This window comes from Nuphar pumila, chromosome 13 (genome assembly GCF_984573655.1).
Source record: "Nuphar pumila chromosome 13, dmNupPumi1.hap1.1, whole genome shotgun sequence".
In the NCBI taxonomy this organism is placed as follows: domain Eukaryota; kingdom Viridiplantae; phylum Streptophyta; class Magnoliopsida; order Nymphaeales; family Nymphaeaceae; genus Nuphar; species Nuphar pumila.
In genome coordinates, this window is record NC_143261.1 from 66,597,336 (window position 1) to 66,659,190 (window position 61,855).

Below are 61,855 nucleotides of genomic sequence, written 5' to 3' on the forward strand. Positions count from 1 at the left end.
TCCCATTTCTCCATCCTTCTAACTGGAGCATCATTAAGCCTTCGCTGAATATGTCCAAACCACCGTAAACGATTCTCTCTCATCTTATTTTCAATGGGTACAACGCCTACCTTCTTATGTATCTCCTCATTCTGAATCTTATCTTTTATTGTATTTCCACACATCCATCTCAGCATACGCATCTCAGCTACACTCATTTTTTGAATATGATGTCTCTTGACAGCCCAACATTTTGTACCATATAATAAAGTGGGCCTAATAGTCATCCTATAAAACTTTCCCTTTAACCGCAATGGCATTCTACGATCGCACAACACTCCAATTGCACTTTTCCATTTCATCCACCCAACCTTTATCCAATGATTTACATCTCCATCAATTTCTCCATACTTTTGAATGATAGATCCCAAATATTTGAAACAATCATCCACCGGTATTTCTTGCTCACCAAGCTTCACTACACTCCCATCATTACTTTGTTGCTTACTAAACCGACATTCCATGTATTCTGTCTTACTCTTACTCAACTTAAAACCTCTTGCTTCCAATGCCTGTCTCCATAATTCTAACTTAGCATTAACCCCAGCTTTAGACTCATCAATCAAAACAATATCATCAGCAAACAACATACACCACGGCACATTTTCTTGAATTGATCTCGTAAGCTCATCCATCACTATAGCAAATAGGAAAGGGCTTAAAGCAGATCCTTGATGTAACCCAACCGTTATAGGAAAATTGGTTGTCACCCCTCCACAAGTGTGAACATTGGTTACTACTCCTTCATACATATCCTTAATTATACTAATATACTTGAGAGAAACACCTTTCTTCATCATTGTCCACCAGAGAACGTCCCTAAGTACTCTATCGTATGCCTTCTCCAAATCAATAAAAACCATATGCAAATCTTTGTTTATCTCTCTATTTCTCTCAATAAGTTGTCTAAGAAGATATATAGCTTCCATAGTTGATCTTCCAGGCATAAAACCAAATTGATTCTCCGATATCATGACAACCTTCCTCAACCTAGACTCAATCACCCTCTCCCAAAGTTTCATAGTATGACTCATGAGTTTTATACCACGATAGTTTGTGCAATCTTGTATATCACCGTTATTCTTATATAGAGGCACCAAAGTACTCTTTCTTCACTCATTAGGCATCTTATTTGTCCGCCAAATCTTGTTAAAAAGATTTGTCAACCATTCTAAACCTTTCTCTCCCAAGCATTTCCAAGCCTCGATAGATATACCATCTGGGCTAACTGCCCTTCTTGATTTCATTTTCTTCAAAGCCTCTGTAATTTTTTTCTTTTGAATCTTGCGCATGAAGTCACGATTCATCTCATAAAAAGGAATGGAGAAGTCTCCAAGATCTTGAGCATGACTTTCATTAAATAGCTTATCAAAATAATCTTTCCATCTCTCCTTAATCTCCTCATCTTTGACTAAAACCCTTTGTATTTCATCTTTGATACATCTAACCATACCCAAATCCCTCGATTTTCTATCTCTCATCTTTGCAAGCCTATAAATATCCTTCTCGCCCTCTTTTGTATCCAACTTGTCATAAACCTCCTTATATACCTTATCCCTCGCGTTCCGAACTACTTTTTTAGCTTCCTTCTTCGCTATCATATACTTCTCTAAATTCTCATTATCACGACTCTTACTTAGATTTCTATAACACTCTCTTTTAACCTTAATAGCTAATTTGACATCCTCGTTCTACCACGATGTATCCTTACCCAGCGGTGCACCGCCTTTAGACTCACTCAATACCTCCTTAGCCACCTTTCTCATGCCACCCGCTATCTTATTCCACATTGATTCTAAATCCTCCTCGAGACACCAATCAGCTTCTTTAACTACCTGCTTTACAAACATTTCTTGTTTAGCTCCTTTCAGTGCCCACCACTTAATTCTAGTATTTATCCTATGTCTATCCCTTTTGCGGCATTGTCTAATTTTAAGATCTAAAATTAAGACTCTATGTTGTGTAGCTACACTTTCTCCCGGTATAACCTTACAATCGATGCAACAACCCTTATCTCTTTTTCTAAGTAAGAAAAAAATTATCTGACTCGTATTAACCCCACTTTTAAATGTTACTAGGTGAGACTCCCTCTTCCTAAACCAAGTGTTTGCCAAGATCATATCATAGGACAAACCAAAATCTAAAATCCTTTCTCCACTTTCGTTTCTTTCTCCTATACCATAGCCTCCATGGATACTCTCAAATCCATCCCTACTAATGCCTACATGCCCATTAAGGTCACCGCCGATGAAAAGCCTTTCTCCATAAGATATCTCTTGTACTACTTCATCTAAATCTTCCCAAAATTGACGCTTAATGGAATCATCTAAACCTACTTGAGGTGCATAAACACTAATAATATTAATAATATCCGAACCTAATACTAATTTAATAAGTAAAATCCTATCACCCTTCCTACGAACCTCAACTACATTATCTATAAACTCACGACTCATAACAATCCCTACTCCATTTTTTTTCCTATTTATTCCTGTATACCAAATCTTATATCCCCAAGGTTCTATTACTTTTGATTTCTCACCTACCCATTTGGTCTCTTGTAGACATAAAATATCAATATTTCTCCTACACATAACATCTACTAACTATACCAACTTACCAGTTAAAGATCCTATAAACATCATATATTAATGTTTATACCAAATGACATAAACAAGAAATATCATGATGTTGTAATGGACCTTAACAAGTAGCTCTTTAAACTATGTTCTGAAGCTCCATTGATAAAACTGCAACTAACATTTGATTCAAAAATGTTTGAATTCCTTGAACCGAGCTTCTTCGATTTTGCAATCAAAGAACAAAAACAAAAGCCTAAATAGATTGCACAACATATCTAAAGAACAAAATTAAGAACAACTTTTCCATAACTATAATGAGCTAAAATATTGGGGCATAACTTCATATGATAATAGGGAGTTCTCCCACCAAATCAGAAAAAAATAGAACTCAATAGCAGAAGCCAGTGGCTCAACGGATAATACTATGAATTAAAAGCAAAAACTACAAACTATAAATTGATGATATTAAGGGAAATCCAAATGATTGCACATGTTAAAAGAATAATCAACAAGGAATCCATCTGCATCACAAGCATCATTTTAAGTCTACAGTAACAATAGAAACAACATCAGCCATTCCCATACCACATGCAATGCAAATCAAGGAAAAGAAGGAAAAAAATAGTTAAACAGCTAAACCCTTAATAGGAGCAAGATACATTTTGCGGAAAAGAACTCTCAAGTGCTATATCACTTAGAACAATTATCATGGAAGTTTCTCTATAATTTCCATATTCGTTTGAAGGTCGATGAAACACTCTTTGGCACTTTCCTACTCTTCTTGATTGAACTCTTCCCCTGCTTCATTTTCTTAGACTTGGGAGACTCCTTTATTACATGAATTGGTCCAGAAGGTATCCCTTTCTTGAGGGCACTGCCTCTCGGCGTCGCTGATGGAGGCAACCACAAGCTTTGCAGAGGCAAGGGACTGTGTGGCTTCCAAACCAAGTTATTCTTCATAGAAAATCTCACATTCTTTGTGCTTTTCTCCCCACTCTTCTCATTGGCACTCGTGTTAATTTCCAGCGAAACCGGGTTATGGTTGACATCCTCACTACCACTCTTTGTTCTCTTCCTCTTCTTTGACACAGTGTCTACCAATGAATCGGGTGAGCTTGACAAGTTTCCCTGCTCATCCAAATTTGTACTCTGCACCAGCATGCTATTAACACCTTTCGTTCTCTTTCTCTTCTTTGAAGAGGAATACAGTAAGGAGCAATGCAGGTCGAAATGAGGAATGAAGAGGTTGTCGATCCATTCAACCTCTTTTTATTATGGTGGGAGTGGACTGATGAGATTCCTCTACAACATCAAAGACACTAGATTAACCAAACAATAACAAGGGCAGATTCAAAGAAGAAAATGGAGAAAATAAAACCCTAATAGAATTTGAGAGATTGAGAGAGAGAGATTTGATCCACCAAGACGCCATTTTTTGTGTACGAGGCGCGTTTGGAGATTCACGAGATGCCCTCTCTTCTCATGCTTCTTGTGGTTCGACCGCCTGGAGCAACACTTTGGCGATGGGTGGAAGAGGGTGGGCATCTACGGCGTGCTCAAGGGGTCTCTCAGGGAGATAAAGTAGCAGAAGGATGTGCTTTTGGCACTCATGGAGTTGTGGTCGTGGAAGACGTTCGGACGGGGAAGCTGATTTGGGGTAATGAGAGAGAAAATTTTGTGCCCAAGATGAGCCAGTTTAAATCGAAACTTAACGACAGATAAATTTTGTCACAAAATTCGTCGCCAATGAAAAAAAATTGCCGCTTATCCGTCGCAAAGTTGCGACAAAACTTGAGACAAATTTTTTTCATCGAGAATCCGTCGCTAATTCATGACGGATTTTACGATGAAATTTGTCTGTCGCTAATTCAAATTTTGGCGATGGCAAGTTTTCTCTAGCTAATCCATCATAAATTTGCGACAAAAAAAATCTATCATAAATTTCTGTCGCTAATTAACATTTTTCTTGTAGTGAATAATGATAGCTGAAATTACTATTAATGAATAAGATTACAAAAAATCAACCAAAAGTACATTGATTGAATGCTTCAAAATGAAGTAAAAGAGCTTCATGCAGGTTCACACCCTTCAATAAATGCTCTATTTCAATATCGTTACCCCACAAAACTGTTCATAATAACTCTTTTCCTTATGCATTTCATACATCAGTTCTTTTGGTTGCCAGTATGAATACCAAGATCACCAAACACAGGCACATAACAAATTCCACAAAGTTGGAGATATCTCTTGGCTTTGGTATTAATCCAAACACACTTCTAGATTTATGTAGCATGTTAAAAAATTCTTCTTCAAAGTCGGATTGAAAACAGATCAAGCTGGATATCCTGTCCAAATACTATAAGAAATTTGTGGATTAGCGACGATCATAATTCGTCGTTAATCCATCGTTGAACAGTTTAGCGATGGTCGTAATCTGTCGTTAATCCATCGCTGAACAATTTAGTGATGGATAACTTTCATCGCAATTTCCTAGTCGCTAATTAGCTATAAAATATATCTATTGCTACTTTTATCGCTAATTTGTAACGGATTAGCGAATGCCATGATTCATCGTGAGGCCGTCGTTAATCTGTAGAGATTTGGTTTTGCGATAGATACACATCCGTCGCTAATTTCATCGCTATTGTAGCGACAGAATTGTGATAGATTACAATCCGTCGCAAAACATCGATCGATTCAGTTTTGCGATAGATAAATATCCGTCCCTAATCCGTCGCTAAATTGAAGGCCAATACTAATTAGCAACGGATAATATCTGTCGCTAATCCGTCATAAAAAATAAAATAAAAATATGTTTGAAATATAAATATCGAGAAAAATTTTCTCGTTATACAATTTATATATCCTGTGTATAAAAAACAAAGTATACATAAAAAATATATATACAAAGCAGGTGAATCAAATTTTACACAAGATATAAGGTGAAAAAATTTATCGATCTACTATAATCCTCGCCAAGTTCTAATTATTTACAAGTGAACATATACAAAGAGTTTCGTTTGAAACGACAAGAAGGTGCAATAAATTCAACACATGAATCTAATCATTGCCAAGATTCTGAGCATCATCCTCTACATTGTCTCGATCTGCCCCTTCATCTATGCCTCCATCAGCTCCTCTACGTTGATTATCTCCAGCATCCTACAAGAGAACCGAAAGGTTAGTATTGATAAACAAAATATAATGAAATAAATTATATGCAATGCACATAATCTAAGGCAATCAAAGTAACATGAATGAATTACACATAGAGTAGCTAGCAATAAAGTGAAGGACATTAACAAAATTTAGATATGCGTTCTAAGGCTGACAAAAAAAATCATAGTGATTCAATCATGCAGATATGTGTTCTAAGATTGTCAAAAAATATCATAGTGATTCAAACATGAATATATGGTTTATAAGGTTGTCAAATAAATGTGTTATGTATCACAATCATGCATGTATGTGCTATAAGGCAGTAAAAAAAATCATAGTGATTCAATCATGCAGATATGTGTTCTAAGGTTGTCAAAAAACTTTCATAGTGATTCAATCATGCATATATGAGTTATAATGCAGTCAAACAATTTTATAGTGATGAAATCATGCTTATATATGTGTTTTAAGGTTGTCAAAAAACTTTCATATTGATGAAATCATTCTTATATATGTGTTCTAAGGTTGATAAAAAACTTTCATAGTGATTCAATCATGCATATATGTGTTATAAGGCAGTCAAAAAACTTTTACAGTGATGAAATCATGCTTATATGTGTTCTAATATTATCAAAAAACTTTCATAGTGATTCAATCATACATATATATGTTATAGGGCAGTCAAAAAACTTTTATAGTGATGAAATCATGCTTATATGTGTTCTAATATTGTCAAAAAACTCTCATAGTGATTCAATCATGCATATATGTGTTCTAAGGTTGTCAAAAAACTTTCATAGTGATTCAATCATGCATATATGTATTATAAGGTAGTCAAAAAACTTTTATAGTGATAAAATCATGCTTATATGTGTTTTAAGGTTGTCAAACAACTTTCATAGTGATGAAATCATGCATATATGTGTTATAAGATGGTCAAAAAACTTTCATAGTATTGAAATCATGCTTATATGTGTTCTAAGGTTGTCAAAAAACTCTCATAGTGATTCAATCATGCATATATGTATTATAAGGCAGTTAAAAAATTTCATAGTGATGAAATCATGAATATATATGTTCTAAGGTTGGGAAAAACCCTCATAGTGATGAATTCATGCATATATGTGTTCTAAGGTTGTCAAAAAACTTTCATAGTGATTCAAGCATGCATATATGTGTTCTAAGGCAATAAAAAAACTTTCATAATGATGAAATCATGCTAATATGTATTCTAAGGTTGTCAAAAAACTTTTATAGTGATTCAATCATGCATATATGTGTTATAAGGCAGTCAAAAAAATTCATAATGATGAAATGATGCTCATATGTGATGAAATTATGCAGCTTGAAATCTAACGACATGAAACTTGCATACCTGACAGACACCTGCAGACAAAGTTCACCTGTCCCAAAAAAAGTTGCACAACTCATTACGGACAACGTCGAAAATGGCTTTATGTAAATAGTCACGCACTGTGTCTTTAACAAGTTGGCGGACACCATCCCAAGAATTAGCAGGGTCAATCGAACGTTGGGAGTTGATGCTGGTGGGAGAACTCTGAGAGCCCTGGCTGAAGGAGGCAACGACCGGTATGGTGTTTATATTACTCTTAAACCCAAATACATGATCATTTTTTGGTTCACCAGTTGCAGTCACCCATGCTTCAAAATCAAAAGGCGGATGCTTAGTGGATTCATCGCCATATCGCTCTACCATCTGCTGCTCGTATGACTTCTACAAAGTAATGATTACAGTATGAATTAAGAATTAAGAATCACAATGTTCATGGTAACTTGTCTATTGCAATGTTTATTAATACAATAAATACATACAATTGTTGCTCTCACCTTCTCTGATACAAACTCTCTCATGCTCTTAAGTTTATGTGTTTCAACAAACACATCCTTTTAAGGCACAATGCCTCCTTTTTCTGCTTCCTGCGAGGTTAAATGATAAAAAAAATCAATTAAAAAGTATGCAACAATACTTGTAAATTTGATTATATATATATATATATATATATATATATATATATATATATATATATATATATTGATGAGTTACCATTTTCTTTAGGTGGCTCTCAAAAGTCTTAGATCCACATGTGTGTAGATGAGCATCAGGCATCTTTGCTCGATTTTGTGCATGACAACAAACGGTCAGCGATAGATGTCGTTCATCAAGATGAATGACATCAAACGGTCAAGGTTTTTCCTTGTGTTTCAACCATGCACTTGTCAGCGATAAATGTCATTCATTGTGGACATGAACTGCTCTGAAAATTGTTTTGGGCTCATATGACACATAAGCAATTTTCCCGTGGTGGTTTATGGTAACAACATAGGTTATTTATAGCCGAGTAATGGGTTGGTGCTAAACCCATTTGGTGCTAAACCACATGCCAAATAGATTTTTTAGGCTTTTTTTTCATTTTTTTTATTTCTGGTGATCTATGTACTTGATTTTATTAGGATCAGCTCTTGAAGCATTTCATTCTAATACATGTGTGGGTTTTTATAAAGTTCGAAAATTCAATGGTCCAAAATCTTTGTAAATTTTCGAGGCTCCAAACATCATTTTTTTCATCGAAAACACATGATCCAGGTGTGGATTCTTAGTAAATCAACCATGCCCAACACATTTATAGGGTTGGAACTGCATAAAAAGCATAGGAGAAGGCCCAAAAACTCATTTAGCATGCAGTTTATCACCAAATGGGTTTAGCACAGACCCATTACTCATTTATAGCCTACATATAGGGATCTATCACCATTTGCTTGGAAACCTATAATTTTTTTTTTAAGAAATATGTATCACGATATATATATCTTCTTTGAGAAGAAGCTATCACGATATATCATGATAAGTTTTGAATAAAAAACACGATATTTTCTTTTTTTTATCAGAATTTGACTTCCAAAATGATGTGGGATTATGAAGAAACCAAAATTTAAAGTATTCATTTGGGAGACTTCATGATTCCTCAATTTATTGATATTTTGTCACCAATTTTATGTATGGTAATTATTATTTTTTCTTTGTTATCTTTTTTTTTTGTTCCAAAATGATGTGGACTTATGAAGAAACCAATTTTTAAAGTATTCATTTGGGAGACTTCATGATTCCTCAAATTTACTGATTTTTGTATATATCTTAATATTCACTAAATTGCCAATATATTAACGATATATAAGCTATTTATAGCCGATATGTAATATGAGTGGCAAACGATAAGTTGCTGATATATTAACTTGTGACCATGACTTGGCATGCTCTCTAGCATTTTAATTGGCTCAGATCTTGGCATGAGGCTCGCACCACATCAGCATGCTCCCATGCCAGCTCATATCCTTAGATGTAAGATCCTATCTATTCAAACACCCCCTTAGTTTCAGACCTTGGATCAAACCCCATTGGTGCACTAGTGTGTCCTTGGATCAAACTCCACTGGCGTATGGGTGGAGAAGGGGGAGGACTCCACCGTCTCGGATCCATTGTCAGCCTGAAACCTCTGAATCCGTAGCAGGATATCCAAACCATAGCAGTGGTTTCTCCACAATAAATTTAAAAAGAAGAAAGAAAAACTATGCCCTCCAACCTTGGATAAATTACTAAATTCTGGTCACCCCAAGCCAACCCGATCACATTTGAGCTCATAAACGAAGACCTCCTAAGCCAGTTCCAAGACCAGGAGATCTGAAGACAGTCTTAATCATGAGGGATGTTTGTGGAAAATTTATTAAACAAAACACCAGGATAAGTTGGGATATTGTATTAAAGCAATGTCCCTACGTATCCAGCTTTTTCTACAGGGAAAATGGGTGCGTCCAAGCTCTGCTCAAGAGTATCAAGATCCTATTTTACATAACAAAAAATAATAATAAAAAAGCAAATCATGAGCTAGATTTTAATGATATGGATTTAAATCGAACCCACTTAGTATATAAGTCTTATGTAGGGGGGTGTCAATGGGTTGGGTGTGACCCAATGCCAAACGTACCAGATTCAATTGGATCCAGCTTTGGTAGGTCCCTTTAAGAATTTGGGTCAGACCAACAAGGTCGGTCCAAATATGGTATAAAGCTGGGTATGGTTTATAAAATTTCATACCAGACTAGATTTCCGTTTTTTTGTCTTTTTGAAAGATAAAACGAGGTTTTATTAAATGGTAGGAAGAATTGGAGCGTTAACAGGGAGGGATGAGATATGACCCCTCAATTAATTAAGATCTGCAATTTTTCAATGTATAGAACATTAAAAGCATGTTTGGAAGTGACAAAAAAATATCTGATTACCAAAGAATTTAGATATGAGTCAGATATCCAATTGAATATGAGTCCATTCAGTTAGATTTGATAAAAAAAAATCCTATTAATACTCCTAAATATAGATTTTAGGTCCATATATGGCTCCAAATCCAAATAGGATCCATCAATGTTATGGAGTCAATATATTTTCTGATCCAAATCCAATGTCTGACCATAGTTGCCAACCTGTCTCTTGTTGTCAACTTGAACAACATAATAGAAAGTCTGAATTCTCTTGTTTCTTCTTTTATAAAATACTCCATTGCAATCACACAATCTTTTTCCAAAATAACTTTGTTTTACATTTTTCAGTTGAGCGCTCTTCACTGAAGGGGACATGTTGAACTTGAATCCCTCTTGCATCATTCGCAAAAACAACCATTACTTGAGATGGTTTCAAACCAGATCTCACCCAACTCATCCACTAACTTTGATGAGTATCCAATCTCTTAGCTGTTTTATACATGTCTATCTTTGATGGTGAATGCAAAAGATGACTGTGTCCAAATTGAATTTCATTAACTATCAATTCTTTTTTCTTTGGACATGATTGGATGGTCATCTTAGCTCAGCAACCACATCTCTTAATAATATATTGGTTTTTTACATCACTTTTTTGTTGCTTCAATCATTCTTTGTTGCGTGTAAATTGCCTCCCATAAACTAGTCCCTTACTTTTCTTAGAAGTACCCATGCGTGTATCAAAACCACCCATGCTAGCATATAGGTTGTATGACTTTTATGCATTCACCTCGCTATCAAATTCCATCCCATTGCTGGGTGTATGCTCTAATGGCACAGTTGGAATATACTCTTGAAACACCAAATTTTTCTCCCCCATATTAAAACAATCTTCTTTGGTAACATGTACTTCATGTGATAGTGTATTGTCCTCTTCATTAACATTCAACCCATAATCCATATCTATATTTTTATAACAGCCACTATCCATAAGCATCCCAATCTGCATATCATCACTAATAACCTTTTGTATATTTTCAGACATTTCCAACCTTCTTGCCACATTCACATTTGTAAAACCTTGACTTGCATCCATCATTTTCACCATTCTGAGATCAAATTGCCTCACCTGATATCAAACACAAGGTACTGAAGTAAAAACTCTGATAATAATTCAGAGCATGAAGCAAAAATAATGACATATTTATGGCATGAAGTAAATTTTTTTATGCATATTTATGGCATGAAGTCAAAATAACATAGGCACCTAGGATAATAACAAAAAAAATGAAGACAATAGGACAATTATCAAAATCATGAAAAATCCAAAAAACTGAAAAAAAGAAAAAAAAATAACATATTGTTGAACCCCCATAGTCACTAACCAGCACATATCATGACCAGTATTTTTCTTTTTGTTATGGTACGCAAACCCCCAACCATGGATAGTTTACAACCTGGAACAAACAGAGGATTCTAGCGAAAGAGAACCCTCTACTAGGTAAGAAACCTTTCAAAGACCAATGCTGATTCTAATATGATGACCCCACCATTAGATTTGTTCTACCCATTGTGGTAACCTTGGGATGGTTCAATTCGACAGTTGAATGTAAATAACACATTCCTGCATGGATACCTCCAAGAAGAAGTCTACATGTTCCAACTACAGGGGTTTGTGAGTCCTCAATATCTTCATCTTTGTAGGGCAATATGGATTAAAATAGGCTCCTCGAGCATGAATTCATCGATTGAGTACTTACTTGAAGCACATTGGGTTATATGGGTCTCACATTGACCTGTCATTATTTGTCCAAAAAAAGTGGTCTAGGTTAACTTATATTTTAATATATGCTGACGATATCATTATTACTGGTGGCTCCCCGCCTCATGTCTCCAACCTCATTACAACTATGAGTAGGGAATTTGTGCTCAAGGAACTTGCTTCACTTCACTTTTTTCTATGAGTCGAGGTTGCTCATACATGAACAGGAATTGACTTAAGTCAACCAAAGTAAATTTTGGATCTACTGCAGAAATCAGGTATGGACGGGACCAAACCACTGAACTCTCCGATCTCCTCATCAACTCGGTTATCCATTTCGAATGGTGATTCATTACTCGATCCAATGAAGCATCGTCAACTTGTGGGCTCTCTGCAGTATGCTACCCTCGTCAGACCGAACTTGGCATTCTTGGTCAACAAAGTGTGTCAATTTATGCATAACCTACCATTGCACATTGAGAAGTAGTTAAGCGGATCCTCTGTTATCTCAAAGGTAGTTTGGATCTTGGCCTTCAAATATCTAGATCAAATGATACCATTTTCAGTGTTGATGATCGCAAGTCCACATGAGGCTTGATAGTTTTTATTGGGTCCAATTTAGTCTCGTGGGTAAACAACATATAGTTTCTCAATCAAGCACAGAGGCCGAATATCGTGCTCTTGTTGATGCTGTCATGAAAACTACATGGCTTTAAAACTTACTGTTTGAACTTGGTGTTTATCTGACTCATCCTCTCATACTATGGTGCGATAATATTGGTGCAACATATATGATGGCAAATCCCATTGTTCATAATCGAAACAAGCATATAAAAATTGATTTCCACTTTGTCAGATATGGGGTCTGTAAGAATCTTCTTTAGGTTCGATATATCAACACTCAAGACCAAATCACAGACATTATGACTAAAGCCTTGGGCACTGCCAGATTTGGTTTTCTTTGAGATAAGCTCAAGCTCAAGCTACGTGACCGCCCCTTGAGCTTGAGGGGCATATTAAGGATAAGATCAGGGATCATGTTGAGCTGGAGAAATTAGAGGATAAAATCAGGGATCACGTTGAGCTAGAGAAATCAAATGAAAATAAAAAAATTTGTAACAAGTGTAACAATAAGGAAGATAATATGTATCATCTTAAGATAGAATCTCCTTCCCATCTCCATTGTAATCTCTATTTAAAGGATAGTAACAGAAAATGTAAGGGGTGAGTGGCGTGTGAGGTTCCCTTTTATTCGTGGACATAGATTCTTATTGAAATCGAACCACGTTAAATCATGTGCATCTTCTCCTTTGTGTGTGTGGTTCTAGCATAATCGTTGTTGAGTTTCTCTCTTTAATTTTGCTACATAGGGAAGCTCGCTTTAGAAGCAGGATATTTTTCACTTTCCAAAAAAGTGGGAAAACTTTGAGAAACTCATCCGAAATATGAGAAACTTGATTCCCTTCAATGAGAAATTCGCTTCCTTCTCATTCTCAAATCGATTCTCTTTCATTTTTTTAATGTTTTTTTCTCATTTATTGTCACTTTTCACTTGCTTTCTCTGCACTTGCTATGTTTTTCTTAACAAAAACTAACAATTTTTTTATAACAAGCTTGCATGATGTTTATATCGCTTTATACTTGTGTTTATGTCATTCTTATTTACTTCCACCTAAGGCTGTCCAAACACTACAAGAAACCTGTGGATTAGCGACGACCTAAATCGGTCGCTAATCTGACACTAATCCATCGCTAAACCGTTTAGTGACGGATTAGCGTCAGATTATCGATGAATAACTTTCATCGCGATTTTTTCGACGCTAAGTAGTGACAAAACTTATCTGTCGCTACTTTCGTCGCTAATTTGTGACGGATTAGCGACGGACATGATCCATCGTGAGTCCTTCGCTATTTTAAATTAGCGATGGATAATATTCGTCGTTAAATTTAAAAAAAAAATAAAAAAATTTTTGCTCTCTGTCGGTGCGTTCTCCGGCAGGGAGCAAATTTTTTTGCACAGAACCGACGCATTCCGGCGTCGGGACGCTCTTTCGTAGCGAGCCAATCACGGCGGGAGAAGAGACGCGGGCAGCTACAGGCTGCCGATCGGGCGGTGGAGACTGGCGAGGGGCACCGCCGGGAGGAGGAGGATGGCGCGGGGGAGAGGTAGCGGGAGGAGGAGGACGGTCTGGGGGGCGACGCCAGTCACGCTCGGAGAGCCTTAGGCGAGGGAGAGGCAGGACAGGCGGTGGAGACTGACGAGGGGCACCGCTGGGAGGAGGAGGACGGCGCGGTGGAGAGGTAGCGGGAGTGGAGAACGGTCCGGGGGCCGACGCCAGACACGCTCGAAGGGCCTCAGGCGAGGGAGAGGCAGGACGGGAAGTGGAGACCGGCGAGGGGCACCGTCGGGAGGAGGAGGAGGCCAGGGGGAGAGGTAGCGGGAGGAGGAGGACGCTCGAAGGGCCGATGCCAGTGTCACGGCTCGTGGGGCCACTGCGCGTCGTCAGAGGAAGGGCGGTTTAAATCAAACGGGGGGAGGAAAAAATGAAGGGAGGGAAAATTTTGTGCCTCAGGTGGGATGGTTTAAATAAAAAATTAGCGAGGGAATTTTTCCATCACTAATCTGTCGCTATTTAGCGATGGATTAGCGACGAAAAAATTCCCTCGCTAATTAGTATTTTTTTGTAGTGTTTTGACGACGAAAAAAAATTATCGCTAATCCATCGCTAAGTAGCGACGGATTTAGCGAGGGAAATATTTTTGTCGCTACTTTTGCAAATATTTTGAATGTTAGCGACAAATAGTTTTCTCTCGTTAATCCGTCTCAACTTTGCGACGGAAAAAATCTGTCGCAAATATCCGTTGCTAATTATTATTTTTCTTGTAGTGAAAAGTCAGGTCAGGGTCGACCCGGACCCACTCATATAATTAAATGATCAGGTTCGGGTTTTGCTAGGTCACAAAAATGGAATCCCAAATCTGTACCAACATAATTTTAGGATTTTTTTTATTAAAAATACATTTAAAATACTTGGGTCGAATCCAACAAAAAAGTTGAGTCGGGTAAGGTACCTTACAAAAATCATGACCCAAATTCGACCTGCATATTGGTCGAGTCGGGTTCAAGGTCGACCCAAAATATTATTTGGGTCAACATTTTGCATGCCCATACCCAGGAATTGGGGTGCAGGTCTAGTTGGGTACTAGATACAAACCTGGCCCGTTGACAACTCTACTTCCACCCCTACTTCATATGGTTGTCTATGTAATTCCTTTTAATCTTTCATGTGCTTGCATGATTGATTCACAACCGTATCTTGCCGCTTCATATTACTTTTTAACGATGGCTTCCCCGCTTTTGCTTCACGCATCACTTTTTGTATACATTTCATTTTTTGGTAACTGTGAGTTCATCATCAAATTCATAAATCTCAAGTAATTTTTTCATTGTTTAGAAAGAAAACCTAATCGTGAACCCTTGTGAGGACACTGGGAAAAGCCTTGAGGTCTTTTGTGACACGAATATGTTCACCCAGCTGCTTGCGCACAGACATCCATGCTGTAGTTGGAACTCAGAATGTTGGGTACACACTGCCCTCCAACCTAGCCTATGGTGCTTCCACATGAGCAGACCTGTGTGAAGGTCTAATCTCAGAGGGCGTTTGATTGTGATGGAAATATTCCTATAAGGCAGCCAGTGTTTTTTCGATAAGCTTGTCTTTCGAAGATTTGGAGAGAATCCTGCAGATTTGTTAGTGATTGATCCTTAGCGTTTCTTGTTAAGGCAGTTACTATTTTTTCTCTTCCTTTTCATATCTTTTATCCTTTTCTTTTGTATAAATATCTCATGTAAACAGTGAAAGAGATATAAAAAAGAGAGAGCCTCTGTGTTGCCTTCCATCGTGGATGTAGGTTGTATAGCCGAACCACATTAATTTTTTGTTGTGACAAATCGTCATCGTGATCTACGACCACACTGTGTAAATCGCTACACAATGATACTTGCAAATCGCTACCTGTCTGTAAATTGCAACAATATCAACATCCACACCATGTAAATTGCTACATGGGTCAACGCATAAATCACTACATGGTATCAAAGCAGGTGTTCCATAATATTTGATCTTACGGTGTTCTTCTGATTTTTGCTTTCTGCAATCATGGACGATGGATCTGGTAACAATGGTGGAACTGTGACAACACCAATTGGCAGCGACAACACCTTCATTGTCATTCAAGAATCTACAAGTCCTTCACACAGGATAACATCGTTGTCGCTGAATGGAATAAATTATGCTTCATGGTCAAAGGCAGTCATGTTGTATCTAAGCGGAAAATCAAAACTCGAATACGTTACAGGTGATCAATCTAAACCAAATCCTGGTGATCCTAAGTACAAAGAGTGGAAGTCTAACAATGACTTGGTCATGTCTTGGCTACTCAATTCTATAGAGCCAAAAAATGTTGAGGGCTTTCTTTTCCTTGAAACTGCTGAGCAAATGTGGAAAAGTATGTGAGAGTTATATAGCAAGCACTATGATATAGCTCGTATGTATCAACTCTCCCAAAGCATTCAAGGAAATAAAAAGATGAAGAATCAGCCCTTCTGTGAGTATCTTGGTAAAATGTGAGGGATGTGGGATGAATTGGACTCTTACACCCATACTGTCATGGACTCTATATCTTTTCAAAAGGTAAAAGAGAAATGAAAAATCTTTCAACTCCTTGTTGGTCTTGATTCTGAATATGAAAAATTGCGTAGTCAAATTTTGATGTCTACCAAACTCCCTCCTCTGAATAAGATTTGATCCATTATCATGAGAGAAGAAACTCGAAAGAGGGTGATGAACCCTATGAAAGACTCTGAACAGAGTGATAAAGTTGCTTTTTCTGTTGCACCAAACTTCATGTCAAGAGGCAATGAGCAAAATTTTGCAAAAAATAGGATCAAAAGATTTTGCACACACTGCAAAAAGGAGGGACACACCAAGGAACGATGTTGGTTTTTGCATGGAAAACCAAGCACCCCAAAGTATGAAAAATCAAAAGAAGAAGTCTTTGCCAAAATCGCTCAGACCAGTTCATCTAAGACACACACACTCATCAACAAACTTACCGAGTTAATCCAACACTACAATTGCAAGGATACCGAAGTTGTTGCATCAGTCAGCACTTCAAGTATTCCAGATAAGACTCTGCTTTACTCAAAATATGATTTTTGGGTTATCGATTCAGGGGCCAGTTAGCATATGACAAATACCAGAGATGATTTGATTAATTACAAAGACTTGGACTATAGAAAGGATGTCACCACCTCTAATGGGTCATCCATAAGAGTAAATGGAATTGGTGAAACCCGATTCATAGAAAGTCCAACCAATTTGAACATTTTGTATATGCTGCAACTTGCCACTAACCTTCTGTCAATATCCAGGATTACTCAAGAACTAAATTGCAAAGCCATCTTTACTCCAACTAATGTAATTTTTCAGGACCTAGTGACCCAAAAGATGATTGGTGAAGGAAGGATGTCTAAAGGGCTATACATCCTTGGTAAGAAGGAGACGACATTGATAGCTCAACACAAAAATAAAAGTCAGCTTTGGCATATGAGACTTGGTCATCCCTCCAGTCTCACATTAAGAACTCTTATGCCTGGTTTATATTTTGATTCACATGATTGTGAAATTTGTCAATATGCTAAATTAACTAGACCATCATTTCCTATCTCTGAGACTCATGCTACTAGCATATTTGATCTCGTTCACACAGACGTGTGGGATCCGACCCCAGTGGACTCCTATAGCGGATTTAAATACTATTTATCTTTTATTGATGATTTTTCTAAAACTTGCTGGATTTATTTGCTTAGATCAAAGAATGAGGTGTTTACCAAGTTTTGTGAATTTTACAAATTTATTGAAACACAGTTCGATAAAAGAATCAAAGTGTTTTGATCTGATAATGGGACTGAATATAAGATCTTCTATTTAAAACCTTTGAAAAGGAAGTAGGGATGGATCACCAATTCACCTGCGTAGGTACTCCTCAGCAAAATGGAGTTGTTGAGTGCAAGAACTGACACCTCCTTGAAGTTACAAGGTCTCTTCTTTTCCAAATGAAAGTTCCAAAAATTTTCTGGAGTGATGCTATTATGACTGCATGTTACATTATTAATCGCATTCCCAGTAAACAACTTGGAGGAAAATCTTCTCTTGAAATTCTTAGACGAAAAAGAATCGACATTGAGCATTTTAAGGTGTTTGGTTGTACTATGTATGTAAGAATTAAAGGGAATGATAAACTTAGCCACAAAGCTATCAAGTGTGCTTTCCTCGGATATTCATCATTTAAGAAAGGATACCGGTGCTATGATCCGAAAGATAATAAACTTTATGTCTCTAGGGATGTAGTATTCGACGAAAGCAAAGCCTTCTTTGATGATCAATATAAAGAGAATACTTGTGAGGGGGAGATAGTGCTTCCCAACATATCTTGGTATGATGACCTTGTCGTACCGCATATTGTTGAAAATACCTCTGAAAGCCTCAACCAAACCGAAGGTGCTAGTGATGTTGGCGAGAACTTACAAAATCTTACTACATTGAGAAGATCTCAAAGGGACCATCGTCCTCCAAGTTGGCTTAACGATTTTGTTACATATGTTGTCACTGCTCACTCTATTGAAAAATGTTTGTCATATAGTCATGCTTCTAAAGAATTAGTTGCCTTCCTTAGCCACATTGAAGCCCAAAGAGAGCCTACCTCATATCAAGATACTAAAACTCAACCAGAGTGAACTTTAGCCATGCAAGAGAAACATGATGCATTACATAAAAATAGAACCTCGAAAATCGTCCCTCTCCCTAAGGGAAAGCGCGTGGTGGGATGTCGATGGGTATACAAAATCAAGTACAAAAGTGACGGAGCTATAGAGAGACATAAGGCCCCATTAGTGGTTAAGGGTTATACTCAAACTCAAGGGATTGACTACGAAGAAACCTTTGCTTCTGTGGCAAAGATGAATACTGTCAGGATTCTTCTAAGTATTGCTTGCAATTTTGAATGGCCTCTATTTCAGTTAGATGTCAAAAATGCTTTTTTACAAGGTGATCTTAATGAGGAAGTCTATATGAAATTACCTCTTGGACATCTTCAAGAAGGCAATTCAAATCTCATTTGCAAGCTTAAAAAACCGATTTATAGGTTAAAACAGTCTCCTCAAGCTTGGCATTATAAGCTCAGTCAAGCACTTCAGAAAGAAGGTTTTGCTAGAAGCTATGTTGATAGCTCTCTGTTTATAAAAACAGATGGTGGAAAATTTGTTATCATACTCATCTATGTCGACGACATAATTATCACTGAAAATTATCAGAGAAGCATTGACACTCAAAAAAGGTTCTTACAGAATTCGTTTGATGTCAAAGATCTTAGGCGATTACGATATTTCCTAGGCATAGAAATAGCTCATTCAAACAAAGGCCTATTTCTTTTCCAGTGGAAATATGCCATTGATCTCCTTACTGAAACTGGGAAGATAGGATCCAAGCCTGCAGCCACTCCCATTGAACTCCATGAAAAACTTTATAGTTCTACAGAGGAAGTTATTGCTAATGTTGAAGGGTATCAAAGACTGGTGGGAAAGCTTATTTATTTAACTGTTACTCGACCTGATCTCACTTATGTTGTAAGTTTGGTTAGTCAACACATGCATGCTCCTAAACCAGTTCATATGAGAGTTGTTGATCGGATCCTTAGATATCTAAAAGGATCTCCTAGACAAGGCATATGGTATAAATGGAATGAAAATACTGACATCAAAGGCTACTCGAATGTAGACTGGGCAGGAAGTTTGGACCAAAAATATGGTGTGTTCGTCAAAGAAAATCGGGTTTTGTGGAGAAGTAAGAAGCAAAATCTTGTTGCTAGATCTAGTGCAGAAGCAGAATATCAGGCTATGGCAACAACGGCTAGCGAATTAACATGGGTGAAATCTCTACTAGAAGGCATTGGTCTCAAGGTTGAGAAACCCATACCAATTTATTGTGGCAATAAAGCAGCTATTTATATTGCAGCTAACTCAGTCTTTCATGAGAGAACCAAGCATATCGAAATTGATTGCCACTATGTCAGAGAAAAGGTTCAGAATGGGGTACTCTGTATACCATACATTCAGAGTATAGATCAATTGGTCGATGGCTTCACAAAAGGAGTCTCACAGAAACTTTTTCATGATCTTGTAAGAAAGTGGGGATGCTTTAACATATACGCCCCACTTGAGGGAGATTGATGAAAATATTCCTATAAGGCAGCCAGTGTTTTCTCGATAAGCTTGTCTTCCGAAGATTAGGAGAGAATCCTGCAGATTTGTTAATGATTGATCCTTAGCGTTTCTTGTTAAGGCAGTTACTATTTTTTCTCTTTATTTCCTTATCTTTTATCCTTTTCTTTTGTATAAATATCACATGTAAACAAGTGAAAGAGATATAGAAAAGAGAGAGCCTATGTCCTGCCTTCCACCGTGGATGTAGGCTGTATAGCCAAACCACATTAATTCTTTGTTGTGATAAATTGTCATTGTGATCCGCAGCCACACTGTGTAAATCGCTACACAATGATAATTGCAAATCATTACCTGTCTGTAAATCGCAACAATATCAACGTCCACACCATGTAAATCGCTACATGGGTTAATGCATAAATCGCTACAGATTGCACGGACAAAACCACGTAGAGCAGGCCTATCCAGCTTATTTATAAACCGGAGACAAAATCTCATTTTTGGGAAATCTTGCAATATTTGAAAATTTTGGTTTTTATCAATAAAAATCTCAGAAAATATAGGTTCATTAAACTACAATATATATATATAATCTATATACTAAAAACATTTAAATAATATAAAATCAGCATTTTTATAAAAATATTGTGTTGTTAACAGCAAAATCACGACTATTGAAAAAATCACATTAACTACACGATATTTTCGAAATATCTGTGATATTTGTGACTTCGTTTTTAGCTAACCAGAATAGCATGAAACATTGACTCCTAACCGGTCCCGAAACTCATAAGTAGGGCATAATATCAAATCCACACCTACAATCTGGATGCAGATACAGCTCTTGGTTCTTGGTTGTATATGGTAAACAGTAGTGTTGGTGAAAAACTCTGACAATTTTTTTTTTTAAGGAACCCTCATCGAAGCAAGGAAAACCCTAGGGCCTCACACATGATCGCCGTGCCTTGCATGGCCCACTTCTGAAAGCTACGGACACGCTCATGTGACAGTGGGGTTTGATCCAGTGCCTTCATCTCAGTACCCTCACAACCACCCCCATTGAAAACTCTAGGCATTGATGAGGGTAGTGTAGTGAAGTATTGTACACTTCTGTTCTGCTAGAAAGAACCAAAACTCTCTCACAAAATTATATTTAAGCAGTAATAATATGCTTGGCTGTATTTCAGATCAGTCGGAATCTTGGAACTCATGAACTTGGTCCCAGTTCAGATGTTGCCAAACATACCCCTACAGCTGTTTTGTTTGATTTCATTGTGATATGTTATGAAATCCCAAAATTCCTCAAGTTTTGAATGGCCTGCATGCAGGGCAGAAGAAAAAGGAGCAATTTAGGAAAATCCGGCCGAGGATTGAATTATTACATTCAGGTGTGCCTTATCTGAATGCATCTCAAGTCCTCACGGAAGTGCAAAGTGATGTTTTTGACCTTTCCTGATAAAATAACTCAACTTAGGCTCTTTAATTTAAAAATAATTATCAATAGTGAGTTTATTGTAACCATTTGGTTTGTCTAACTAAGGGTGACAATGATTTTCCGGCCAGGTGATCCTTTTACACATATATGAAAAAAGCAACTAGTTAAATATAATAATCAAAATATTTGGCAGCTTTTTGCAAATAGTAGAATAACCCAGCAGGCTTTTTGTAAATTTTCAAAAAACTAACTGTGATAGGTTAAAGATATTTCCAGGGAAGTAATTCAAATGCTCAAATAAGTTTTTAATTAAAATCGACTTACTATCTTGAAAATTAATGAGATTTGACATAACAGATTTGTTTTTTCGTCAATGACGGAGATGTACCTTGCTTTTATTAAAAATATCATTACTATCCACATGCTAAAACATATAACAAATATGAACAATTTATTTGATAATTTTGCCCTTTTACTGCCTAAAACATTCAGGAGATTGATTTTTCAGGAGACAACTTAAATGACAGCTAATTTTTTCAGGCGACACTTACACGGTGTTTGATATTTTTAACCGACAGCTTGGACAAGTGGTTTGACTAAGGCGTGTAATTTTTTAGATGACAAAAACGTAAATAGTCAAGAAAAAAAATTAAGTAGTCATGTTTGTGTTTACAATTTTTTTTAATGAGAAAGGATGAAACTTACCCTTTTTAAAAATGGTGGGGGATGCCATCTACAAGCATTCATAGTCCTTTGCCTTACCGAAAGGTAGGATTTAGGTATAAAAAAATTTATTTTCATTGCCCGGATTACACTATTGAGATAGCTTGAACATGCAATAAAGATCAAAGTGTATTAGTATCTGTTCTTTAAAATAATAAAAATCGAAATGAAAGATCGGATGATCTAAAAATCAATTTTTTAAGACTCGAAGGTCCGTTCAACTTTTAGGTTTTTCTTTGATCCTAACAATGTTCATGCGCAAGGGTAAAAATAATCAGCTTCAACATCACCTTGGTACATGCAGGAAAGCTCAAGAGAAGAGGGTATGAGAAAGCTAGAATTCGTTCTCTCTAAAGTCAGGACTCAAACATGGCAATTCCATATGCCGGGGTTCGAAGAGCCAACCCTTATTTATAGAGTTTTTAGACGAAATATAGATCACAAAGCTTATTTCAAAGTAGGAATTGGGTCTATCAAGAAACACTCAAATTAAAGAGAATTTGATGGTTAGAGACGATGTAGGGATAAGCCAAATAACTTATTTGCACATTGGATGTAATGGACAACAAAGAGTCGATTCATATTAAATGACACAAACCTTTTGCCATCCTCAATATCAATGCATGATACTATCCCATACAACGGACGGTGGTTCAATGAAGTACTTGTTTCAACTATTTGGGCATCATAAAATTTTAGTGTCTACACTGATCCAGTCTCAACCAAACCAATGTCAAAAGTGAGTATCATATATGCCATTCATTGTCAGTTTGTTTTATAAACCAAGAAAAAACACCTCAGATACTCACAAGCTCAATAACAGAAAAACTCCAGTTCTCCTAATTGCCCGCTTCAACCTCAGGGCAAGAGATACAACTCGAGGTTTGAAACTTGTGTCATCTCTTCGCCATGGTGACATTCACAAGTGGGTCCTACTAAATGATGTGCAGAGCCCACGTGGGTTACAATGCTGTTTGTTTTATACTATTTCCAAATGGCAAAATCCATTTACTATTATTATCAGGATAAAACAAAAATTCATGTGACACCCAGTATTCCAGAAATGGTTCTCATGATTTTTGTGTGTCAAGGAAGCATGTAGGTTGGTGGCCTGTCAAGGACAATCAATAGGTATACCTACATACTTTTCATGTATGGTACACTTCTAAGCTCATTCAAGGAGGGATTGGACAATCCCTTAAGCTCTAGTTGGAAGAAACCTAAGAATCTTAAGTAGAATATGATGGTGTAACAAAGTGGGCAAATCTAATAAGATTCTCAAAAAACATGTCACAAATTAAATTATATTGAAACATAATGGAATCCACCAGGATCAAGCCCTAATTGTTTCAACCTTATGGTGATAATCCCAAGAGAGTGGATCAGCTCTATAGTGCTGCTTCATACTTGTGGCAGATTCGACTCTAGAGAAAGTCGAATGCGTGATCATCCTGAGGCTAAGATCAAAGACCTAGTCACGCTGGCTTTGCCTGTCATACTTATGGTCGTTGTCCTGACAACTTAAAACTCTGTGGGCTTACCCCTTGCCCTCAGGTAATCACCATGCTTCGGCTTGCTCAAGGAGTGATGCCCATGGGATTTGAACCTAGACCACCTGCCTGGCGGCCTAGGTTCCATCCCACTAAGCAAAACCCCTTTGGGGCCACTAGAAACTCTACTTACATGTTGAAAACTAGTTTCTTAAATAGGGATCCTAACCAACTGGTTAACATGGCAGGGACCATATTGCCCTGTCTACATTTTAATCAGCAATGGTAGGGTTTTGAATGAAAGCCACCAAGTTCCAATACATGTATTAAAAAATACATGAAAGCCATTTGTTGTCTACATTTAAAATAAAAAAAGAAGCAAATTAAAAGTTCTATTTATAAGCTTTTCCTGTTCTAACATTGCAAGAGCTATCACTTTACTAGGCCTTATTCAATGATGCTCTTAATTTTTTTTTTTTATCTTTTTTGTTTTAACTAATAGGAAGGCATAGTACTAGAACAAGGGCAGGTCTTGGTTTAGGTGTCCCTACTCACAGTATCCAGTTTGGTTGGCCAACGGTCATCAATCACCAAAACAACCAACTATATAAACCACCAAATGAGATTTTAACTGGTGTAGAATTAAGTTCATGTATTCTTGGCAGGTTACCTAAACGCCTAGGGCAGTCAATGGGTCAGGTCTGTGTCTGATCGGCTTGCCCTAACTATATAAGTAACAATCAATCGGGTTCTGTTACCTGAACTGGATTATGTCAGGACAAGAAAATGAATCCCAAACCTGAACCATATAGTTTAAAAGGTGTTTAAAGTATATATATGTATACTAAAAAATACATATGAAATACTCGGGTCAGCCGAATCGTGTCGGACATCCAAGGAAAATTGCATTCCAAACCCAACCTGCATGTTTCTTGGATCAGCTTTCGGTCAACCAAAGTAATATTCGGGTCCGAATTTTTCATGCCCATAAATGGTTATTCTGGTTCAGGTTCAGGTCGGGTCGGGTCAGGTACCCAGCATAAACCCAACACATTGACAGCCCTACTTAAACGGTCCATGAGTCCTCCAGGCAAGTTATTATTCCTTTGTGTAGTTTTCTAATAGATGAAACAATGCCATGCTTGTAAAGAGTCCAATGTCCTTTAAGGCTGAGGCAACAGGATTTCAAGTGAGCTTAAGGCATTCAAGCTGAAGGGCATCAAGAGTTGAAAATATCTGGATTCTGGAGTGCCTGTCCTTTACCTTTAGGCTGAAGCAACAGTCTTTCTCGTGGGCATAAAAGGTGGTCAAGTGGTTCTACTTGGAGGTGGGTCATACATCAAGGTAGGGCTGCAATTAGATCTGATATTCAGCCCGAGTCCGGCATGTTATTTCCAGATTTGAATCCTTTAAATAAGATCCAAATGTGTATTGAGTTAGAATTCGGAGATGTTCAATCGGGTTACTTTCGGATTTGGGTCAGATTCAAATCAGAATTTTAAATCGGGTCTAAAATTGAACTGAATCAAAATCCAACTCGGTTGCATTTTTTTACATGTAAATAGCTTGTTTTTCTTATATTTTTTTCCAGATTCATTATTATCACTTGCATTTCAGATTTAGATTCAGCCTTATCACATCAGATCTGATTCTGATCCGGATTGAGATTCAGTTTATTGTTTGCATTTTGGATTCAGATTCAAATTTAGCAGGATCCAACCCGAACCCGATCCATTTGCAACCCTAAATCAAGGGGCTAGCTAATCTCTCTCTACCCCCAATGCTTGAATCAGATTTTCCCTTCATTGAATAAAAAAAAGAAACAGTAAACTTGGTCACTTTTCGCGTGATGCCCTAGTTTACGGGGACCCTTTCAAAACAGGATGGCTTGTTTAGTCAAGGTGGAGACCCCTCCCGCATGTGAAACAGAATACTCATGAAAAATGGTTTGTTTTCTTTTTCTTTCAATGTTGTGGATGTCCGACCCGGTCAATAATAATGCACGTTCTTGGTCCCATACTTTGGTGATGGCAGTTGGTTCTTTTCAATCAGATCCGGTTTCAAAGTGTGTTGCAGAACATAGATGAAACTAATTTTCCTAATCTTAAATATAAAGCGAATTGGTGATTATCCATGACATTTGAAAATCAAAGCCCCTTAATTTGCTTGTCATGTATAGGTCGAAGCAGAATTTTCCCAAATATCCTACTGATCTCACTGACCTTGCACACCCTGAGTAGCGAACAGACATCCTTCAACTTCAACCATAGTTACTGTATAGGGATGGCAGTGGACGCGGGGGGGGGGGTGCGTTTGGACCGGGGATGGAGGCAGGGATGGAGGATGAAATCAAAACCCGTGCGGGGATGGACTCATGTTTTTCCCTGCTCCTCCCTGCCCTGATCCCCGCCTTGCCCCCGCACCACGCCGTCCCCAATCTTTCTTTAGGGGTGGCAATGGACCGAGGGGAAATGGGGCTCTGCCTCGCCTCATTTAGACCGGAAATGAAGGACATGAAATGGGGATGGAGGTTAAAATCCAAACCGGTGCGGGGATGGAGGCGGGGCTCTAAGAAATTTGCTTCTAAAATATGAAAAACTTTATTCTATTTATTGAGAAACTTCTTATTTCTCAAATTGATTCTCTTTCGCTTCCTTAATGTTTCGCTCTCGCTTCTTTGTCGATCCCACTGGCTTTCTCACTTCCGCTTCTTTTGGTGTCCATTTTGTTTCTTGGTAACTATGAATTGAACACCTTAAGCCAGCCCACTGTGTCAATGAGTCAATTCGAACCGTAACCCTAAAGGGTGAGGGTTTGGTGAAAAAACAAGGAGGGTCCCATTAAAATTTGGATCAGACTCAAATGGTCTGATTAATATGGCTAGTTGTTATCGCCCCTTGCAAATCTTTGTCTTGAAACCAGCAAGCCGGATTAAAGACCAAGCTGAGCCAATTGTCGCGTCTCAAGGGCAAAATTGCCATTTTACCTAGAAGAAAAGTTTATTCTTGAGAGGTCAAAAGCTAGGCAACTTGTTGCCAACGTCATAACTCAGTTCACATTTCAAATGGTTGCAATAATTTTTCATATTAAAGAAATAAATAGTAAATGACCATAGTACCCTTATTTAATTACATAATATGCTCACAACTATTTTGCCAATAGACCAAAAGCATGTCGTGGCTCATTAAGTCATTTAATGCTTTGGGGCTAAAACTCCTTTTCAAATGTGAATCAGAGTTCGAAATAAAAGGTTTCGGGCCTAGAGGACAAATGACAACTGGGCATGTACCTCATCCACATCCTAATACTTCATATGGCAACTTAGACTGGATTAGGTAGTTAGAATGGCAATTTTGTTTGGATCTGATTCAGATCCAAACGGTAAATGAAAAGTAAACTGGATCTGATTCAAATGCAATCAGTTCAAAGGTTAACTTGGGTCTAGATCCAAACATAGGGTGGCAATTAGAGTCCAGATCCATATACTTGAGATGACAAGCGCCTTGGGCGGAAATCCAAGGATGACAATTGAGTTTTGGTGGCAAGTTGAAATGGAGTTAGATCTAAAACTGGATTCAAACCAACATAAAACCTTATTTTGGTGATAACTTTTTATGAGAATGTCAGATTGAGGTGATTTTTTATGCTTTGAAAAGCTTACGCTGTCTTCTTCAATTCCTTCTTCAACAGAAAACTTGAAAACATCAAATTTTTAATTAAAAAATGCATTTGAAGTAGATTCGATAGGTTTGGACAAGAAATATCAGGTTTTGAGAAAAATCTATAAGATAATGATTGGTCAAATTAGATTGTCTACAACTCTATATAATCTATAGGGATGGCAGTGGACCGGGGGAAAGCGGGCCCCTGCCCCGCCTCGCCCCATTTGGACCGGGGATGAAGGGTGTGAAAGGGGGATGGAGGCAGGGACGAAGGTTAAAATCCATCCCCATTCGGGGATGGACGTACCCTTTTCCCCCACCCTGCCCCATCCCTGCCATGATCCCCGCCCCGCCCCGTCCCTGCCACTTTTCCCCACCTCATCCCTGCCCCGTCCCGCCTCATCCCCGTTTGAACGGGGATGAAGGCAAGGGTGGAGGTTAAAATCCATCCCCGCCAGGGATGGAGGCGGGGATGGAGGTTCTAATCTTGAGGCAGGGCGGGGGTGGAGACCTTGGCCCCGCCCCACCCCACTGCCATCCCTAATAATTTATCTATAGTTAGTCAATGTAGGCTAGACTTTTTTTTACTTAGCCCAATTGGTCAACGTAGATTAAACAACCTTTTTTTTTTTTATGGCTAAGCTTAAAAAAAAAACCTGGATCACCGATCATATTTACCCGCCTCTCATTGGTAAAACCTTTGAGGTCCTATCTTGCCCAATAAAAAAATACACCCAACTTTCGACATTGTAACAAGGGGCATCTATGCGGCTTTTGGCCAGCGGGGGCTCCGCTTGTTTGGTAGGAACTGCCTTGTGTTGGGACGTTGCAAGTTCAAACCCCAATGGTATGATGTATAACTGGTTGAGTGGAAAAAACAAACAGGAATGCAAACAAACTGTATCCGATATGCCATGCCACTTTGATGATTTTTAGCCATGTATTTAGCTCATCCCCACCCGATCCGTTTGCATCACTAAACACCAAAGATATTTTAATAGCATTGTTGTTCATGTTTGTATAAGTTCATTTAAATGACCTTTTGATATAATAATCAAAACTTAAGGCATATTCCAACCAATGTCACATGCCTCGCTATCTAGATTTCCTTAGAAAAATAACAAGTAAAAAATATTTTTCAAAAAAAAAAAACACAATAATATATACACTACAAGAAAAATGTTAATTAGCGACCGAAATTTGTGATGAATTTTTTTCATCGCAAATTTGTGACGGATTAGCGAGAGAAAACTATTTGTCGCTAACATTCAAAATATTTGCAAAATTAGCGACAAAAATATCTTTCTTGCTAAATCCGTCGCTAATTAGTAATGGATTAACGACAACATTTTTTCGTCGCCAAAACACTGCAAAAAAATGCTAATTAGCGACAGAATTAGCGGAAAAAAAAATTCATCGCTAATTAGTGATGGATTAGCGACGGAAAAATTCCGTCGCTAATTTTCGATTTAAACTGTTCCACCTGAGGCGCGAAATTTTCCTTCCCCCCGTTCAAAAATTTTCCTCCCTTCATTTTTATTGGTGGAATTGCAAGTTTTATTGGTTATAGAGATCCCTACGACTATGATTTGTTGATAATGGTGGTTGCGGTCCCCACCACCACCACGCGCTTCTCAGAACGCCAGAAACCCCACCCTTCCTCTGACGACGCGCAACGGTCACCTCTCGCACCCTCCGAGCGTGACAATGGTGTCGGCCCCCGGAGGCCAAAGGCTCACGAGATCAACTCCCGCTACCTCTCACCGCGTCGTCCTCCTCCTCCCGGCGGTGCCCCTCGCCAGTCTCCACCGCCCGTCCCGCCTCTCCCTTGTCGGATCTCGTCTCCACTACGACCTCGAAAAGGTTGCAGTCGGTCGATCGACGCCGCTCCTCTACTCCCCCCCCCGCGGGTCCACTCTTTCGTCTGTAGTTTATTCCGTGAAGCTGGCGTCGAAGGTCCTCTGGCCGTCAACACGAATCTTGTCAGTCTTCTTCCAGGGGGAGTCATTCTCCCTCCCGATCGGTTGCCCGTGTCCCTTCTTCCGTCGTAACTGGCTCGCTGTGGAAGAGTGTCCCGATGTCGAAATGCGTCGATTTTGTGCAAAATACCACGCTAGAGAATGTGTCGGTTTTGTGCAAGAGAACACGCCGGTTCTGTGAAAAAAAATATTTCTTGTCGAAAAACACGTCAGCAGAGAGAATTTTTTTTTAAATTTAATGATAGATTAGCGACAAATATTATCCATCGCTAATTTAAAATAATGAAAGACTCACGACGGATCATGTCATTCACTAATCTGTCGCAAATTAGCAATCAAAGTAGCGACGGATAAATTCTGTCACTACTTAGCGTCAAAAAATTCGTGATGAAAGTTATCTATCTCTAATTCGACACTAATCTGTCGCTAAACTGTTGAATTAGCGACGAATTTAAGTCGTCGCTAATCCACAGGTTTCTTGTAGTGATATATAAAAAAAATATGAAATGGATGAATGTAATGTTCCAACATTTAGTAATTGCATTGTGACTATATTTTTTAATATGTTGTTATAAAATTGTAATATTTTCAAATTTTTGTTAATATTTGTGACATAAATTGCTACCAATATTGCGCCTTGACCCTGTCTCCATCAAACAAAGGCCTCATGGAGAGTGCCTCCATCAAACTAAAGCCTTAGTTTGAGTAGGTTAAGACTCCTCCCTATCACTAACCATGATTAAATTATCATATGGACCAACATCTCAATGATCTTTTTTTTTTTCTGCCTCACCAAGGAAAAACTCTTCCTCCTTCCACTATTAATTACTGATTGCACATTGTCTGGCCTCCTGTTGGTAAAACCCATGAATTGTCTTCAGCCAACTGGAAAACACACTCAGCTTCGACCTTGTGGCAAAGGATGCAGTTTGTGAGTTTTGAACCATGATCATCCTATATCAGGTGACATACCACATGGTCGGGGCCAACTTTCCAAACATTGATCCATGGCTCGAACCTACCTAACCAACCCAGCACCCTTCAAATTGCTACTACACTTGACAAAACCACTTTTGACTTGATGGCCGTTCTTGGCAAGAAAACAAAGGAGGTGGCTACCATATAGAGGAAAGATGAAGGGCAAGCACGACCTTTGCACCACCATACAACGGTTGGGAGATTTAACCGAAAGGATAAAACCAAAACCCCTGTCAACAAAAATTAAACACTAGTTGCTCGCCTACTTTGAAACAGTCAGGCCCCCGATAATAAAAAAAGAAAACTTTCACCAACCAGAATTCCAAAAATAATACCCCAAGGAAGATCTTCCCCCAAAAATCTCCCATCTCTCTCTCTCATGGCTGCACCTCTTCTCCTCCTGGTTATCTTCTCTCTCGTCTCTCTCTCCTCCCCTTCTTCTCCAGACCCCCCTCGTAATATAGAAACCTTCTTCCCCTCCAATCCTCCATCGCCACTAGCACCGTCACCATCACCACCGCCACCACCAGTGCACCGTTCTCCTTCGCCATCACCCGCCGTAACTGAGACTGTTTCGAGTAGTACTGCACCACCATCATCTTCAAAGCATGCCGTCATTAGGGCGGTCTTCGTGACGGCGGCGTCCACCCTATTTGTCTCCTTCATCGTCTTCTTCCTCGCGCAGAAGTACCTTGCCCGGCGCCGGAATTCGCGGCTCAAGAGCATCGTCGTCGCGGGCGGGGGGAATTTGCCGTTCCCCGGCGCAAGCAGCGGCTCGTTCAAGCGGGTAGAGGGGACTCTTAAAGGCCTGATCGTCGACGAGAACGGGCTTGACGTGCTCTACTGGAGGAAGCTCGACGACCAGTACCAGGTGAAGAGGGAGAGGGCATCGCAGACGGTGCCGCTGCGGTCGCCTGGATCGGTCTCGTCGACTTCATCGGTTTTTCAGTCGCAGGAGATTAGAGAAGATGAGATAAGGGAGTACAAAACGATCCCGGCACGGTCGCCGGTGGTTCAGGCTTTAGTGCCAGTAAAGGTTGTGAATTCGACTCAGAAGAAAATAATGGAGGCGAATTCCGCTCCGAAGACGCAATTGGATGCGCCATCACCACCATCAGCATCACCACAACCTCCTCCTCCGACACCAGAACCAGTAGAGGACCCTATCCCAGCACCACCTCTCCCGCCTCCGCCAGGAATCAAGAAAAATTTGGCTGCTCCGCCTCCTCCTCCTCCTCTGCCTTCTGCCACGGCTCCCTCACCTCCTCCACCACCACCTCCGCCTCTCGGAAAACATCCACCATCGCCCCCTCCACCACCCGGAAAAACTCTATCACCGCCTGCACCACCCGGAAGGGCTCCACCACCGCCGCCAACCCGTGCCGGCTTTGCCAAGCCCCCAGCAAAGGCGAAGGGAGGAGAGGCTTCAACATCGTCGTCATTGCCGGAAAACTCATCCGATAAAGAGATGGCACCGCCGGCAAAGTTGAGGCCGTTGCACTGGGATAAGGTTCCGGCCAACGCCGATCATTCCATGGTCTGGGACAAAATCGGTGGCGGGTCCTTCAGGTATGAAAACGGAACCTTCCTCGTTGACCTTTTTCCCACTTTCTACACAATTCTTGAAGTGACTAATCTATCCAATGAGGTTATTAACCCGTTAAGATTTAATTTATGTGGACACCATCAAGGAAGACCCACTAAATTCTATACTAATTAATGCCAACTTGACCAAGATCATGAACTGTGGTCATATTTCACATAGAAAATGATGATGTATTTCATGAACTTGGTCACATAGTCGAGACTTAATTTGATGACAAGTTGCTGCAGTTTTTTCCAACCAGTGTGTCATTTAGATGAGAATCAACTTGAACAGTTGAACTTGTCTTTGTTGGTGAAAAATCAACATGTTTTCCAACTATTTTTAGTGCTTTCATTTATTTCTATATTTGATTTAACGTGTTCTTAAAGGAAGCTTTAATTTCTCTCTTTAAATAGCCATATGATCAAGTTTATTAACTCAAAATCAGTTTTCTTTCTAGGCAAAACTTTTGTAATGGATGTGTTCTTAAGAGTTTGTACGGTTACTTGCAAAACTTTCTTGCTGTAACTCAATGTTTGGTTCATACCAATGTGAAAATCGGTTTTTCAAAAAGAGTGTTAAAATCGGTCTGAGTCTAATCGGATCGGATCATTTTCCAATTGGGCTTTTTTAAAGAGTACTTTTTATCTAATTTTATTTTTATAAATATATTTTTGTAACATATAAGTGAATTGCTTCAGGTTAGAATCTGCCGGATTCAGGCCAATTCTGAGGAATTGGCCAAAAATCAGCCGACTTTTGGAAATAACCGAATCGGCCTTGTTCTGTTTCGTTAAGGGACTGATTCTATTTAAGTCGGATTCAGATCCATTTTGATAATATTTTAATAGAATTGAAGTTGATCCCATGGTTTTTTTTTTTTTTTAGTTTTCTGATCCATTTTGTTCCTTTCTCTAAAGAGGGAAATTCGAGGAAGGATCCAGTTATTTGACAATGCACAAATTTTTGTGCTTTGAAATCATCCGCGTCCATCACTTCAATCACCACCATTGATTGTGCAGGCAGTGGGGTCCACCAAAAGTGCCGATATCACCATTTTATAATGAATGGTTGTGATTTCAAAACAAAAAACAAAAAATTGTGTTTTTGTCACTATGGTTGGGAAATGAGTCTAGCCGTGGCTCGGCTCATGTTCAGCTCGTAAAGAGCTCATTCACAAAATAAGCTCGGCAAGCTGAATATGAGCAATAGTTTTTCAGCTCGGCCCAACTCGTACATGCTCGTTAGGCATTAAAATATATATTTTATGCATTTTTTTTGTAATCTTATTTCTTCCAGCTCTAAATCAATGTTTTTTTTTTTATATACAAATCAGCTCAAACTCGGCTTAGCTCGCCAGCAGAATGAGCCAAGCTTGAACACTTCAAGCTCGGCAGGTTCAGCTCGTTTACCAGCCACTGATCTGTCCTCCAATAATTCTCACATTCCTGGATTTCAACTTCTCAACTCAAACGTGCCAATATTAAATTTATTTTATTATTTAATAGTGAAATTTTCAAATTGAATATTCAATAATTAAGAAAACTTAAATATAACACCACACATTAATCTCTTAAAACCTGTGGTCTTTTTCTCAAAAGACGAGGGAGAAGTTCGTCATAGTTGTCCCCTTCACGTTACTGATGTGAAACCAAACCCTAATAAATACCATTTCAATACTCAATAAACAACTCCATTTGAAACCATCAAAAGTTAAAGTTAACTCGCTCCAAACTCACACGCTCAAACCCACAGCATTATGGTCAATTTATATGAAAGAAACGCACACGACACGGGTCAAAATGAAGTATCCCTGTGACATAACATCTACTTTGTTCTTTGCAGGTTTGACGACGACCTAATGGAAGCCCTCTTTGGCTATGTAGCCACCAACAAGAGAAAGGGACCAACTGCCGAGCCCACCTCACCTTCCAAACCTGACCCACTTGCCAACCAACCCCCAGCTCAGACCTTCCTCTTGGACCCACGTAAGTCACAAAACATAGCCATAGTCCTGCGCTCACTCGGCCTACCTCGCCAAGCCATTGTGGACTCACTCCTCCAAGGCAGGGGCCTCCCCACAGACACACTTGAAAAGCTCTCCAAAATTGCACCCACCTCAGAGGAGCAATCTGCGATCACGTCCTACCCTGCCGACTCTGCAACCCGGCTCGCCGATGCTGAGTCCTTCCTCTACCACCTCCTCAACACCGTGCCGACCGCCTTCAGACGAATTGACGACTTGATCTTCCGATCAACCTATGAGTTGGAGATACTCAGTCTCAAGCAGAACCTCCAAACACTAGAATCAGCATGCAAGGAGATGAGAAACCGTGGATTGTTCCTCAAACTACTTGAAGCTGTCCTTAAGGCCGGCAACCGGATGAATGCCGGCACGGCGAGGGGGAATGCGCAAGCGTTTAATCTTACGTCGTTGCGAAAGCTCTCTGACGTGAAGAGCACTGATGGAAAGACCACACTTCTATACTTTGTGGTGCAAGAGGTAGTCCGGTCCGAAGGGAAGAAGTGTGTGCTCAACCGAGACCGGAGTTTTCGGCGATCGGAATCATCATGCCGAGATAGTCCAAGAGTTGGTGACAACAGTAAGGAAGAGAGAGAGAATGAGTACTTGATGCTTGGATTGCCGGTGGTTGGCGGGCTCAGTATCGACTTCGCCAATGTGAAGAGTGCAGCTGGAATTGAGTACGAGTTCTTCGCCGGGTATTGTGTCCGGCTAGGTGTGCAGGTCCTTAGGATCAAGGAGTTTGTGAGCAGTCTAAGTGGTGATGACGGTTTCAAGGAGGAGATGAAGGGCTTCGTGAAGGCAGCCGAGCAGGAGCTGAAGGTATTGAAGGAGGAGGAGGAGAGGGTCATGGAGTTCGTCAAGCGGACAACGGAGTATTACCAGGCTGGTGCCGTGAAGGACCAGCCGGAAAACTCATTGCAGCTGTTTGTTATAGTGAAGGACTTCCTAAACAGTGTTGATCAGGTCTGTGTGGAGATAGCAAGGAGTTTGCAGAAGAAGAGAAATGTGACGGCATCGCCATCGGCCGCAAGGACTCCGGCGAGGTTTGCAAACTTACCGAAACATTTCTTATCGGATAATTCAAGAACATCAAGTGATTCAGATGATGAATTCTAAGCTTATGTGTTCGGTTTGACACAATATGTTAAAAGAGTTTCCATGGCCTTTGTTTTTTTTAGGCAGAGATTTGGAAAGTTAAGTCTAGCTGTTGGGATAAATGTTCACCATGGTCTATTTTCTTAGGAAAATGTAGTCAAGTGAAAGCTATGACTGTTTTGTTAATAGAGCCAAGTTGGTGCAATCCTGACTAGAAAAATTGATCTTGGGATGATTATTGCACCCGAACATAGTAAACAGACCATGCAAGGTTTAGCCCAATGGGTGAGCCTAACTTTCCCCTTTTCAGTGTCAGTGTGGAAGGAAAGGAAGTGTTACCCCATTTGTAGTTTTGTAACTTGTCATTAATTTTTTTGTGTAAATATTTTAGAATGCATTACATGGAAAGGAAAATGAAACGCCAGTCCATAGGTCAGAATTTGTTCTTTTTGGTGGACGATACAGATTTGCAAAGGTTATTTCTTTGTGAATTAATGTACCCCTTTGTGTATGCTGTGTTGATTTTTATATGTTTTGTTTGATCCAAAAGATCACAATGAATTTTTCTTATAGTGTGCATCTGCATCATTGTTTTATTTTTTCATTTTTATTAAATTAGGCATGCCCGCCATCTTAGAAAATGATAATTTAATTACAACTAATAATATTGCTTCTACTTCGATGTCAAAAAACTCATGTGTCAATCATTTACTATTAATATTGGAATATTTTCTTCAAAAATTACAAGATTGCACAGAACCCAAAAAAAAAACATTGAACACGTGAAATACACAATTATAATTAATTAATATCATAATCCAAAAAGAACCTTTGAACACATCTATAAAGTCAGATTTTTGAAAAACACCGAAAATCCGATAAATATTTTTTATTGGGTAGGTTTGGGAGGTTTTCCGTTGGGTTATTTGGTAGGTTTGGGAGGTTTTCTGTTGGGTAGGTTTCATTTCCTTATATATATAGAGAGAGAAAATAAAATAAGCTAAAACAGCCCTGGCTTTATGACACTACCAGCGACTCATATTGTAGGAGGATTTCTATGTGCATAGGTATGGTCAAGATAAGATAATATTCTTAGGTTATTATTGTTGACTTCATGGATCCATACTTTAAAATTTGGGTCTCCTTCATCTTCATGGAAGAGCCTTTTGCTATTAGAGTGTTAGAATTTGATAGAGATGTTAGGGTTCCCAGTGTTTCCCAAGTTGTATGCATTTTCACTTGGCAAACAACTTTAGCCCAACTTGGATCCAGATCAAGAAACAGTTGGATCAGGTTCTAAAAATAGATTGAGGTCCAGAATTGTGCTTCATGCGTGCTTTTTATCATCTCTGGCTCTAAATAACCAATTCAGATCTGGATATCGTTGGAAACTACTCTATTTGGGTCTGAATCTGGTTCTAACTCGTTTAGAAGTTGCTGATCTTTCTTCTTCCTCTTTATTCCAAGTGGATAGTTATTAGTCAGCCCCAACCTCCATGATAACATTGAATACAAGGTTGGACCACTATAAATATATATGGAGTCCATTTAATTTATACTTTTCTTGTGAAAAAGGATGGAGAAATAAATAGAACAGAAGGAAATGTTTAATTGGATGGCCACCATGCATTTTGATTAAATATGGTCATGGGTAGGGATGCACACCGAATTGAGATGGCTCAGGCTCGGCTCGTTTAAAGATCGGTTCGGGCTTGTCGTCTTTGTAAATAAGCCGAGCTTGAACTGGTGTATGAAGCTCGAACAAGCTATCGAGCTGAGCTTGAGCAACCTCTCAAGCCCGATAAAGCTTGACAGACTCGATAAGGCTCGGTTCTTTGCAAACCTAATATATATAATATATTTGCAAATAATTTCACAAGTGCATTGTTACTGTAATGGGTATGGCGCTAGTAGCATTTTTTTGAGAAGTTTTAGTATGTATATAATTGTTTCAGTGATTTATACAAGAGATTTGTTTTGGCTTAACGGTGGGTCACTTGGTTATTGTTAGAGAGGCTGGGGCATCAAATTTTTGTTTTTAATAGATCTTGTTGAAGCTCAGCTCAGCTCAAGCTCAGAACCGAGCTGAGTTCAGACAATGCCCGAGCTTGGACAAAGTCATTTTGAACCGAACTCAGCTCGTGTGCATCCCTAGCCATGGGATGTTTTTAATGGCATTATTGTTGGCATCAACAAAGCCATAATTGCAAAAATATTAATGAATTATCAAAATAGGTTTTTTTTTTCTCATGAGCTTATTAGGGATGGCAGTGGACCGGGGAAACCCCACCCCTCCCCCATTTGGACCAGGGATGAAGGACATGAAACGAGGATGGAGGCGGGGATGAAGGTTAAAATCAAAATCTGTGCAGGGATGGAGGCGGGGATGGACTTACGCTTTGCCCCCGCCCCGCCCCACCCCGCCGCATCCCAATCCCTATCTCGCCCCCGTTTGGACCAGGGATGGAGGCGGGGTGGAGGTTAAAATCCAAACCCATGGGGGGGATGGAGGTCTGGATTTTGAGATGGGGCGGGGGTGGAGACCTTGTCCCCCACCCCTGTCCATTGCCATCCCTAGGGCTTATCCAAGCATTTAAGTTTTTCCTTTCAACAACAGAGCTGAGGGAATTCTTTTCAAAACAAAAAAAAAAATAGAGCTGGGGAAATTAAGGCCCTCTTCATTTACAATGGTTATCCAACCACCTACATACCAGTGGATTTCGAGCTTGCGACATCCCATCACATGGTGACGTGCACAAACTGTTTCCACCAGATGAGCAGAGCCCCTATTGGCTATTCTGCCATTGTTTAACTTTCTACCAGTCATAAATATCCCTCAGTTTGAAAATATTGTAATTTTATCATGCAATGTTTTAGAAGGGTGACATTATACCAAAAACACAATAATTTCAAAATATTGCATATCTTGAAAATAACAACGCTTTTGTAGAGCTTTATATTATTCACATTTTTATATATTTTATAAATGTTGTGTATATAATAATATTTTTTCTTATATAGAGAAAATACTCAATCCAGTCTACCATATGCTGTAGAAGAAATGAACCATGTTTTGAGATTTTGTTGATCTTTTTATGGATATGATCTACATAATTTGTTTAACCAAACATATGCTTAAGATAGCCCCGATGGCTCGTAAAACTAGATTTTTTAAGAGCTTCCAAAATCAACAGTCCAAAATACATTAGAATTTTATGATTGAAAAAATTGTGTTTTATACATCGAAACTGTTTGATCCAGAGTATGCATGTTTCTTGGTAAATGAACAAGGTGGGATCAAACCAATTAAACGAAGCTTGCGCCTGAGTTTCTGCCTAGAGAGCATGCTAAAATGAAGCTAATATTTTCCTTATATATGAGTAATGCGCTCGTTCTGCCCCTTTAGGCCCCTTCAAAAATCATAATTTTTGGTATTTTTTCTCACATCTAACACCATAGATGTGATCTATAAGTTTTTTTAATGGGAACCAGCTTTTAGTTGACTGAAATCTAACCTGCATACACGTTTTTCCAGTGATCCAAAATCAATGCCTATGAAGGCATCAATTTTTTTGGCTCATAAAATATATTTTTGATCGAAAAAACGTGATCCAAGAGTCAATTCTCACTAAATTGAGCATGCTAAACACATCTAACAGTTCAGATCTATCATACAACACTTCAAACTATGGGCCTAAAGGGGCAGAACAAGAAAAGAGGGCATAATATGTTCAGTTCTCTCTCCCTCTCACTATATATATATATATATATATATATATATATATATATATATATATATATATATATATATATACACGACTAATGTGTTCCTTAGGCCCCTTTTTTCATTAGATCTTGTTAGACCCCCCTTTTCGTTAGGTATCGTTAGGCCTTCAAAAATCATAGTTTTATGTATTTTTTCTCACGTCTAACACCGTAGATGTGATCTATAGGTTTTATTTAGTGGGGACCAGGTTTTGGATTACTGGAATCTGACCTGTATATAGGTATTTCTGGTGATCCAAAATCAATGCCGATGAATGTACCAGTTTTTTCCAGCTCATAAATTCATGTTTTTTCATCAAAAAACAAGATCCAAGAGTCGATTCCCACTAAATTGATCATACTAAACACATCTAATGGTTCAGATCTATCACAACACTTAAAATCTATAGGGCAGAACCGGGCAGAACGAGAAATGGGGCCTAATATATATATATATATATATATATATATATATATATATATATATATAGAGAGAGAGAGAGAGAGAGAGAGAGAGAGGGAGGAGGTGGTAGCTGCCCACTGCCAGTCTACCAGTTTTTTGAAGGGTTTTTCCTGTCACAAAAAAATGGATGTTTTTTGTTTTTGTTTTTGTTTTTTTTCAACAAAAACCGCTGCCCTCCTCTTCCCCATGGTCTTTTCCCTCTCTACCTCTCCTCTCCCCTAGCCCCCCCCCCCCCCCCCCCCCCCCCCCCCAAACACACACCCTTTCTCTCAGATGTGGTCATATGGTGGTTTGTGGTGGGGTTGGATGATGGTGATTTTATTGTTTCAGAGTTGTGCTTAACGCAGTACCATTATGTTGGGAAGATGGAAAAGACTGATTTTTTTCCCCAACAGATGAACAAAATTTGTCTGCAGCTCTATGTGAATTCCCTTCACTCGTTTGTGTGTTTTGTCATTCTAAATGAGTTGTATTTGCATCTCATGCCTTATATAACTCACCATTCTTGTAAGCTCAAGGGTCAGCCGCATGTCCAACACAATAAAAACGCATGGCACCAGCTTTAGACAACTTTCTTAAAATACAATGCAGAAACACCATACTGGAGGTTTTTAGCCTCTCATTGCTGTTTGATTCTGATTATTGACGGCATCGACATCAATTTGGTTATATGTAAGGAGAAACCCCACAATTTCTGAATGTGATTTCATTGTTGCCGTATGCAGAGCTGTATCTCCTCTCATTCTTATCATCCAGTATGGATGGATCCACACTTAATAAAGGGCCCTATCGAAAATACATAATAAAGGGTACCTTTTAAGAAAATAAATTTTATTTTTTTTCATGTAAAATTTAATTGGTTAATCAATTTATTTTAATTATTTTTAATTTTTTGAGAAAAAAAATTCGAGATTTTCAGATACAAAATTTTGAAAATCTACCAAGAAATTCACAGTCGAGAAATTGTTTTTTTAAACTTTTGTCTCTATGGCTGGCGGTAGGCCAAAAAAGTGGTAGGCATCTACCACTTTTTCCTCTTTCTCTAATATATATATATATATATATATATATATATATATATATATATATATATATATATATATATATATTAGAGAGAGAAGGGGTACTGTAGACTCAAGTTGAGGCCTGGGTTTGTTCAGCAATGTTCATTGATAAAGGAGACAAGAATTTCATTCAATTACATGAAATTATGTTCCACACCAAGCACTAAATTATAACCAATTCAGTTCCAAAAACCATCATTCCCAACATACTAACAAATTCACATAAGGTAGAAGTGGAAAAGGAGCCATCAAAAACAAAAAATGCATCCTCTCATCTCCACCAAACAGATTCATTGATTCATAAGCAAACTGCCTACAACAACAAACTTTCAACCAAACAATGTCAATCCTGTCATGGCCTGACCAAGTAAGAGGCCTGAATTTGATTAGCAATGTTCATAGATTGGAGACGAGGATTGGATTCAATTACATTCAGTTATGCTCCATACCATGCACTATAATATAACCAATTCGATAAGAAGAAGAAAAAATATATCATTCCCAACAGACTATCAGATGCACAAAAGGTACAGGTGAAAAAGAAACAATAAAAAACAAAACAAAAAAATGCATCTCATTTGCAATGCCTACCATTTCAAAATTGGATACACAAACAGTTCCCTGAAATATATTTGGGTCAGTTTCGATGATTTTAATAGCCTTTTTTGCATTTTAATAGCATGTTCAGATATACCACCTCCCCTTCACACTCGCCTTGGGGGAGAGAGAGAGAGAGAGAGAGAAACACAGAGAATAAATATAATGATTTGCACAAAAACGCCAACAGGCTAGTAACTGATCCTAAAAAAAGACTGACAGGAGACTACGGATATTTTTTCCCTTGCCTCCTTCAGCTGGCCTTGGACCTTGGCAATGCCACACCAGCTACGCAGATGTTCAAGCAAAACCAACCATGAAATTGGGTTAATAGCGTTGTAGTGTCTTCACTAAAGCTCTGTAATCTTTGGCCGCTTTCTCTGTTTGCCACAATTCTCAGATTTATCATCTGCAAATGGTCCCTCAGATGTAGGATAGCATACAATTTCATCATCATCACTATCTTCTGTATCAGAGGAGCTAACTGGTTCAGGAATGACCATTTGAGCACCTGCCACAGCAGATTCAGCTGCTGCAACAGCTTCAGGTGTGTAAAGATCAACAATTCCCAAACTCAAATCCTGCATAGTTAATGGTAACGATTAATATGACACAACGAGTTTTTGCATACGTTATCACTTCTAATGCAGTTTAACAGGTTACCATCTCAATATATTGTTCCTCATTCCCAGTTAGTGCTTCAATATCAAAAGCATCGGAAGGTTTTCCCTAAAACGAAGAGTGTTATCAGTCACAAGAAAGTATAGAAAGAACAGAACATCTACTTGAGGTTATATAGCCAATGATGCAACTGCAAACCTTAGATTCATACTTTAGCTTTTTGTTTGCTTCTGCCATTACTCCTAGAAAGTCCTTTACTCTTCCCAGAACTGCAAAATGATTTTATGATTTGGTTCAGCTAACTCATACAATCATTTCAGATTATCATTTAAAAAAAAATAATCATTTCAAATTCAACCCCATCAAGGAAACACAACTGCACATATACGTCCAATTTATGATATTAGTAAACTTGTTATAGGCTTTCCCATTATTGACAATCTTCCAACTCAGACTACACATTTACACTCACAGGTGGGGCTGGTAATTGAGCCGAACGAACAGAACATAGCTTGGGATCATATCTAGACGAGCAGAGCTCCAGCTTGAGCCGAGCCCGACTCAAATGAGTTGAGCCACGAGCTGGCTCATGTAAAAAAATATGAATGAATTTCAAAGTTGTCACCACTATAGGTTTTGAACACCAAACCTCTCTCATATGCCAAAAACTCTAACCAACTGTACAAAACTACTTTTTGTGCAATGTCTTAAACAAATTTTAGATACTATATTTTCACAAGCTTATAGGACGACTATTAGGCCCGCTTTACTATATGGTACGGAATGTTGGGCTGCCAAAAGACATCATATTCAAAAAATGAGTGTAGCTGAGATGCGTATGCTGAGATGGATGTGTGGAAATACAATAAAAGATAAGATTCGGAACGAGGAGATACGTAAGAAGGTAGGCGTTGCACCCATTGAAAATAAGATGAGAGAGAATCGTTTACGGTGGTTTGGACATATTCGACGAAGGCCTAATGATGCTCCAGTTAGAAGGATGGAGAAATGGGAAAATATATTAGTTAAAAGAGGTCGGGGTAGGCCTAGGAAGACATGGATGGAGGTGATAGGAAAGGATATGAATGCTTTGAACCTCACTGAGGACATGGCATTGGATAGAAATGAATGGAGGAAAAGGATTCATGTGGAAGACCCAGAATGATTTTCTTTGTTGGTTCATATCGCCGACCCCAATTGTTTTGGGATGAAGGCGTAGTTGTTGTTGTTGTTGTATATTTTCACAAGCTTACACGAGCCAAACACTCCTTGTTCATGCTCACCTTGTTTATGCTTAACGAGCTGCTTGTGGCTCAACTCTCCACCTACACAAACTGAACACAAACGAGTTCATGGTGAGTGGAACAGTGCCAAGCCACGAGTTGCTCAGTTTGTTTACCAGCCCTACACAAGACTCTCTCTCTCCCTGTTTCTTAAAATAATAATAATTATTATTATTATAAGAACCTCATTCTATTCCAATCATAAGGCATTAATTAAGAACATTTTTAAACATCAATTTCAAGTAAACTTGCTTTTCTAAATAGACTCTCTGTCTCATTCTGAACCAACCAGTTACACCCTTCAAAAAGGCTCTTTAAAGGAGTGGCGTTTGTTTATAGCTTTTAAGCAAATAGAATAACTTGGGTCAATTTTAATAAATAATCTGAATAAGTGCAGTCCTTGGCAAATACGGGTTCATAAAAGATTACCAACTCTCAAAAAATATGCCCTGTGAATTGCAGAACTGCTCAGCAAAACAATGTAAACCATCTATGATGTAATAGGCAAGCCAAAGGCATAACATAGCATTTACAATATTTGTGCTATGACATGGACATACATAAGTAGCATACCTTGGCTTGTAGGAACTGGTGTTGTCAAAAGCTTAGCACCATCTTTCCTGTTAGGATGATGATTTTCGTTAGATGAATGTTCATTTTTGCAGAGGAGAAGCTTTGATTCTGGCAAAAAAAAAACAAGTGTATCATAGTGACCAGATCAGCTCATGATAATATAAACAACTATTTTTTCGAAAGAAGAATTTAAAAATAAACGGTTTTTCTCTGGAACTTCATGGGAGTTTTTGAAAAATATAAAATTAATTGAAAAAACTAGACTTTGAAAATGCATTTTCCTTTTTTGAGGGAATTCAACAATGAATTTTCCAAGAAAATATTGTGATAATTTCATTCTTGGAGTTTTCTATTTAAATTTATCATGATATTTAAAAGTTCTTTTTTGTGTTTTAGGTCCTTTACAGTATAATACTATCGTTTTTAAGTTCATGACGTATCAAACGGTAACAAACAGTTTTCACAACCTAGGGAAGAGGATCCTCGATGCTCCAAATCCAAAAGCTCCTTGTTTGTAGAACCCATCTCCACAATCCTATCAAATAGGGACAACAAGCACATCGGAACAAGTACCATGCAATTGAAAACACACTTTTTCATTTTCTAATTAGCACTAAGCAGCAGTATTTCAATCTTAAGGACATAAACTGAGAGCAAATAAGTTGAAAAAAGTGGCAGTTTGTTTGTTAAAGCACACAACAAGGAATTGATAAAGAACCAACTTTGTCTAATTCTCAAACTAGACAGAATCTAATGTAATATATAATCTCTAATAAACTTCAGAACAACAAATATAAATATAGTACCAAGGAGTGTGTATTTGAATATAAATAGCAAATCATGAATATGAATAAGTAAACAGAAGCATTTGAAAACAAACCATAAACGAACAGACATTATCCAATAACTCTGCAAATCAAAATCAAGCAACACCACATTTCAGATTCCGTCTACGTTCAACAAAACCAACCCCACTGATGCACCCACCACCCCAGAACTCTCATCCCCACAAACTGTAAAAACAAACTTCACCATCATCAACTTCCTCACTCAAATCACTCATGAATCAACCACTAATGAAATCTGCTCAATCAATTCAACAAACGCCTGGTACGCATCATCCTCTTCAATAAATACCCATCGATTTGTGAATTTCTCTAAAAAACTACAAACCGTAGAAAACATAATCTCCAATATATGTAAACAAAAATCAACCATAAGAAAAAAGAAGAATACCAAAAAAGAAAAAGCTTCACAAACACAATCAAGATTCCAGAGAGAGAGAGAGAGAGACCTATTCTCTTCTATTTTATCTTCCTTTTGGGATTACAAGAAGAGAGCAGCAGCAGCAGCTCGTCTGGAGAAAGCGAGACCGAGGGTTTATAGAGAGAGAGAGAGGTGTGTCTAATAAGGGAATGGTTCGGATTTGGCCTGGATCGCAGCTGATCTGGATCTGATTTTGGAGAAGGTGGATCCAGATATTAACCTATCTAGATCAAGAAAAGTGGTTCAAATGCCTGCTCCATGTTTACATGGTAAATTGGTAATACCAGAAATCTTAGAAAAAATAAAGATTAAAAAATGTATTTACAAGTGAAAACTAAAGTACGGTCCAAAATTCATTAGATAAGTCCACATATGATCTGAATAATCAAACAGAACTTAGTTTGGAGTTTAGATTGAAAAAATAGGTAGGTTATGCCGATATGGATTGGAAACTAGAGACAATGATAACTAATTTTCATGTGACATGGAGCTAACAGGATTACAATTCACATTCAAATATAATTGGATTTGGATATGGTTTAAGACCAAATTATAATTCGGACCATAGTGACCAATATTGGCAATTTTTCAAGAAAGTGGTATTTTGCCAGCGGTTTAAAACGGTAAATATTCCCTGAAATTAAAATTTCCTACTATTTATTTTTCTTTATAAATATTTATTTAATTTTAAAAGATGCTGGAAGCAATTGTTTCATCTAGTGAATTGGCATATCCGATTTTTCAGAAACCAAGTTAACTTTTAGAAGTTGAAGTGAGTCGAATTCTGAATTAAACCAAGTAATTATTTGGACACGGTTTGGGATCCTTTCTGACCCGCCCCATTAGGCATTAAAGACACTGATATTCAAATAGCGTCAACCTCCAGGTCTAATGGATCTGCTATTGCCTTAGCAATTCATAATGGATCTGCTTTTGTCGTGGCAATTATCCCCATGAGCATCACAGGCGGGCCCGTGAACCGAGGACTAGGCAATGGTCTGGACCCACTCATGGGCTTAAAATGGTCTCAGTAAAAATAATATTTTTTAACATTTTTTTACATTGAAAAATGCGGACCTTAATGGGAACTTGGGTTTGATACCAAATTTCATATGTTACACCCAGCTCCGTATATTAGCCAGACCTTATAGTTCCACCAAATTCGTCATCAGACATTCTTTCATACCAAACCCGGATCCCATTAAATCTTGTAAGGGTTGGGACGGGTCATACCCGATCCATTGACATCCCTAGTTGCGCCCCTTTGGACTCCAAAGGTTCCAAAAAAAATTTAACACGTTTGTCCTGTGTTTGATTGAGCAACTGGACAATGCAAGATTTCGGACCTCCATCGTTCTTGGGTAGGATTGGCCCTGCGAATCAAACGCACCCCGTTAAGAGTATATTTGTTTGTGTCACACAAAAAATGGAGGCATCATAAAAAAAAATGCATGAGTGCCTGTGCCATTTTCGTAGGACCCACTATGCAATCCAAACATGGGTCCACTTTCCGAGATAGGATCAGGTGAGATGTCAAAACACAATCTTTTTTTTGTGCTTTGAAATCACCACCCTTCATGGTCTTCATCTTTGTATGATGATGAAATCAGCACCTTGTGGTGGGCCCCACTATTGGCACCCATCAGTAGAGGTGATGAGCTCGCGATTTCAAAGCACAAAAAACTGTGTTTTGACATATCACCTGCATTTGCATTTAGTAGAAAGCGGGCACCGTGGTAGGTGATGTGACGACACCCTCTTTCGCGGGATGCAAATGTGCACTAAAACTTAGGGGGCGTTTGTTTCATACCCTTTCTCATGAAAGAGGCTTTTTTCTAGTGATAAGCAAATATGTTCATTAAAACCACGGTGGTATCCCATGTGGTAAGCGGGTCCTCTGATAAGCTGAAGGCCCAGGTTCGAATCCCTCCCCCCACATGGGGCTTAAGAGATATCTGGTAGGGGTCTGCCTAACTCCAGCTTGCCTTTCAAAAAAAATATAAATGTGTTCATGAGAAATATGTGGTAGGACTCATAAAAAATGCAAAAAATAACTTTCCTGTTAAAATGGGTTCATACCTTCCTCATTAGGGAAGCACTTTTCCTTTAAAGTGGCCCTTTCTAAGGAAAGAGGCTTCCTTTGGGTGGAAGTGTAACAAACAAATATTGTACTTCATAAGATTAGGCTTAGTCTTGGTTAGGTACGACTCAATCCCACCCATTTGCGTCCTTAATCATGGTGCCCGAGCTTGGGAATACATGTGTTTCTTTTACTATCATAACAATCTATCTTGGTTTTAGTATTATTTATCATTTATATTTACCAACTAAGGGGTTGCTTGTTTTGTTAAGAAAAAATTCACTTAGATTTCACATTATAGGATCTGTTTCCATTGGGCCGTTTGTTTCATGTAAACAAGTATTTTTCATGTGAAAGCGTCTTGATGTGAAAATGAAATAATACAAACATGTAGGCAAATAAAAAATAAAAAAAACTCAACTTGTTTTTAGATGAGAAAACAAGAGTTTTTTGTGCCCATGAACTTGGTGAGAAAAGCTGTTTCCCCCAGTTATTGAAAGAAAAAAAGTGAAGCATGAACCCCACCGAAGCTCTCTGAATACTACTTCTATCTCATAAATGAGAAAATAGTGAATGGATTTGTTTTCATTTTTGGTGCTTGAATGAAAAAATAAGTATGGATCCCATTCTTTCACATAGGATGGGTTCCATCTTATTCAATCGAGTGGCGAGACAGGAATTGAAACTAGGGTGTGCACATATGCACAATGAAAAAAAAAAAGCACAAAAAATCTAAAACCTAATTAAATATTCATGCTATAAAAAAAATAAGTCCTAACAAACATCATATATACATATATATATATATAATAATTTTGAAAAAATCTTAAACCTCTAAAATTCTAAGTTTATAACTAAAATCAAGCTTGTGGAATCAAGTTCAATGTTGATTGAAAAGAAAAAATACATAAATACCTTTCTCTTTGTTGCAAATCCAGGAATTCCTGCATCTTTTTCGTGCTTTGGGAAGTAGGTGGCATTGAAGGCTTTCACAAACTCTGCCCAAGTCACTGAACCGTTCTGGAACTTCACCTCCTGAGTGGTCTCCCACCATTTCTCAGCGTGTTCCTTGAGACGATAAGTCCACATGTTGCTCCTTGGGAATGTCTAACACCTGGAAGATGAGTTCGATCTCCCGTATCCAATTCTCTGCCGCTTTCGGATCCATCTTTCCTGAGAAGACATGAGGGTCCATGTCCATGAATCTCTTGTAGGACATGTCTCCACCATTAGTGGCTCTCTCATGGGACACTTGATGCAGATTGTTGCCCATCTGCTGCATCATCATCGCTTGCTGACCTACAACCTCTGCCAGATTGTGCAGAGTGTCCATGATGTCATTGCACCTGTTTGCCCACGCCATTTACTTGGGACAAGCAAAAAGATTGTCATAATCTTAGTTGTTATTTCGTAATAGTATATCACAATATTATATTTTTATTCTACACTATTCTAGTTTTAAGAATTTCACATCTTTACAGAGCCATCACGGTTGCCGGAAGAGCCATGATCTCATATCTTCAATCCTGCTCTGATACCAAAGCTATAACATCCCAACAAATAGGACGAAAAATTTTGGATTTTTTTTTTTGAAATAGCAGAAGTGACCAGTCCAATAGTCGGGTGAATTACAGGGTAAAATAGAGAGTGCTAAAGAATATTCCATTCATTAAATAAGATATTAATGTCATTAATTACATCTCATATCTGAAACATAAACCTAACTAATCAGAGTCTAAGCATGAACACTGAAAGATGAGATCCCATGGCTACTTTCGTTGCGACACCCGTGATCGCTCCACTTATTCACTACCTGAAAAATATTAATGCAGAAAGGGTCAGACTCCTCTGTCTGCGTAAGAAGTATTATATCTATATGTTGTGCTCAGTGTCCTGTGTATAAATATGTGCAACATTTTCTCAGTATTATAAATGTAAAATTTCAGGCAATATAACTGGCTAAGAAGAAAATTACTACTAAGACAGACATCCTTTTTATTTTATAATAAAATAATGAAGTTGTACCAGATACATGCTCATTCTTACAGGAATCACTTGTTACTGAAAATTTCTAAGAATTAATGCAAGGACTACGAAGAATACACTAAAAAACTATACAAGAAAAAGGTAAAATTTTATGTTTATCTTTCACTTACCCTATGGGTACGCACAGACATTCGACATCGTATCAGACCGAGACCATACGAGGGTCTATTATTTAATAACCCGCATGACTAGCCATACAGATATCCAAATAGGACGGTCTGTGACCAAGAGAGTACTCCCCAGTGGCTAAAACTAGAATTAGGATGCACCATGTAACTTCTGCAGAAGACTTGGATCTACCACCTAGGACGCACTGGTAGTCCAGTCCCCCTAAGTCTGAGGACCGAAAATCGGGTGAGATGCCTAGCTCTCACAAAAATACAACTGTCCCACAGATCTTGTACCATCTACCCTCTCTAAGGTAGAACACAGGTCCGATAACATACACCGTCTTTCAGGAATACCCAGAGCCCTTAGAATCCAATAACATATATCATCTTTCAGGTATATCCAGAGTCTCACAAATCTTTATGTTTATGCATACTTTTTAGTCTTTCATTTATTTTCTTGTGCAAGCCATCGCACCACGAGGGTTTTCCAAAATCCTGAACCCGCAACTGGGTTCAAACACATAGTATGCATCTTACCATTTGGGGGTGTCTCATAAGCATTGCCCAATTATCTATATTCTCAGAATTCGGCTCAACCCAGAGCCCATATTTGAACATTTATTTTCTGAGCTATAGCGTACGCATTCGCACCTACGAACAATGCCATCCTCTTGGCATGATTTGCTTACACGCATTTTTCTTTTCTTTATATGCACTCTTATTGAAGTCACAGGAACTTCACATGCCATGTTGGGTTGCCCTAAGCACGCCCGTGTCATGGTCGAGTGGTTGCCACCACCAAGTGATGCCAACAACAAGATGCGCTAACCGACACTAGCTCTCATTGAGGAGCCCACCTGCCACCTACGCGCGCAGGACCAACAAACATCCAAATGGGGTTACCCATTCCTTGTTGTACCCACGTTAGTGGTGCAGTGTTATAATTCAGTTCAGCAAATCACGACAAACCTTTATGGGTCGGACAACCATCACAACCTATAGCTTGCTCCACCGTGAAGGTACATGACTAGGGTGGTGTACCCTACCCGTCACCTAAGGTTAGAGAGGGACTGAACCCCTCGATCCAGCCAACTAGGTTTGCGCGAGGGCAACCCCTACTACCGTTCGACAAGAGGGAGTCTACTGGGCTCAAACAGTTCCCAGCGGTTCCATGAAATATCATCAAAAAGCGTTGCTTCTATGTTGTTGCCACGTAAAACTAGCAGGGCCTGTAGTTCCTTGTTGTGTTAGCTAGGTGTTGGTCTAGCCAGCATACCTCGAGCCCTACCAGGTACAGTCTCAGCGTGCTCAACCCGCATGCTGGCGTTGGTGACCCTTCCAACTCGTCGATGGACTGCTGTCAGGAGTGGCAGAGTATTCCAATTAGGGGTCGGTGAGACACCCATTACACCAACGTGGTTCAGCCCATCATAACTTCATGTTGTTTTTTTCTCTCTCATTTGATCTTATAATTGGCGTTTGAGAATTAAAGGAACCAGATTTGGGTTCCCATGAACATGCATATGTTCACACACCGAACCAGACTAACTAGGTTCATAAGTTTATGTGCAGATTCACCCTCCACGGTCCTGTATTAAGAGAGTTATAAACATGAACTAATAGATCTAGTTTTAGGAACCCATCTATCTGACTTCACTACCACGTATTTAATTTATAGGAACATACAACATGTAGTCGATTCTATCAAACTGATTAAGCCACTATGTACATGTGATTACAACATAAACAGACCTCATATTTGTGGATTCCTAGTCTACGTTAGATCAGGTGTTCTGCTATATGCTTAAGAATAGATAAACATGGGATGTGCTATGAAGATAAGTTTTATTTTATTTCATGTTCCACGATTGTTGTTCATATGAGGAAGATTGGTGTGTGTCACAGGTATTCCACAGGTCGTTTTATAATAAGACCTACCCGATCTTGCCCTGGCACCGTAGATTTAAGTTGACTCGGGTCGTATGGTAAGATCTGCACCACTTACACAGATCTATAAAAATGATCGATGTAAGATGGATGCAACACAAAAATAAAAATTTTTTTGATCCGCCATACATAAGCTATCGAGGTGCTACCTGCCAAGGTGGATCTTAAAGGCAGATGACACCCTTGACGTGTGACTCGGTCCCTGCCATTACCACCCTGACGTTGTATTGTGGGACGACCCCTTCTCCCCTCCACCATCGACACCTTCGATAGTTGCATACGTATTGGTGCAGGACTACATGAATGTTTATAAACAAAAAATAAATAAATATTGCGGTCACTGTGTCAACTTAAGACAGATGTTGCTGGCTTAACCCCTAAGCTTAGTCCTATAGATGACTAGGAGTCCAGAAAACACACGCACCTCATGACGCTAAGTACTAGCCCATGTCGGTGGTGCCATCAAAGGGAGAAGGACGAGGGTGTTACCACCTATTTTTGCCATAAGGCACTGACCACACGCACACAAATAGAATACCCCTTACCTTGTTTAGAGGATCGAGCCGGTGAAGATAAAGTTGTCTTTTTCGGTTGAAACTCCACGTGAAGCAAGCAAGAAGAAAGTCCCACGTTCAAAAATGGAGGTGTTGAGAATAGAGGGAGAGAGAGAGAAAGAGATAAAAATGGTAGGGTAGGTTTCACGTTTTTTTTTTCTCAAGGGATCTTCCCCCTACTTAATCTCTTCAAAAGTAGTTTTTTTTTCAAAATTGTTTTTGTTTTTGTGGTACCCCTCTATCTCTTTTGGTGAGATTCCCCTACAATGTTGAAAAAGTGAGAGGAATAGCAACTCCTCTCACATTTTTCGTGGTGAGATGGCTAAAAGATAGGGATTCTTTAGCCTCTATGTTTTTACCTTTTTCAAAAAAGTAAAAATGCAAGCAATTCGTGCAAAAAGCCAAGTGTACAAAAGGTTTTAAAATGAGGTTTGTTCCCAAAGGGGCAACGAACTCCACCACTATGCTATGTTGCATTTCATTGCAAGTAGTGCAAAATTTATTTTATTTAAACATGTCTAGGCATATTTCCATTTTTTATGTAAAAAAGAAAAACATTTTCCTTTATACTACATGTGTGCACACAATGGGTTTTGAACTTGTGTTAAACCCAAGGAGGTAATGAGCCTCCCCGCAACACCACACTCTCTTTTGTTGTTTGTTTTGGCAAGATTAATTTATATAAGCTAACACTTAACGTTTTCCTTTTTTTGGTGGGTTTTCTCATTTTCACGTGGGCTTTCCCGATTCTTCTTATCTTCACATTTACTTTTGTTTAATGTATTTTGGATCTCGCACCAAAGTCTTGAAATATTCAAATTTCTCGAGATTCCCTCTCAAAGCGAGTCGGATCTTCGGATCTCCCTAGAGTTTGAATCTGATTCCCAATCCGTGTTTTCTTTGTTGGACCCGTGTGGACCAACCTGGATTTCAATGGAATTCCATTGGATTTGTCATAGTCATAGCATTTTGCAGAATTCCACACTTTTATTTCTCTAAAAATTTCTTAAAATTTTTAGGTTTTACATGTATCGTAAATAATTTTTATTTTTTATTTTCTGGCCAATACAAAATTATTCACTTCAGTATCGGTATCGGCCAATATAGATGAATCAGTGGTCAAAGGATTCAGAGCTGAAACAGATACTGATACTGACAACTAGGGGTGGCAAAATCTGACACGACCCACCAACCTGACCCGCTTCTTAACCGGCTTCGGGTTTGGCTTAAATGGGTTCATGTCGTAAACGGGTCGACCCACCTAACCCGTTTATTAAACGGGTCAGGTTTGTGTTAGGGGTATGCCAACCCGGCTGACCCGTTTAATAAACGGGTTAGGCGGGCGGGTCAACCCGTTTACCCGAACTCGACCCGCCAACCCATTTACCCGACCCGACCCGCCCGCCAACCCGTTTACTCAAACCCGACTCGCCAACCCGCCCGCTAACCCGCCTACCCGTTTACCCGACCCGACCCGACCCGTTTATTAAACGGGTTAACCGTGTCGTGTCGGGTTACCTGTTTATTAAATAGGTCGGGTTCGTGTTTGCCGCAGCCAACCCCTTTTAATAAACAGGTCAGGTTCGTGTTGAGGTATGCTGACCCGCCGACCCGACCCGCCAACCCGACCAGAATGCCACCCCCTACTGACAAAATTGATTTAGACCAAGCTTTTGGGAATGGGTCCGTGATATGTCAAATCACCATCGTTGGCGTTTTGGCATAATTTGGGTGCAAACAGTTGAAGACCACCAATGAGATGACATCATCATTAATGGCGAATTGGGTGGGTTCAGATTTGGATCCAAAGTAGAAGTGCTGGTATGGTATCAGGTAGAATTCTCAAGCCTCACCAGTTTTTCCATAGAAAAAAAATCATACCCAGGTCCATAAGGATTATATAAATCAGACCCAGTTCATTCGTAATAAAATATTGTTTTCTATGTCTTTTACATTAAAACATTGTAGATCTTAATTGAAACTAGGGGTGTCAATTGGTTGGGTTTGACACAGACCCAATCTGTACTAAACCCTGTAGGCTCAGGGTTGGTAATAACGAAGGAGGACCGATTAAAATCTAGGTCGGACCCCAAGCGTCGGATTAGTATATGGAGGTATGGTATGCGAAATTCATACCAGACTAGGGTCTGACCCGAGTACCAATTAAGATCCATGACTAAAAAGTAAAAAAACATATATATTATTTTACTGTGTCTAGACCAGGTCGTTCATGTAATCCTTATTGGACTCGAGTATTGTTTTTCTCATAGTAGACCCGAAAGTCATATCAGGGTTTGGACCTACCTGAGCACAAACCAGATCCAACCGTTGACACCCTTAAACGACTCAAGTCGGACTAGGTTTGGTATAAAATTTCATAAACCATACCTAGCTCCTTATCCTCAATGGATCTGACCCTGACAGTTAATCAAATTTCTTCCTTTGTTACCGAATCTGAATCCTGTACAGGTTGGAATTGGGCCATTCCCCGCCCATTGACACCCTTATAGTTAACAAAATTTGGTGCAAATAAAAAACTTTTCTCAGTTGTCAGTTTTCAAACATCCACTGACAAGGTAGTTTTGTTAAGTTTTTATCAAATGTATAAACTCCCGTCCCGGCTCCAAGATTCCAAACAGAGTCTTAAAAAAGTTTGTTTTAATACTCAGAATTAATGTTAATATCTGTGCGAATCGGTCAAAAAATCGATTCAATTTATTTTTAAATGACTTTTAATATTATTATAGTATTTCTTGACACGTCCTTTTTTTTTTGTTAAAAATTAGGAGACTCGGCTCCGTTCGATTGAGAATCAAAATATAAATTCAGTGTCTGATACGATTCTGAATGAATTGCTCAGAATTGAGAATGTAACTTGAGTCTAAATAGAATGAATGGTTAAGCTTAAGCTTTGATGCATCCTTGAAATGACAATGCCATCTATCGGTTGTGGAGGCACCAACCGTCATGAAGATAGAGACAGTGTAACTGGGTTTTCACCCAAAACCAGGTTAGAAACTTGGTTTCAAGTGTCATTTGTTTAACCACAGTGATCAGTGATGGATGCTTGGAGTTTTTACAATTAATCTCCACCATCACTGTTGATGTGACCATGAGGCCGTCGAGAAAATTGCATTTCCATTAACTACGGATAAAACCAACCAATCAACATGTTGCACATATTACAATCATGTTGCCTTCATTATAATAATAATACAGTGCGTTGATGGCTCATCGTGCACCTTCTTTTTAACCACACTCTCTCTCTCTCTTAAAAGGAACCAAAGAAACTAACAGGACTGTCTGTCCTGTTTCTCTGGCCCCATAACATCTCAGAGAAAACTTGTACCAACCTTCCCCAAAATGCATCTCTCTGCACTAAACATGGCTCTGCTTCAGCTCATCATACATCTCATTTGTATGCTTTTGTCAATAACATCATCATCATCGTCAAAGCCCTACAAAGTGATTGTTGTTGGGGCTGGGATGTCAGGTATGCATGAAAGCACAATATTTATCAACACCATCTTCATATTTTCATGTGTATGTGAGAAAAAGAGGGAACAAGAGTTTCCTTTTGATGGTTGCGTGTGTTTCTGATATAGGTATAATGGCTGCTAAGAAGCTATCCGAAAATGGGGTTGATGACTTCTTGATATTGGAAGGTAGTGATAGGATTGGTGGAAGAGTGCGCAAGCATGTCTTTGCTGGCAAAACTGTTGAGCTTGGTGCTAACTGGATTGAGGGTGTTGGTGGGCCTAACCTTAACCCCATCTTGGAACTTGCTAATGGCTGCAATCTCAGGACTTTCTTCTCGGACCACTCCAATATGACCTCCAACTATTATGATTCCAAGTACAAAACTCTCTCTCTCTCTCTCTCTCTCCATGAGTATGTGTGCTTGTGAAGCATTTGCTGATTCTGAAGCATTTCCTGTTACTGACTTGCCTTACAAATAACAACAGTGGTGACCATTTTCCACTTTCAGTGGTTTCAAGAATTTATGAAAAGCAAGCATCTTCATTCAATTTCAGTTCACACTTTTCTGCAGTCCTGAGAGAAAATGATGAAGATGTTTCCATTTTGGCAGCGCAGCGGATATTCGGATAGTAAGTCTTTACCAAAAATTAAGCTTGATTTTGGTCTGTTTCCATCTTTTAACAGAGTGGTACAAAACTCATTTGGATTTTGGTCATGTGCTAATGGTAGTGTTCCACAAACTCCTTTGGAAATGGCGTTGGATTTTATGGCTTATGATGCTGAGATTGCAGGTACCTGAAAGTGACTCCATTTGCTTAAAACCTTCTAACTGTAAAGAAAAATGATGTTGGGACATTTTTTATTATCTTGGTTTAAGTTTTTTCACATGTTGGTGTCAGAACCACCGAGAATTACAAGCTTAAAGAATGTAGAACCAATTCCAACTTTTTCATACTACGGGCAGTCTGAGCGCTTTGTTGCAGATGAAAGAGGATATGAACATCTTGTTCATTTATTAGCTGGCCAGTTTTTGAAATCGACTAAGGGAAACTTGAGTGATCCTTCTATCCAATTTCGCAAGGTATATTTTTATCTTTTGACATGGAAAAATGTCTGTTTCAGACTCTCATTGGGAGTTTTCTAAGAACTTGGATCATTTGCAGGTTGTTAGAGAAATTCGATATGGGGAGAAGGGTGCTGAGATTGCTGTTGAAGATGGTTCCACATACAGTGCAGACTACGTTATTTTATCTGTTAGTATAGGTGTCCTTCAAAGCAAACTTATTGAGTTCAAGCCTGAATTACCTGTGAGTAAGAGGATATCTTTCTGTTCCATTGTTAGTGTTTCCATCTTGTTTTAACTTGCTTATTGTAATTGTGACTGTTGATACAGCGATGGAAGCTCCTCTCAATATTCAAGTTTGATATGGCCATATTTACTAAGATATTCCTGAAATTCCCATTCAAATTCTGGCCATCTGGCCCAGGGACTGAATTTTTTGTGTATGCAAATGAGAGGAGAGGTTATTATACAATGTGGCAAGTAAGTTTGAATCTTCAAAGATAAATGATGCATTATTTATAAGAATTTATTGATTAAAAATTTAAAGATATCTGATTACTTTATATGTTTTTTTTAAGCATCTAGAGAACCAGTACCCAGGATCCAGCATACTACTTGTGACTGTTACAGATGATGAATCAAGGCGCATAGAGCGACAGTCTGATAGTTTAACCAAGGAAGAAATAATGCAAGTACTTCGAAGAATGTTTGGCACCAATATTCCTGATGCTGAGGAAATTTTTGTTCCGAGATGGAGGAGGGACAGACTCTATCGTGGTTCTTACAGCAACTGGCCTGTAGGAGCCACTGAAGTTGATTTTGATGAGTTAAAGGTGATAAAAGTGCTAAATCCTTAGATTAACATTGGCCATCGAGATGTACAGATGAGTATGAAATGCTGTGAGATAAGAAAGTTTTTTGAATGTGCAGGAGCCTGTTGGTCCCATATATTTTACTGGTGAGCACACCAGCAAACAGTTCAATGGGTATGTTCATGGTGCTTATCTTGCAGGTAAAGACATCTTCTCCTTGATATCAAGTAGTGAGTGTTAGGATTCCGAAGATCTTTCCTCTTCTATTTTATTTTGTTTTATGTTTTCAATAAGATTCTTTATATTTGAAAGAGGAGAAGACCGGAACTTTAATAGCTTTCCTTCCATGTGGAAGAAACGCACATATATCGTAAGACTGGAATGCTGTCAATGCAGATGCATGCACAAAATTAACAAATATCTATTGTGAACAAAATCCCCCTTCTCTTTGTTAGTCGTGTTTAAGGTTGCAAGTATCTTATCGTAACTCTTATCAGTAGGGCGGGCCCAAAATGATAGTAAAAAATTGTAAAGTTTGAAAAAATAATTTATAAAATTCTAAAAAAATCAGAAAAAAATAGCAAAAGTTCTAAAAAATCATAACACAAGAAACAATGATGAAATGCAAAAAATGCAACCATAAAATCACATATGAACCATTTATATCTCTATGAAGTGCATAAAATATTATCAAATATCAACTATCTCACAAGAACAATGCAAAATATTAAATATCTTGCAATTAAGAACATGCCACAAAACTCATACTTTCATATTACATAAACAAAAATATTATGACAATAGTTGCACTCGATTTTTAATCGGTTTTTACTCATTACTTGAGTGCCCAATTGTCGTCCGATCATCTGATGTTATCTTTGTTGGCGGAGTCTGGAACCTGATTTCTACCTTGATATAAATCTTTAATTTTTACGAATTAAGTTGTAGGGGGAAGCGCCCCCGAGGCAAATTTTTTTTGGAGAGTAACTTTGAAATTTTATTTATAACAAAGATTTGTTTACCTTAACCCATTTTTTTGAGTGAAAAATGGTGAAAATGCATTTTTTTACATTAACTCACTTCTTTGGCTATGTAACAGGGATTCGGCTAGCAGGGTGCCGCACCCGCGTCGATGCGACTCGACGCGGGTGCGGTCAACTCGACCCTGGGTGCGGTCAACTCGACCCTGGGTGCGTTGACCGCACCCAGGGTCATTTCAATCCTTTTTTTTTGGATTTTTTTTTTTTTAAATTTGCCCTATGAAATGGGCTGCGTAATTTGAAAAAAAAATCTTAGGGGGAGGGGGGGGGGGGGCGCTGCCCCCCTATAACCCCCTGCCAGGGGCGCCCCTCCCTGAACCCCCGCCCGCTGACCGCGTCCAGGGGAACCCCCGACCCCACCTTTTATATATATATTTTAAATTTGCCCTATGAAATGGGCTGCGGAATTTAAAAAAAAAATTCTTAGGGGGGGGGGGGGGCTGCCCCCCTATAACCCCCTGCCAGGGGCGACCCCCACTCGCTGACCGCGTCGGGGGGAACCCCCGACCCCACATTATATATATATATATATATATATATATATATATATATATATATATATATATATATATATATACTTTTTTTTACATTTTTCCCTTGCCGCACCCCCGCACCTGGGTTTTTTGGAAGTGCCGAATACTCGCACCCATGTGACATAGTTCTTTGGGTGAAAAAGCGGTGGAAATGCATTTTTTTTACCTTAACCCACTTTTTTGAGTAAAAAATGGTGGAAATGCACTCTTACTTGAAAAATCAAGAAATCCCTCTTTCCGACGCAAAGATCGGCCCTCCAAAATAAACTCACGGCTCCTAGAGTGCGTGAAAAACTCTTAAATATGTTCTATACGAATGAGGGTTTTGACCCTCGAAAGCTCTTTAAAACTAAAAAACATAAAAACACGGTTTTGCCCATTATTAAGTTTGCATGTATCGTACGATACATGCAATCTATGTCACATGGGTGCAGGTGCGGGTGCAACACAGGTGCGGCGCAATTTCAAAAATTTTGGACACGGAGACTCAGTTTTATATATATATATATAATTAACTTTTTTTGAAAAAATATAAAATATATAAGCATGCACAACAATTTTAACTATTTTTTATTTCATTAACATCCTGATTCTGCAGATATGTTTTACAAAGGATCCCGGTATACCGGACCCAATTACACGGGCACAAAAAACCGCAATATTTAACGAACAAACGATATTTTCAAAACATGGCATTTTTCTCTACACCTACTACTGAAAATACCCCAATAAAATCGGGATATTTTCAAGATAAGTTGGAATCCTGCCCTCTCTTTCAAACGAGGCCATCTCCCATGAGGGGCCCTGCCTGCCGGCAATGAAGGAGAGGACGAAGAGGGGAGGGGGAAGCGATGGAGAGGGGAGGGGCTCGGCCCCTCCCCTGTGAAAATGGGATGGCAGGGAGGGCTCAGCCCCTCCTCTGGGCAATCAGGGAGAAGAAGAAGACAATGAGAGGGAGAGAGAGAGATTACCTGAGAGGTGGTCGGAAAAAGGAGTCGTCAATGTTGGGAAGCGCATGGGGAGTGTTGGCGTCAACTGCCGGAATACGACGAGCGAGAGGGGGGCTGTCAGCGCCGGGTGGTCGGGAAACGGGAGAGAAAAGGGAGGCTCGAGGGGCGGTGGCAGAGGGTTGGTGGCGGCGGTGGTCGGTGGCGGCGGTGGTCGCCGGCGGCGGTGGTCACCGGTGGCCTGCTGGAGCTCGGATGAGAGAACCCTAAAAGGCTAAAACGAATTCGGGAGTATTCCCCTCCCTCTGCGCCTATTAAGGGTCGGGCTCTGACCCTTAAGACTGTTTTGGATCCGGACCCGACCCGAGTCCAAATGACTTTTCAAATTGGATGAATATAGACTCGGTCAAAGTTGACTGAGTCTATAAAGTGGACGGACTCGGCCCAGGTGTGTTGACCGAGTCTGACACCTATTGACCGAGTCTGCCATGTGTTCGAAGCGGCACCCGTGTCGATGCGGGTGCATCGACCCCCTGGCCGAGTCGGTGTGACATAGCATGCAATATACCTATGATACACACCCGTATTGATATACGGGTGTATCGCATCGATCTCTTGCATTGATATGACATGTATCTTACGATATGGACAACAATGGTCGTGCTATATGAGAATATAGTCTTAACCGAGCATGTTCTGAAAATACAAAATTCTTATGGTTGCCCACATATTAATGGCAAAACAGGCTATCAGAAGTGTCTTGATTTGTGAAGTATGTTAACTACAACTGAATTCTGCAGCATTGAAGCAACTCTATAGTTTAGGCTGTCACAGACCCTGAAATGCTCAACAGTTAGAAATCGTTGTTATGATTATACAGTCAATTTTTAGTGTTGCTACAATCAGCTATTAGGCTTATGCTCTTTTCTTTTTCTACTATCATTATTTCTTCATATTGTGTATTTTTGTGTGCTTCAATAGGGATGGAAACTGCTTCAGATCTCTTAAGTTGTATAAAGGGCAATCTCTGTAAGCAGAACCCAAGAATTGAAAATCTGGTTTTTCGTGGCACAGACAGTGGATATGGAGCACATAGGGTTGACAAATATTAATAAGTGAATGTGATCGTCTGACTGGTTGCCAACAAGTTCATTAAAGGATTTACTTTTACTGTAAATTTTATTCAAGAGCTCTTTTTTTCCAGACATGGTTACAAGGATGCCAACATTAAGGAACTAGCAATTTGGTAACTTGTTCTTCTAATCCAAAATGTTTCTGAGAAAGAAATGGTTACAAGGATGCCAACATTAAGGAACAAAACAGGACTATCATTAAATTGTCAATCCAATGGTTAAGCAGTATGTTGACAAATATAAATTTTTCGAAGGTGCTGTTTTGGGAGCTGTGCATCAAACAGAGTTTATGAAATTGGAGAAGTGAAAACCCTCGGTTCCGGGATTGGCAAATTCCACCACTGGAGGTAGTATTTGCCTGTTCCACTTTTGGGTGCAAATGCTGCTGCTTCCTCAATTCCTTTCTCCTAAACAGCCATTGCTAAGTAGTCCAACCCAATTCTTCAATCCATACCTCAACTACCAGCCCCGAGATGCTAGCTGGGACAGTAACTGATGATTTGGGTTTAAATTTGGCCAAACTCCTATGGGGATGGTGGTTTGAGAGTGACATTGAAAAGATAGTTCATGCAGATGAGATGGTCTCTTTCATGGTATTTGCACTTAAAACTGGATTTGGTAACTACCACCTCCTACAGGTTGTAGCTGCCAATACAGCTGCGGATATGGGGACACGGCCCCTTTTTTATGAAGTTTTTAATATGATTTGTAAGTGCTATGGAACGGGATACAAAATATAGTATCCATGTGAAAAGATTATTCCATGAATTGATTGTTGGACATAACGGATCTGGATCCAACCCATTCAGGTGACCCGGATTGACACCATTAGTGGGCCACATAATGGGGAGATAGTGGGTGGGAGTTACCTATGTAACTGCCTCTTTCCTCATTATATAAGGGGGTTGGCTGCTATGAAGATGATGGGAGATTCAGGGCAATAGCCTACTCAAATTTCACATGCAAATGACATGGTATAGGGTCATGCTCACCGTCGACCTAAGGCCTGGGCTCATTGTGGGCGTCGATCGGATGAGGAGAACGCCGAACACCCACACATGCACTCTATGGCATTTTAAGGTACGCTTTCTGTGTATGTTGATGCAGGAAACACCAACATTGGGTTATGAGCCCACTTCCACGCATTCCGCTATGCGTGGGTGCCTGCAGGCCTGCTGGCGTTTTACTGCGACTGTCGTCGTTGGGCCAGGTAAATTGCATGTTGACAGTGCCTGTCGTTGTGGGGTGATTGTAACAGATTGAACCTGTTGTCGTAGGGCAACGTAGTTCATCTGTATTCAGAAAAATGGTCGTTTGAACTCCAGCAACTGTCGTCGTGGGGCGACAGCGTTTCTTGGCAGACTGTTGCTGTGGGGCAACAACGTTCATCGGCGATAGAGCCACACTGAGGTG

At 39.1% G+C, this 61,855-nt stretch overlaps 3 protein-coding genes across 3 annotated transcripts; 2 read left to right on the forward strand and 1 right to left on the reverse strand.

Moving 5' to 3' along the window:
* Nucleotides 1-30,728: 30,728 nt before the first annotated feature.
* On the forward strand, nucleotides 30,729-35,676 carry LOC149818565 (formin-like protein 4). The gene is made up of 2 exons (XM_089985466.1): nucleotides 30,729-31,928; nucleotides 33,790-35,676. Exons 1-2 carry the CDS (start codon nucleotides 30,739-30,741, stop codon nucleotides 35,084-35,086), a joined length of 2,487 nt encoding a protein of 828 aa, XP_089841592.1. The 5' UTR covers nucleotides 30,729-30,738; the 3' UTR covers nucleotides 35,087-35,676.
* A 5,314-nt stretch (nucleotides 35,677-40,990) lies between these two features.
* On the reverse strand, nucleotides 40,991-47,831 carry LOC149818566 (uncharacterized). Its single transcript, XM_089986243.1, has 5 exons — nucleotides 47,693-47,831; nucleotides 43,432-43,539; nucleotides 41,774-41,844; nucleotides 41,618-41,683; nucleotides 40,991-41,535 (listed from the first exon to the last, which is right to left on the reverse strand). The coding sequence occupies exons 1-5, from the start codon at nucleotides 47,829-47,831 to the stop codon at nucleotides 41,305-41,307; spliced, it is 615 nt and encodes a 204-aa protein (XP_089842369.1). The 3' UTR covers nucleotides 40,991-41,304.
* Nucleotides 47,832-54,818: 6,987 nt separating this feature from the next.
* Nucleotides 54,819-60,503, forward strand: PAO1 (polyamine oxidase 1). The gene is made up of 10 exons (XM_089986244.1): nucleotides 54,819-54,927; nucleotides 55,040-55,289; nucleotides 55,400-55,543; nucleotides 55,644-55,705; nucleotides 55,814-55,995; nucleotides 56,078-56,221; nucleotides 56,308-56,457; nucleotides 56,556-56,810; nucleotides 56,908-56,989; nucleotides 60,291-60,503. Exons 1-10 carry the CDS (start codon nucleotides 54,819-54,821, stop codon nucleotides 60,419-60,421), a joined length of 1,509 nt encoding a protein of 502 aa, XP_089842370.1. The 3' UTR covers nucleotides 60,422-60,503.
* Nucleotides 60,504-61,855: the final 1,352 nt, after the last annotated feature.

Excerpts from the sequence above, each read along its gene's own strand:
- LOC149818566 (XM_089986243.1), bottom strand. The coding sequence starts at position 47,831 with ATGGTGGGAGACCACTCAGGAGGTGAAGTTCCAGAACGGTTCAGTGAC. Across the intron at positions 41,845-43,431 it reads ACCAGTTCCTACAAGCCAAG|TTCTGGGAAGAGTAAAGGAC; the intron begins GTATGCTACTTA and ends ATCATTTTGCAG. Across the intron at positions 41,684-41,773 it reads AGCTAAAGTATGAATCTAAG|GGAAAACCTTCCGATGCTTT; the intron begins GTTTGCAGTTGC and ends TCTTCGTTTTAG.
- PAO1 (XM_089986244.1), top strand. The coding sequence starts at position 54,819 with ATGGCTCTGCTTCAGCTCATCATACATCTCATTTGTATGCTTTTGTCA. Across the intron at positions 56,458-56,555 it reads GTTATTATACAATGTGGCAA|CATCTAGAGAACCAGTACCC; the intron begins GTAAGTTTGAAT and ends GTTTTTTTTAAG. Across the intron at positions 56,811-56,907 it reads TTGATTTTGATGAGTTAAAG|GAGCCTGTTGGTCCCATATA; the intron begins GTGATAAAAGTG and ends TTGAATGTGCAG.
- LOC149818565 (XM_089985466.1), top strand. The coding sequence starts at position 30,739 with ATGGCTGCACCTCTTCTCCTCCTGGTTATCTTCTCTCTCGTCTCTCTC. Across the intron at positions 31,929-33,789 it reads ATCGGTGGCGGGTCCTTCAG|GTTTGACGACGACCTAATGG; the intron begins GTATGAAAACGG and ends TGTTCTTTGCAG.